This window comes from Bidens hawaiensis, unplaced genomic scaffold, assembly GCF_021521415.1.
Source record: "Bidens hawaiensis isolate Kalapana, Puna unplaced genomic scaffold, B.hawaiensis_p1.1 tig00009067_1, whole genome shotgun sequence".
NCBI lineage: Eukaryota > Viridiplantae > Streptophyta > Magnoliopsida > Asterales > Asteraceae > Bidens > Bidens hawaiensis.
This window is the reverse complement of record NW_027491664.1, coordinates 807,775-879,863: the sequence shown is the minus strand read 5'-3', so window position 1 is coordinate 879,863 and position 72,089 is coordinate 807,775. Positions and strand designations below refer to the sequence as shown.

Genomic DNA, 72,089 nt, shown 5'->3' with positions numbered 1-72,089 from the left:
TTAACGATATGCTTTCCTTTTTCCTCCAACGTTCAAGATATGGTATTCCAAAAAAAATTAAAAAAAATATATTTTAGTTGAAATTTTCTTGAACGAAAATTTTTATATGTTGTTCATATGAAAGGAGGATCATTGTGGAAAAATTTGGTGATAATGTTATTGGAGATCATGGATGCTCAGGTAATAAAGATCATGGAGGCTTGGTAAAGGTTTTGATGATTATTACAGGGCATATGTGTTAGATTTCTTCAAGGTGGTTTTCTTATGAAACTGGTCACTTGATGTTGAGTAGTTGAAGATTGAACCTTATCTTATTAACCGAATGGTTGAGATGATCGATTAGGAATCGGGATGCAGGTCAAAGATCTCGATCGATATAGTTCGGGGGGCTTACATTGAATGGGAGATCTGATATGGAAGACGTCGGGTGATTGATAGATTTGTGAAGCTACAAGACAGTTTCAGACACTGCTGGTTGAAGACAGGATTGATGTTGTGTATATATGTTAAGTTCAACCTTGAAGATCACAGTGCAATGTCTGAAGATCGAGTCCTACCAGAAGAAGAACACAGAAGATCATAGGTTAAGGGGGTGTCTATTGGTGCATGTTTTGTAACAGATGATCTTTAGTGTTTGCTAGAATTGAGAGCAACGGTCAAGGGGGAGTCTGTTGGTGCATTTTGTGACCGTCGCTATGCAATTCCGACCAGCTGGGGAGAAGTTGTGGAGGGAGCCAACTTCACGTGTTGGTGAAGTTAGGAACAACTTCACTTGTTGGTAAAGTTAGGAACAACTTCACGTGTTGGTGAAGTTAGGAACAACTTCACATGTTGGTGAAGTTAGGACAACTTCACGTGTTGGTGAAGTTAGGACAACTTCACCTGTTGGTGAAGTTAGAACAACTTCACCTTAGGACCAAGCCCAAGCCCGCGTAGATGTTTATCTATATATATGTATGTTATGTTTAGGGTTAGTGGTTAATCAGAAAAGAGAGAGGGTGAGCAGAAAAGTTGTCTATAGAAAACAGATAGGGAGAGTCTCGTGGGCAGACCCAAGGTAGAGATCACATCGGGTCGGTCGTAACATGTTTTCTCTTTCGGTATGTAATGTGTTTTGATTAATATATAAAGCACTATGTAGATCTGTTTATTTCGCTCGTGTGTTTGTTTGTTTGTGTGTAATCGTGTTCTTCGTCTCCAACACCATAAACGAGTCTAGGAGGATTCCGCACTCCTAGACATCGTGTGGATCTCGTATCGATCACCATCGCAGCAGGGAGTTGCAGTGTTTACCCTACTTGATTGTTCATTACACTTATTTATTTATATGCTCATTTATCCCATTAAATCGTAAGTATACACAAACACTCGAAACATTCTAAGGTATCCTTACCTTACTTTTGTTAAAAATTTATATATACACATGCACACACTTTCATAATAATCTAAGGTATCCTTACCTTACTGCGAAAACATTAGTTTTATTGTGTTTTGTGGATCACAAGCTTAACTTGGATTCCGTTGTTTCAAATCTCCTTAAAGATTGTCTCATATGAGATGACCACTTTAAGTTATCGAATGCGAGTGTTTCGGTCGCCATCCTAATTTTCGGTGTTGAAACAATAGAACCACGGTGGTTTGTGGACTAGTGTTTTAACATGACATTGTATCCCGATTTATTATTTTTGTTACAATCGTTATTTGAGTCGAAAACATGAAAAAGACGCGGTGGTACGTGTACATGTTTAGACTCCAACAAGGTATTTTTATAAAGGTTTTTAGTGTCGGAATATCAAGTCATGGTGATTCATGCACGATTTTTCCGCCTTTAAATCTTATGACATTATTTACAAATTTCAAAGCTTTAAACCATTTTTTTTTCTTTTACTTTGCCATATAAATTCTCATCACAAGTTTTCAATTATAAATTTTATCCTTTCATTGTCAATATTTCTTTTATGTTTTGATTTCACATGATAAAGTCTTTATACAAATTTTCTCACTTGGATTTCACACCGCGATTTTTGTTACAAAAATTCGTTATTATAATCTCTTCAATGTAAGTTAATATATATATATATATATATATATATATATATAATATTTTGAACTATTTATAATGATTTTTAATTTGTCATCCTTGTTCATTAGGACCATTTATAAACAAAATTTTTATCATATGGATTTCATCTGTAACATCCCAATATTTAATAATAACATTTTTTAAGTATTATTTCTTATAGTAGACAAGTTCACTTAAGTAGTTAAAGAAATAATAAAATAATAAAGATGAAAAGAAAGTAGGCTAATTAGATGGAACTAATCATGGACAAAAAAAGGAAAGATGGGGCCTTAGGTCCATGGGCATAAGGGAGTATAAATACCCCTTAAACCCTAATCCTTTCCATTTCTATCCATTCTACACAATTGCCTACACCTTAAAACACACACTTAAGCCAAATACACCTCCCATAGCCGCTGGCCACCATCCAAACCTTAAACCGATCATAGCAACATTGGACCTTTGATCATACTAGGCAAGATAACAAGTCCAAGACCACGTATCAAGCTAGTCGTGACCTTACAAACGTCTAAAGGTTATGTTCTTGATCTTAAAGGTTACGTTTTAATGAACGAATAATCATGAAACTCAAACCTAGAGTAGATCGGGTCTAGATAAATCATAAAGTTGCAAACTTGATGATTAGAATGGACTTAACAAACTTATAGTTATGAACGGTTCATCAAGAAAACCCTAGATTTAGCTAAATGGACGTTTTTATGTTTAAAGGTTCAAGCTTTATGCTAGAAACGGGTTAGATCTTGGCAATGGGGTGATAACGAACGTTAATCGGTTAAAAAGGTTGGGATTTAGACGATTAAAAGTGTAATTATGGACCGTAAACCGTTATTTGAGCCGTAAATGGATTTTGAAAGTAGGAAATATAAGTTGAAAGCATCAGACAAGGGGTTCTCGGACCTGAGCCTCCATATGGGTTCTCGGTCAACGAGGGTTCTCGGTGACCAAGGGTTCTCGGTCAACCCACGTTCTCGGCCAAATATGAGACTTCGGTCAACACGAGATCTCGGTCAAACCTGAGTTCTCGGTCAGACCATAGTTCTCGGTCAGGATGGGTTCTCAGTCATGAGTTGGGTTCTCTACCAAGAGTTCTCGGCTGGCCAGTTCTCGGTTGGGTTTTGGGCCTAAATCAAGTTGGGCCCAGGTACCATAATGGACAGTTGGGCTAAGCCCATATCTAATATAAAGCAAACTAGCCCATTATCTTAAGCTTAGCAAATAAGCCCAACTTAGAAAATAATTTAAAATGTTAATGGAAAATGTGTTAAGACAGTTAATGAAAATAAAATGTTAATAGCAAATAGGCCCAGCTTAACCCAAGCCAGGGGCTCTGCCCCTTGGACCCCGCTAGGGGCTGCCGCCCCTAGAACCTCGTTGCCAGGGGCGCTGCCTCCGGATCCCCGTTCGATAAGAGCAATATTTAAACTAGAAACATGATATGGGTAGTGATAGTTAAATTGATACGTGTGATTGTTATACAGTTAGTCGTGCACAGCTCAAGAAAGGGATACCCATAAACGGTGAACGTAACCGCATTCAGGTGAGTTTCTAGCCCCATTTCTGTGTTATGTTTTCGGGGTTGTGTGCATACTCGATGTGATTGTTAATACACTTATCCTAAGTGATAAGTGTATGTCTTATGTGATTATGTGAAAGGTAAGAATGATTGCTTGTTGGTACGTGAATGATCTTCGGATATTGCACGCACTGTCAAGTTATAATGTTATGTATGAACTATGAATGATATGTATGTATGTTATGAATGAATGTAAGAGATAGAAAGGTAGAAAAGGGACTGGACCCTAATAATATCCAAGACAGAAAAGGGACCGAGCCCTTTAATAATCTCGAGGTAGAAAAGGGACTGGACCCTAATAATATCCAAGGCAGAAAAGGGACCGAGCCCTTTAATAATCTCGAGGCAGAAAAGGGACTGGACCCTAATAATATCCAAGGCAGAAATGGGACCGGAACCTAATAATATCCGAGGCAGAATAGAATAAAGTAAAGTAGAATTTTAAATATGAAAGTATGAATGAAAGTATGTAAGTGCTTATGTAATGTATGTTATGTTATTAACTAGAACTCACTCAGCGTAGCTGACTTTTAGTATGCACGCAGGTGAGTAGAATGAGACAGCTCGCTTGAAAGGAACACGTGGCATTGAATAAGAGGCTGGCATCGGAAGACGTTTATGTTTAATATTATGATATTTTGAAAGACAATGTGTTTATTTAAGACAAGTTATGAATTAATGTAATGTTTATGAAAGTTTTTATATTCCGCGTATATTTTTATTAACTTTGATGAATTGAACTATGTTGATGAGTAAATCCAACGCCCAAATGTGAGGCACCGGTAACGGGGTCTTACATCATCATATTAAAAAGGTTTTATGATGAATTTTGCCTTTAATTTTCAAGTAAAATTCCCATTATATAGATTTTAAATTGTCTTTAAAAGCTTTCATACAAGATTTCATAAAAATCTTATTTTTATAATGATCCCGTTCATTTTGAAACTAACATTTCACAATATCGATTGTTTAAATTTTCACGACGTTTAAATGTGACCGGCCCAATAAAAAAACATATTTTAGATATCCAAAAACCAAAGTACTATTAACACTCTTCAATACTCATCATATTCATGATTTATGAATGTAGATGTCGTTTGTGAGTTGTGACTTTGTCAATTTAATAAATTCATCGGCATTTTGCGGTTGTTTGTTTGGTGTAGATAGGTAATCCGCCAATTTCGTTCACTCGGCCATCTCTCCCAATTGAAAAAGATAATTACTATGTTGCATTACACGTCAAGTAAAGGGAATCATGGATCAAACACTTTATTAGACTATCTCCAATGGAAAAAAAAATAAAGAAAGCTTGTACATATCAGTAATGATGTGGATTGATGACATGGATGAGAGAGAGATTTGAGAGAGTGAAGAAAGCCATTAGCTAAGAGCTTAAAAATGAGAAGAAAATAATGTTTGTGAGTGGAGATGCGGGACCCACATGAAAATGACCAAAGTCGAGTTGTGTTTGGTTTGAACTCGACTCTTTTATTGATATTTAAAGCTTTTCTTTTTACGTCTAAGACGGGTATGTACGTAAATTTCAATGTTGTGTTTGGTTTGAACTCGACTCTTTTACTTGATATTTGAAGCGTAAGTACCAAAGGTCTTTACTTTAATGGTATCAAAATGTATACATATTGGGATTCTTTAACAAATGGTTAATTGTTCCACATAAGATGTTCAAGTACAAGCTTTTTTTTTAACGACTATGTTAAAGTGTAAGCTAATTTACTCTCTAAGATAAAACTATCATCTATATTTTATAATTCTATTTTTAAGAAAGTAAACATAATAAGCTCATAGCTTGGGCTGTAAATGAGTAGAGCCAAACTCAAGCTTGTTCAAGCTTGTATTAGTTTAAGAGGGCTTGAGCTCGAACTTTGCTCAGTTAGAGTTGTAATAATCCTAAAATTCAAGCACGAGTGCACGACTCGTGAGTTGTTCTTGAAACTCAAGCTCCGCTCAGCAACTACACACACACACACACACATATATATATATCAGTTTTTTGAATGGCAATTTAAATCACTAATGGATCACTGACCTATTCGATAAATTATATATGAAAAAAACTCATGTATGCTTGCAAACCAGATCAAGCTCAATATGTAAAATAAGGCTCAGGCCCTATATTGAGCGAGCCTTTAGGGGGGGAGGGGGTTATTCATTGTGATGGTATTTCCATCACTTTGACCATCCAATGGTATGGTGACACCTAACCCCAATCAAATCCATCACTAGTGATGGAATTTAGTGGTGGTGGTGGTGTGATGGTTTAATTATTTTTTTATTTATTTTTTGTTATTTACAACTTAAAAAATAAAAAATAATATTTTAATAGAACATATTACACCTTAAAAATTATAATTAAAAAATAAAGTTACAATAAACAAACTACTCCTCGTCCGAATCCAGAAATTCCAAACCTAAAGAACCTACAACTTCAACTAGATCATCTCAACCGATGGTGAATATCCTCATCCCGCAAGTCTAATTGCACATTCTCGGGAACAGGAACTTGAGTAAAAGGATCTGGCACCCAATCTGGAAAAATTACACGTCCATTTTCTTTTATTAACCTATTGTATAATATGATGCATGCATATACTAAGCTAGAGATCGTGGGTTTTTTCATTGCACGAACCGGTCAACTAAGTATGCACCATCTACCCATTAAGACACCGAAAGCTCTCTAGACATCTTTTCCTGCCGATTCTTGCAACTTCTAGAACGCCTTTTCATTGGTCTCAACAGGAAACGAAAAGGCTTTCACAAAAACAGACCATTGCGGGTAGGTACCATCGACAAGATAGTAGTCACGTCTATAAAATCTCCCATTGATAAAATACGGACAGAAAGGTACGGTACCATCTGTTACGCTTTGAAACAACGGTGATGTGTATAGAACAGTGATGTCGTTGTTTGAGCCAGGAACCAAAATAAGAATGCCAAATCCATAATTCATTTGACGCAACCGCTTCAAGTGAGATGGTCGGTAGTTTGATTTCACCCTTAACATACGTCCCTCGAAACTCACGTGACAATTCCTTCATTCAATATGTGTACAATCGATGCTACCCGAGCATCCCTGGAAAATGCCATCTAGCCTCATACGCGGCGTAAAGACGTGTAATGTCGTGTCTTGTTAGTTTTCGTAGAAACTCTTTGCCATACAATTTAATAATTGTGTTACAAAAGAATTTGAGACATTCACGTGAAGTTATCTGAGACATTTGTAAGTATTCATCGAATTGGTCGGGTGAGTTACCTGTCGCGAATTGACGAATAACGGATGTGCATTTTTGAAGCGGCGTAAAACTTCGTTTGCCCTTCGCGTCGTAATATTCTTGAAACCATTATTCGCTTGCTTCGACGTCGGCTACAATCTTTAAAAATAAAGATTTCGGGAAATGAAACCGTTCCCTAAACGTCTCGTCATTGTATTTCGGCTCCTCCACAAAGGAATCGTTCATTAGCATTTCGTGGGCATGCATATGATCACGATCCACCATTTTTTTCTTTGGACGGCTCGGGCCTTCATGTTCGTTATATAACAACGGGAACCATTCAACAATGTCATCGTCCGAAAACGAAAGGCTATCGGTGTCTAGCGAAAACAAGTTGTTCGGAAATTCCATATTTTTTTGTTTTGAATTGTAGTGGTGAAGAAATAGGTTTTTGTAGTAGAAGATTGAGAATGTTTTGAGTTGGATTTGGTTTTGAGTTGGATTGAAATGGTTGTTTATTTATATTGTTTAATTTAATTTTACTTTTATTAATTACCCAACCCCAACGGTCACCCAATGTTTTCAGACTCGGCCCGGGCGTCGACCCGGATGCCTTACCGGGTCAAAGGTCGGACCAACCCAGGAGGGCGGACCGGTGTTTGACCCGGATGATGTCATAAATAATTTAAATATATATATATATTTATATATATATAATTCATATACATATAAAAATTAATAATAACAAAAAATAATAATAATAATAACAAACTTTAATGTTTATTTATGTTTAATACATTGTTTTTTGAATATATATATATGATATATATTTTATCAATAAGGACAACAATAAAGCTTGGTTGGTTGGCTCATGGGTAATTGTTAAAGCTTCTACCTAGGAAATGACCCAAGTTCAAATCCCATCATGCACATTTCATTTTAGATTTAATAAAAAATGGGTTTTACCGATCGACCCGCCGGGTCACCGGATCCGGGCCGACCGCCACCCGCCAAACCTGGCCGGGTTTTTTAAAAACGGGTAAAATACCTCACCCGGCCCGGTTTTGAGACCGGGTCCCGGTTATACCGGTCCGACCGGCCAGGCCGGGCCGGGTTTCAAAACAGTGGTCACCCCCCTCCCCCCAACAGTCACATTTCTTGGATGTCTACACGTAATGGCCATCACGGCCAGACACCCATCACGCGTGATGGGGGAACCGACGGCGGTTTTTGAGAATGCATAACGAGTGATGGGCTTGCCATCACGGACCACCCCGTCCCCCCCCCCCCCCCCTCTCATAAAAGCTTAAGCTCGTTTTCACTCGATTCAAGTTTTTCACAAGCCTATCTCAAATAACTCGCCAGCTGCTCGGCTCGTTTACACCACCGTCTTGCCAGCCCCATACTAGATGCTCTCATAGCTCTTGATGACTACAACTACAACCACAACCACAACCACTATCGCCGGCTTCCTTTATCATTAAATTAATCCCGTTACCGGCCGTTGTAAACCAACTCCGATCCCAATGGAAGCTTCACTGAGCAGATCACTTATAACAATAATATCCACCAATCGCCACTTCCTTCTTTCCAATTCCAAACGCCACACCATCAAACCACTCGCCACTCTCTCATTCTCAAACCCTAATTCTCACACTCGCATCAATTTACCCAATTTCAACCCCACATCGCAATTCACTGCTAATGCTTCAATACCCACTAATCATTTTGCTCGTATATCATTATCCGACCAAACCCACAAATCTTTCGAATGGAAGTTTGCTCTTGACGGAGTAAATGACGAATTAGCGTTTGGTGTTGAAAGCAACCGGCCGGCGGTGACTGTGGTGGTGTTAGGGTGGTTAGGATCAAAGCAGAAGCACTTGAGGAGGTATGCTGAGATGTATAACACGTTTGGTATGAATGCCGTTACGTTTGCGGCTTCGGTTAATGATGTGTTAGGGTTTGACTTGGGGAGGAAGCTGGAGTCGAGAATCGCGGCGTTGGCTGGTGACCTGGTGACGTGGCTGGAGAAGGAGGAGGATGATGGGAGAGAACGGGTTTTGGTGTTTCATACTTTTAGCAACACGGGTTGGCTTGCGTAGGTTAATTCGTTCGTGTTTGTTTGTTAAGCTTTTATTGGACAAATGAATTGTTCACGAACGCCTAACCGAACGAAGTTTCTTGTTCGTGTTAGTTCGTTAAGGAAATGTACTTGTTCGTGAACGGTTCACGAACACAAATTAACAGAAACAATGTTTTATTTGATTTGCTTATCCGAGAATGGTCAGTGCCAAGTGTCAACGGTTAAGTCTAGCTACCAAGTTTGTGTTGGTGTTGTTTTTAACGTTCATATTTTAATTAACATTTATATTTTTGTTTTATTGTTAGTAATTTTACTTAATTTATGTATGGTAAGATTAGATAAGTCTACTGAAAAATACTAGAAACCTTTAATGAACAAGCGTTAACAAACATAAACAGACGTGAACAAACACATTATCGAACGTTTCTGTTTCTGTAAACGAATAATTTACTCGTGTGAGTGTTTTTTTTAATGTTTTTGTAATTGTTTTTGCAGATATGGTTCTATTTTGAACTTGTTGCAGGGTAGAGAGAAGCTAATTGAGAAGATCAAAGGGTGTGTTATTGATTCGGGAGGGGATCCAGAGCTTGATCCCAAGGTTTTATCTTTTCTTTCTTTCATTCTGATTGATTAGGTTGATTTTCATGGCAAAATTTTGTGCTTTTTAACATTATGGTTTGATTAATTTTGAATGCCTGCAGGTATGGGCTGCGGGATTTGCGACAGCATTGCTTAAAAAGCAAAGCTCTGCTGTTAATTCTTCATCTGAAGCCGATGAAGTACAAAATGAAGCAACAAATGCGAAGGAACCTTTGTTCATTGAGACCTTACTTTTGAAATTCTTTGAAAAGTTCTTCACGCATGTTCTTGAATTCCCGGATATAAAGAAGTGCCTGTTTTGTAGTTTCTATCGCAATAATTTCTTACCGATATTAATTCAATGTTTTATGTGACAGGAGGTTAACCAAAGTAACCACCACACTCTCAGAAAACCAGCCTCCTTGTCCTCAAATCTACATCTACAGTACAGCTGATAAGGTTATTCCATGTCAAAAAATCGAGTCATTTGCAGAATACCAGAGGAAACTTGGAAGACAAGTAACAACCTTTAACTTTAAGTCGACTCCACATGTCGATCATTACAGAACTTTCCCAGATACGTACCGGTCTTTGATTCAAAGTTTCTTGAAAGATTGTTTTATTGCAAAAGATAAGCAATTGTACAACATACATTGAAAGCTAGTAAGTGGCTTCTTGATTTCTTGCTTTTAGTAAAGACATGTTTAGTTTATACATGCCATGGTAGTCTTTGTTTAACAGAGTACAACTAAAAATACTATCTTCATAGCAGGACCGGTTTTATTATACGACCCCACCCAACGCATACCCTAGTCAAATCTGCAAGTGTTCATATGTTTGTCAAAAGTGTACTTTACAAATATTACTAAGGCCCTCTTTGTTTTTGCCTCTTTTCTCTAAATAGAGGAAAACGTCTGATTCGGTCAGACGTAATCAGACGTGGGGCTGTTTGTTTTTTTTCTGGCATTAAGAGGTTCAGCGTCTTAATAGCATCTGAACCAGTAAGAGCTTTTAGTGGGCCTGAAAACCTCTTAACCCAAAAAAAACATACGTTTGTCTCCGGCCTCCATTAACTTCTAACCCGGAGACTAGGCTCCATCTCCGACGACTAGAGGTTCGTCTCTAGCCTCCACCTCTTAATGATTCAGATTTCAAACATTTGAACCAACTCTTAACATTCAGATGTGGTATTCAGATTCAGACTTAAATCTCTCAAAAAAACAAACGGGGCCTAATATGAAACCCACTTGAATTTTATTGCATCCGCCTTTCTCCACTGCATCAAAACTGCTTGGTTTGTATGACTATTTTAACATATCATTTTGGGGGTTGAGTTATAATAAGAAGATTAGTTTTCCTAAGAAATAGGAAATAATTTTGTCTATTCATTTTAAAATTGAATAGTTGAGATTAGATTAGAGACATCATCAAGTGTAAAACAAGGGTAAGGGCATAATAGGGATAACACATTTGTTGACTTTCTCTCTCCACATTCAAGACACATGTCAAATACCCCCATCATTTTAAAACGCTCATAACTTTTTTATACGACATTTTTTTTCAAAACAATTTCATCATAATAACGAGTGTTTTTTTATCTTTTATATGAGTACCATATTGCTATATAAAAATAAAAAAAAATTTCGTGGGTTTTTAACAAAGTGTGTTTTACCAAAATTGTGTTATACAAGTGTGTTTTATTTTTTCATAGTGTTTTTTGCATTGTGTAATTTAATTGTGTTTTTCATTGTGTTTTTGTCATTGTGTTTTTTACATTGTGTCTTTTTCATTGTGTTTTTCATAGTGTTTTATTTTCCAACGAAATTTCCAAAGACTTTTCCGGCAAGGTGGTGGCGGTGGGTGGCGGTGGGCGGTGGTGGTTGTAGGAGATAAATGAAAATTTAAGTGGGTTTTAATTAAGTGGGTTTTCAATATTAAAGTATTAGACAAAAATACCCCCCTTCCTAGCCTTCTTAGGATAATCAAACTTCTTATTTGATCTTTTCTCATCATTTGTGTGTGTAATATGAATATATATATACATATATATATAGGGGTAAGTTAACGTACAATAATGACTTATCATACATTAGGTACGCGACATTCCAGAGCGTTTGATTAAAAAATGCGCGGTGGCAATTTCGTAAATAACCCAATAGTAGTTCGCGATCAAAATTCGTCGATTACAAATCAACTCTGATCCAAATTCAGAACTTGACGCTCAATCTAATCCAATTTCTAAACTCTAATCACAACTTAAAGTATGAAATCTCTAAAGTCAAAAACCAAAATTGAAATAGAACGTCCCTGAACATTAAAAATCTTCAAATTGATCAAAAATTGATGATTTAATCAATCGAATTGATGTGTAAGTGACTTTAGAATCATCAATCGATTATGAAAATACAAATTAACACATTTAATTGAGCTATGATTAGGGTTCATGTTTAAACGTTCTGCTCAAAGTTTAAACGTTCTGACCAAAATAAACACCAAAATTGATGATTTAATCAATCGAATTGATGTGTTAGAGGCTTTAGAATCATCAATCGATTATGGAATTGCCGAAATAACGCACTCAATCGAGCTCTGATTAGGGTTCAAAATATTATGTTTAAACGTTCTGAAACAAAATTGAAGAGCTTTAAACGTTCTAATACGTTCAATGAAGTTCTAGGTGTTCAAAAAACAATGAACATCTTTAAACGTTTTAATACGTTCTAAGAAGTTCAAATTGTTAAAAAAAGTTCAGAAAGTTATGATAAAGTTTAGAAGTTCTAAGAAGTTCTGGGTGTTAAAAAAAGTTTAGAAGTTCTGATAAAGTTTAGAAGTTCTGAAAATATTATGTTTAAACGTTCTGAAACAAAACTGAAGAGCTTTAAACGTTCTAATACGTTCAATGAAGTTCTGGGTGTTCAAAAAACAATGAACATCTTTAAATGTTCTAATACGTTCTAAGAAGTTCAGGTTGTTAAAAAAAGTTTATAAAGTTCTGATAAAGTTTAGAAGTTCTGGGTGTTAAAAAAAGTTTAGAAGTTCTGATAAAGTTTAGAAGTTCTAAGAAGTTCTAAGTGTTCAGAACATCTAAAACTAACAAAAAAAAAATTAAACACCTGTAAACATGAAATTGAACACTGAAATCACTTCATATAATCTCATAATCATCAAACAATCGTCAATCGACCGTTAATTTGATCATTGATTCGATCATATGAACAACATATGGAACGTCTGCAACTGGGTTTCTGCAAATGGCGCTTAAAACTTTAAACGTTCAGTTAAAACTCATCACTCAAAACTCAAAATTGATCAATTGAAACTTCAAATTGATGATTAATTGGACCAATTTCAAAGTTTAATTGGTCAATTAGTTCAATAATTTCAATTTCAATTTCAATTTCAATTGGTTAATTTTATCAACAGGTCGTGACGGAGGAATATGGTGTACGGTGGACGGAATCAGTGGATGGTGGGCGGTGGACAGGATCGTTGGATGGTGACGGATTGCTGAACGGACATGTTGAAGGTGGACGAAATCGATGGGAGCAACGATTTGATGAATATTACAATATTGCCACCGCGTGTTATTTGAAATCGACGGGGATGCGAGTCGCGTACGTAATGTACGATTATGGATTATTGTATTGGATCATTTATATATATATATATATATATATATATATATATATATATATATATATATGAGAGGGTTATACTAAAAAGTTGTTTCCTAGGAAGACTAGGAATAAATAATAGTCATTGGATCATGTTAATTAATAGTTGAGATTTAAAATTACCAAAAACCGACATAGTTTCCTATAATTACTCTTTCACCACTATAACCGACATAGCTTTTTAAAATTGTTCTTTCACCATATGTTGTAATGTCACTTGTCAAAAATCTATTGGTTCTTACCATTCATAGGAAACTCTTTCTTTTTATTTGAACTATTTTATATATATATATATATATATATATATATATATATATAATTGGGCTAGATTTCAACCACTAGTAGTAACAATTTTCACACGCCTTGATGTCATTAGGCTACATGCTACAAGCCCTTTGGTTGGTGCCTATAATTATGACAAATGATCCCACAGAGGGGAGTGTGAAACACCATTCCATGGCTCTTGTTACCGCTAGAATTTCACTCTTCTGAGAAGCAAGGTAGGGATTACGTATAACCTTATACTCGTATAACCTACTTTAACGAGCACAAAGTAGACCCACCTTTTTCTATCGGATGTGTAAGACTTGGTTTTGAAGTGTCAAGTTTTAATTAATTAAACAAGAAGTTTGAGTGGGCGTTATGCTTATAAAGTGGATTTACATATTAATGAATTTGAATTTCAAACTTAGTAGCGCACAGTTCTGGTCAAAGTGGTTTGCGGTGTGACATTACTATCACGTAGGCAGTGTGATGTTAACTAACCCACTCGTTAATTAGGTGTTATGGGTTAACAAGCTAGTTATAGATGGTTAAGAAATAAAGAAAAAAAAAAAGACTAAAAAAAAGATTGATTGGTTGTTAGTGGGTTGCCTCAAATGTTTCATGACATAACGCTAGTTATTGAGTTAACAAACACCCCCATAACGATCGGCGCAATGTAGCTGGTGTTATGGGTGTCCCACCTCAACTTTAACGTCTCTTTTGCAACCCCACAACAACAAGCCCTAATAAAGATTGTTCTTATGACTGTAAGGATCTCTGATACGTTTAAATAAATCACATTAATCAATAATAAAAAAAATATTGATATCTAAAGTATTAAATAAAAAATAAATCTCGAGAGAAATTATTATATATATTAAAAAGTAGATTTACTTCTCCTCACATTTTTACTATTTAATTTTAATTTTTATTCAACTAAATCACTAGCCTATAATTAAAATGATGGTTTTTATTCTCTTTAATGTACATTTTTTTCAACTAATTATAATTATTAACAAACTATATTTTAAACAATGAATTTAGATAAGTGTTGAATTCTCATGTTTTATTTGTCAGTTAAACGATTTCAACTTTGTTTTCGTATATTTTATGGTTCGTGTTTACAACAAACAAAACTTTTTTCATGATTTAAAAATATCCTATCATCACATGCAAAAAAAGAGCAAGAGGAAATTCAATCCTTTGACCTTTAAGGCATAATCACATGAAAGGCAATCATAAATACCACCAAACTAAATGTTTTGGTCTCTATGCTTTTAGTTGGGTTGGTAATTTTGAGGCATCTGTCGTGTCCCAAGTGTTGTGAGTTGAGATAATAATATTTTCATTTTAACAATATATCTTTTGTAAGTATATCAAAATGAATGTTTGGTAGCCTCTTAATAATTTTAGACTATCTCTGAATCGATCAGCACCAAATTATTATATTCGTGTTTCAACGTTTGATAACGCATCTTTAAAATATTTTCTTTGGCTTACTAATTTATGTTTATGAATTTGTGTTGGCACCGCTGACACTAACCGAAACTGCGTTGGTTAGCAGCTGTAACGTGTCGTTTTTTTGTTCTATATATGATAATTTGTTGTATTTTGGCATTGACGGGTTTATTTCTTTTATTTATTTTCAATATCGTAACCTGATACATATTGACTTCACGTCCACTTGCAACACGTCGTGATTTTACGTTTTTACGTATGTATTTTTCCCGATTTACTGGTCCGTCGCAAAGCACGGGTTCTAAAACCTAATTATTTGTTTATGAAATACGAACAAAGTATTAATTGTGTCCCACCAAAATTACCATTTCCATGGATGAAACAATTATAGCGTCTTTGTGTCCCCCTTTGCATTGAATTGAATTTTTTTTATTTTTGGTGGGCGTTAGTTATTGACCATCTAACCCTCTTCACTTGCATCCAAACCCTAACATAACAATCGGATTTCATTTCAGTCTGAATCTATTGATTCCTAAAATTATATTCCACTTCCATGGTTGATTTATTAATATTCTCATGTAATTAAACATATTGTTTGTCATGTTATTTGAGCTTAAGTGATTGAAATTTTGTGGCATATTTGTTTCTGAAAATATTTATTTTGAAATAATAGCAGAATCAAGATATATAAAATGACAATTGTGGAGGATCCAAAACCAGAGGTTGTGAGTCTAATTTGTCAACTATTTCTCCACCGAATTCGTATGGAGCGGTGGTTCTAGGTGGCACGTTTGACCGTTTACATGACGGCCATCGCCTTTTCCTCAAGGTTTCTGTCATCAATATGTATTTTATGTGTTTCATGTCACACGGTTAAAACGCATAGGATGAGATTTTGGTTATTTCATGATTGTTGATTACAGGCGGCTGCGGAGTTGGCTAGGGATCGGATTGTAGTTGGTGTTTGTGATGGACCTATGCTTACCAAGAAACAGGTTTCGACCGTTTATTATGACCCTTATTTTGTTATACTTTTAGCCCTTGAAACATTGAGGTACATAATATGATTATGTGTAATATGATTATGTGCCAACCTTTGCAGTTTGCGGATCTAATTATGCCAATTGAAGAGAGAATGAAAAGTGTTGAAGATTACATTAAGGTACATAATCTTTATTTGCTTCAATACTTTTATTTTAGTTTTTGTATTAATCTTTTTTTACTGTAACACATCAGTCTATCAAGCCTGAACTGATGGTACAAGCTGAACCCATTACAGATCCTTATGGTCCTTCAATTGTAGACAAAGATCTTGAGGCTATTGTTGTCAGGTTTGCTCCTCTATCAAGATTTTAGGTTAGCCCGGTCCAACACGACCCGTTTAAACATGAACCATTTTGACCCGTTACATGACCCTTGTCTGGCAGCAAGGAGACGTTACCTGGTGGATTATCAGTCAACAGGAAGAGATCAGAGAGAGGCCTGTCACAACTAAAGGCGCGTGTTTTGCAAATTAAACGCTCTTTGTTTTCTTAGCGTGCAGCATTTATTTTATATAAAATAATGATAATAATATCTCCATATTTACAGATTGAAGTTGTGAATCTGGTATCTGAAGAATCGAGTGGGGAAAAACTGAGTTCGTCAACACTGAGAAGGCTAGAGCCTGAGAAAGCCGGAAAAGTTTAGCTAACATGAACCAGTGTATATGTATAACGCTCCGCTGATACAAAGTATTGGCAGACATTCAGTTTCTTTTCTTGGTTCACAAGTTTGTCATGTTATTTCATGCACCGATACAAGATGACAAAGTATACAATGTCCAATTTACGCTTAATAAGTTAATATACACACGTTCATGTGTTTTGATGGTCTTGTATGAGGTTCGTTTAGTAAACGAGCCAGGCTCCATTTTAGGCTTGAGCTTGTTTAAGTTCAACTTTTACCAATGGATCTTGAGTAGCTCATGAGCTGCTAAACTCGTTTACCTGTTGTCCAGAACATTAATGGGTGACTTGTGCCAAAACTCAAAAACCGTTCTGAAATCCCTTTTCATTTGCAGTCGATGAACGACTTATTGTTGTAAAGTGTTGTGCAGTATACGGATTCCCTGTTTTGTAAGCTATATTTTTCTAATTTCAACTTGTCACCAATAACATACGATGTGAACGATGGTAACCTGATTTTATAATAATAGTAATGAAAAGACAGATACAATGGCTCAAAACGCCAATCTATCGAATAGTAAGGTTAATAAAAAGAATTATGGGCATCATGGGTATGGATGCTCTGCCCCTGATCTGCCCTAATGTATAATGTTATCCTAAACAAGTTCCAACAACATTTTTCTAACAACAAAAAAGTAAGTAAAGAACAACACACGATTAACCATGAATTTAAGACAGCACTGAACTTGATTGGACAGGCAAACTGTATCTTTATGTTCCTCATCTCAGAATCGAGTAAGTAATGAATTCAGTCGAAGTGAATTGAAATGGTTGGAGCGGTATAGGGTTCCTGCAACACACCACAAAACAAGATTCTTGAGTTACATACTCATCACTACAAGAATTGAAACTGTAAAAAATTCAATTAAAAGAAGCATAACGCACGGTTGCGGTCCATAGACTTTTATCTGGCGAACGTGTGTATCCCGCCCGTTGAGATGATTCGACAATACACCAATTTGCAGCATGAATGTATTCACAAAAGCCTCCCTGCCACAACAAAATGATCATAACTCATAAGCACAACTTCTAAAACATACATTAGTAAATTAAATTCATGATATATCCAAAACATAAACTTAAAACAGTATTATGTACCGGGGATCATTGCCGGATAAAGATATATACACCCAACCAGTTGGCTTGACAAGCTCTACTGTTTTTATCTCCTACCGTAACAAAACAAACAACTTTCATAAATCATAATAAAACCTAAACATCATAAATTCAAAAACAATACCTTCAAGTTATGAAAACCATCTCCCGCACGAATTGAGATCTTACTAGGTGTATAACTCTCATCAAGATTAAAATCAACATAAAGCGCCACTAACTAAACAAACAACAAAACAAATATTATATTTGTATAGAATACATAAACATCTAATATAGGAAGATGCAGGTAGGGGTGTTCATCGAATCAAATTCGGGTTATTCGAATCAAGTTATTTGAATTCAAAAAATTTAAAGCAAAACTCTAGTTCGCCTAAATATCGATTAAGCATACTCGAATTTGAGTCTATTCCCGCTATTTGAATAAACCAAATTAGGAAAAATAAATTCAAAATTATACATAACACTTAAATTGGTATTGGATTTAAAAGGTTTTAACCCCAAACTAGCTAAAAAAATTAACATCAACAATATAACTAAAATAAATCACAATGTCCACGAACATAAAAGGGTATTTTTTAGCGGCTAAGATAAATAACTTGAATCGATCATATTGAATCCTAACGTATTGCTATTTATTAAACGTTAAAAATAGTAATAAAGAACAAACCCTTTAATTTGAGCCCACACAAATTTTAAACCCAGGGTATATTATATAAAAATAAAAAATATATACATAAATCTTATTCGCGTTATTCGAATCAAATCGTATTGAGATATCTAGGTTCGAATTCGATTTGCATTCAAATAAAAATTTCGACCCGAATAACTCAAAATTCAAATTCTAACTTTTTATTCCAAGCCCGTTCGAATCGAATTTCGGGTTTTTCAGGTCCGCTTCGAATAACAAACACCCCTAAACGCAGGCATATACGACATACCTGAAGCTTAACTTTCTTTTGAAACTGAATATTAACAAGGTGAGGTTGTGCACCATCAGATCTAAATCGTCCAAATTAATCAAAAACTGTCAAAAACACAATCAACCAAACACAAATAAAACAAAATAAATCAGGGTAAACAAGCATACTGCCAGTAAGTTTCATAATTATCGTCTCGAAGAGCCGAGACGCCGTTGCCGGGTTTACAAGAGCTGACACTCCAAGCGGCGTTCTTTGCCATCTCACGGAGGTCACCGTCGACCACCAGCTGTGGGTTGCCGCCCATCAGCTTCGTTTCTTCTTCTCCCTCAGATGATTCAGTCGCCATTGATGTTAAACCCTAAACCCTAAACTCTTAAATTACGGCTAATTAATTTTTTTAAATGATGAGTTGATTAATGAGTATGGTGAATACCGTGAATTGTAGTAATTTGGATTGTAGAGTGTACCTGGAGATTGAAGGTTATTCGATTGGTGATTTAGGTCAGCTGCAGGAGATACTGAATGGGATGATGCAGTGAAGCCTTGTTCAAATATATTTGTTTTTATAATATTAGACTAAAATACATTAATCTTTTTGTTATTATCAAAATATATAATATAATTTCTTCTTTTTTTTTCACTTTTGTGTGTTTCAAATATATACATATTGATTCATTAAGTTTAGTTTTACATATTTACTTTTACATCATTGTTTTGGTAATGAAACGTTTGTCCTTGCATATACATTTTTACATTTCCACATCTTAATTCTCAATTTAATAATGAAACTTTTGTTACAAAACTTATATAGTAACAAATTGAATTGATGAAGACCAGTTACAACGAGTGATAGAAATACTTGTTATAATAAATATGTAACTTGGTTGGCACGTGTTGACTTTTGGTGAATTCAATTATTTTGTTTCACGTCTCTCTTTTATATTCAATAATTACGATTGTAAATAATTAAATTAAATATCAAAGTATGAAACCATGTGTATTGGGGGCATTCCATCGCGTCACCACTTTCTTTTTCATTGGCTAGAAAAAATGTGGCCCCGCCTTCTTCTACAACATGGCGTTATGTACAAAACGCCCAAGCCATTTTTGGCCCCAAAGCGCCCCCATAACACCTCGGGGCGGTGTGTCCCGGGCTACGGGCCTTTTTCTCCCTTTATAGCGCCCCATTACGTTTGGTCTTACACCATTTTTTTCCATTATCGACTTACCATTTGAAAGGGGAAACACCTACCTTGTTAAATACCTTGATATCAATAAGTTAAGCTCTTATGGCCTAGTGGTAGGAAGTTGGATTCTCTAATAGAGATCCAGGTTCGATCATCGCTTGTGTCATTATGGGTGGATATTGGCAATAAAGGATTCGATTCAGGCCTTGCGAGGTCGTCAGTTCAGATCCCGAGCCCACCTGGGTTTTCATCCCAATGTGCGCTACGTCAGAGAGTTATGCTCTTGTCGCGGCATAACGACTGTCAAGTGGCAGTCGGTGATATGGTATCCCGGGGGAACGCCCAAGCCAAACTCTGAAGTCAGCGTAAGCCCGGTTAAGACAACATAGTCTGGCCAAAGTGAGGCAATGGGGCTCTCCAAATTGAAGAGTGTTGTGGCCTAAACACAAAAAAGAAAGTCGTTGTTTTAAAAAAAAAACAAGGCATTTGATTCTAGTGTTATTACTGAATATTGATTAGCCAACGATTCAAACCAAGTTACACTATAAACGAGTATCCCCAAGCAAAGCATGGGTTTATATTTATAGTATATATAAACGAAACATTTAAAAGCTCTCTAGTTACTCCGTACATTCTCTCAAGCCACCAGATTGCATTATTTGTAAATAGAGGTTTCTCATGCATTTGACCCGAATTCACGGGTATGGATCTCACCAAACCCAGATATTCCTTAAACGGGTTATAATATCTCATTAAATAAAAAAAATTAATCTTACCGGATATTTGATATGAAAACCCTATAAAATAAGTATATTCTAAAAATTAATATTTGATTTCTTTAAAAAAAATAGATATATTATTTATAATTAAAAAACAAGTTAAAAAATAATTTTATAAGCAGGTCATGAGTCTCACTAAACCCAAATAGCTTTTAAACATGATTATAACATCTCATTTATATGTGAAACCATTTCATCATCAAATACTAAGTATATTATTAACTTCTGTAAAATAAATAAAACTAAATTTCAAAATATATATAAATATTATAAAAGAATCATGTAAAACGACCCTCGTTATACGGGGGATAAAAACTAGTAATATATATAAATGAAACATTTAAAAGCTCTCTGGTTGTTCCATATTTCTTCTCAAGCCACCAGATTGTTTTATTTGTAAATGAAAGGTTCTCATGCATTTGACCTGAATTTACAGGTATGGGTCTCTCCAAACCCAGATAGCCCTTAAACAGGTTATAACATCTCATTAAACTAAAAATTAATCTCACCAAATATTTGATATGAAAATCCTATAAAATTAGTATATGATTTTTTTAAAAAAACAAATATATAATTTATAATTAAAAAATAATATTATAATAATAAAAAATAAGCAGGTTTCGCGTCTCACCAAATCTAAATAGATTTTAAACCGAGTTATAATTATTTGTGAAACCCTTATGAAATCAAACCCTAAATATATTATTAACTTTCTTACAATAAATAAAATTAAAATTAAAAAATATATATATAAATATTATAAACGAATAATGTAAAATAACCTCCGTAATACATGGGATAAAAACTAGTAAAATAATAAAGTCAGAAGTAAGTACACACGTTTGTTTGTGTGTGTGTGTACACACACGTCGTAAGTATGATTATATACATGTTTTATCATATATCAATCACTGATTCGAGTGTTGGTGTTTCCGGAGCTCCGTCTTTGGGTCACCTTTGAACAAGTACTTTGCATGTTACATAATAAATCTTGGGCATGCCATAGCAGTCCTTAAAACCTCGGTTTGGATGTAGCAACAATATATATATTATGTGTCCAAACATGTAAAAAGACACATTTAACATTTTTTTGGTTGATGAAAATCATTTGTTTGCAGTGTACGTAATTAATAAACGAGCCAAACTGAAGACAAGCCAAACATTTGAATAATTATTATACTTGAAGATCAAAACAAGTCAAGCTCGAGGTTAGTTAAGCTCAACCCGACTTGACTCACTTATACAGTTATACCCATACCTGATTGAAGAGGTAGGTCCCCGCAAAGCCCAGTTGGACCCGCAAGACTCACCTTGAAGAGGTACGTCTGCGCAAAGATCAACTGGATCCGCAGGACCCACCATGCTCAGAGAGATGAAGACCTTACACGCAGTAAGCCAGCTGTCCCCGCAGGAAAGCCTCCCTTGGTACAGTACCCTGCCTGTTCCCGCAGTTGTGGGTACAAGCCAAGAAGGAAGGCTACCCGCACTAACAGTAAGGCTACACGCATAAGACACTAACTCTTATACTTCAGTAATGTCACCTGAAGAAGGATTGAGCAGGGCGGGAATATTCCCGCCCAAAAGAGCCAGTCCGTACGCTTCCAGAAGATCTTTTGTATTATACTTACCAAGGTATGGACAAATAGACAAGATCTGATAAAAGCGACCCATGAACCAATCACAGGGTGACAGCTCACCGACAATAGTACGAGGAGGAGCACGTTCCAGTACAAAATGTCGCTATCAGCCGCTGCCTACCCACCAACTCCCATCGTGGCACGAACGTAGCCCATAGTTGGTGGAAAAGGAATATTATATACAGCTGGCCGTACCTGCTTGGAAACCTACCTTCGGCTATAAATACTCCAACACCTTGGAACGGTATCATCATCTTCTCTCTAGCTATTTCTCTCTATATACACTTATATTCAGAGCAATCTAGTCTGATTCTCACGCCGGAGGGTGGTCACAAGGAGGAACCCCCCCCCCCTTCTCAGTGACGAGCTCACGGTGTCTGTTTTGCAGGTGGAGAAGAATAACCATCTTTGCCGGACCTAACCCTCGTGGGAAACATCTACTTAACCCTAAGATTATCCTTAATCTGCCGGGGTCACTTAGTTTTTCTTCATTGGCGCCATCCGTGCATTAAGCTAGAACTTACTCTTCTTTTTCTCAGTTTTTTCAAACTTCTAGAAAGATGGTTAAGGTTACTCCGATGCCAAAGCCACCGAGTGACCAAGAAACTCCGGTAACCACAACCCCAGCTACTGGGAGGAACACCGGTGAATACACGATTTTTACGAACACTACCCCGGTTACCCAATCCGGGGCAAGTGCAGTAAACAACCCTCCCCTGGGATTCATTGATACCCAGATGGAGAAACAACAGACGAGGTTTCCCCGAAAAACACTAGATCAAGTTAAAGCTTGGGCGGAAGCACGTCAGAAAGAATTCCAAGCCGAGTTGGACGAACGTTTACGTTCACTCCAACAGGTCAATGACGAATTCGGAAGCACTCGACAACAGCTCAACATGAGCAATGATTGCGAGTATTTGGATGATGAAGATTGGGAAGACTCTTACAGTGACGCAAACCCTCGTCATAAGGCGAAAGGGAAGCGTAAAGAAGCAGACTTCCACTCGAGAAGAAATTTCGAGGGAACCTTCAAACCAAAGAACACGGGGGGAAACCCACGTGACTTCTCCAAAACTTTCAGACCAACTGTTGCGAATGCGGGAACGTCCAAATTTGCAAGGGACATTGCGGAAGCAATCGCTCCAAAGAGTGCCAAACAGATGTCCAACATAGGCACTTACGATGGCATATCTGACCCGGACGATCACTTGAACAGATTTATAGCGGGGGCAACCGTCAGTAATTGGACGGAACCCACATGGTGTTACATGTTCCAGATGACGCTCGTCGGGGCAGCCAGAGCGTGGTTTGATCGTCTACCGGTCCACCACATCTATGATTGGGCAGACTTCCAGCACAAGTTCAGCCAGCACTTCAGTCAACAAAGAAAATATACTGAAGAGCAATGGACGATCCTCAACTGCATCCGAGAGGAAGACGAATCTTTGCTAGACTTCATCACTCGCTTCAACTCAAAGAAGCTAAGTCTGGGCACTATAAGCGAAGATCTTGTTCGCAGCCGCTTTCATCCAGGGCGCTGAGTACCCAGAACTCATCCGCACGTTGACAGGTAGAGTTGGCATGCCATCCACGTGGGATGCCATCATGACGGCAGCTAAACGCTTTGCCGAAACGGAGAAGCAACTGGGTAGAAATCATCCCCAGAGCACAAACCTCTACACGCAGAGAACAAGAGAAAACAACGTCCGTACCGCCCGACAAAATAAAAAGAGGAAGCTTGGTATTTGGCAGTCAAGGATAAACTTTGACACCTCATCCAGCTCTCGCCCTCTCTTAGGCGGAAGGGACAACATGCACTCGTCGAACCGGAATCCCAGATGGACGCCACTCACCAAAAGCGTCACCGAGATATTTGCCACCGAGAAGCTCCCATGGCCAAAGGCTCCAATAATCCGACAGCGTCATAACGCTGATCAGAGCAAATCCTGTGACTTCCACGGGACAAAGGGCCACACCACGGAGGAGTGCATATCTTTGAAGGATATCGTCAAAACATTCGTCAAAGATGGGAAACTCACACACCTCGTGGCGTCAATCAAGAACGGAGGGAGGACTGACAATCGGTACAAGGGCAATGGACGAAAACCCGTCGACATCAGCATCCACATGGTTCATGGCAACGTTAGAGGAAGAAAACGACGAACAACAGAGCCAAGTGCGTGAAAGGAAGCTGAAGTGCGCTTCCCGCGTGTGCCAGGAGGGCCCAACAAAGAAGGCCCCATAGTCATCAACGGTCATGTATAGGCAGTTCTTCGACAAGCTAGACGACGAAGACAAAGAACGCCTAGAAACAGTTTACGCCTCGATGGAAGGGTTCGATGGCAGCACAAACACCCCCTTGGGTATCCTATCCTTCCCCGTCACTCTCACGGACGGGAAGTACTCCCGCACAGAAGACGTGGACTTCGTTGTAATGAGGAAGCCACACCACACATACGACATTCTCTTCGGGAGAGATGGGATGGCAAGATTTAATGCCGTGGTGTCTTCGGTCCATGGGATGATGGGATGGCCAACAGCCGAGGGTGTTGCTATGTCACGGGCATTCCCCAGGTATGCATCGCATCTGTCTCATCTAAACCCAAACCAAAAATGGCTAAACCAACCACCTCTGAACCAGAAGAATGGGCCTTCAATGGCAAATACCCGGACCAGGCTGTTACCATTGGCCCAACGATCACTAATCCCACACGCACCTTACTCAAACACTTGTTGCAAAAAAATGCTGACATCTTCGCATGGACACCAGCTGACATGACTGGTGTACCTCGAAGTAAGACTGAGCATAAGCTCAAGTGTGACCCGGTGTTTGCGCCAGTCATACAAAAGCGTCGCGTAATGGGTGCTGAGCAGGCTAACGCGTGTAGAACCCAAGTCAAGGAACTCCTTGACGCAGGCATCGTACGCGTTAGCAAATATCAAACATGGGTTGCAAATCCCGTCATGGTACCGAAATCCAACAAACAATGGCGCATGTGTATAGATTTTAAAGACCTAAACAAAGCATGCCCCAAGGATTGTTACCCGTTACCCGAAATTGACCTTAAGATAGATTCATTAGCACCATTTCGCCTTAAATGCTTCCTTGATGCGTATAAAGGGTACCATCAAATCCACATGGCTGTTGACGAACAGGATAAAACCGCATTTCGGACGCCCGATGGCACATTTTGTTACCAAATGATGCCTTTCGGACTAAAGAATTCCGGATCCACATACCAGCGCCTGATGGACAAAGAGTTTCATGCCCAAATCGGGAGGAACTTGGAAGTTTACATGGATGACTTGGTCATCAAAAGTCTCGAGCCAGAGGCGATGTTGAAAGACATCGAAGAAACTTTCAACACGCTCAGAAAGATAAACATGAAGCTCAACCCGAGCAAGTGTTCCTTTGGGATGGAAGAGGGGAAGTTCTTAGGAGTCATCGTGACCAAAGATGGATTTAGAGCTAACCCCGAAAAGGTTGAAGCCATTATGAAAATGGAATCACCTACTACCATCAAACAGGCTCAGACACTGAATGGACGACTAGTCGCACTTAACCGCTTTTTGGTAAACCATGCGGATAGGTCGTTCCCATTCGTGTCAACGTTGAGAAATTGCTTAAAGAAAACGCACTTCCGCTGGACACCAGAAGCGGAAGCAGCCTTTCATAGATTCGGTCACGCTTGATCGAACTCCCAACACTCACAGCACCAGAAGTGGGGGAGGAATTAATTCTCTACCTCTCCGCCACAGACAGAGCAACTGGGGCAGTCTTACTAGTAGAACGAAAGGGTATCCAGATGCCCATCTACTATGTAAGCCGCGTCTTAACAGACGTGGAAACCCGGTACTCCACCCTGGAAAAATTAGTCTTAGCGCTTGTACAGGCTTCACGCAGGCTAAGACGATATTTCCAAGGCCACCCAATCACCATTCTCACCAACTTCAACTTGCAAATGTTCTAGGCAAACCCGAGTTGTCAGGGCGCCTAGCCAAATGGGCAATTGAGTTGGGAGAATACGCGATAAAGTACAAGCCAAGACCAGCCATAAAAGGCCAGGTCTTAGTCGACTTTATTGCAGAAGTCCCCGCTTCGCGGGAAAATGAGTGCCAGGAAGAGGCTCAACCCTCTCCAGCACAAGACATTAACGATGTCTGGCGACTCTACACTGATGGAGCAGCCAACAACGAAGGTTCAGGCGCAGGGTTGAAACTAACTAACCCAACTGGCCAAGAATACACTTACGCTATTCGGCTGGATTTCCCAAGTACGAATAACGAAGCGGAGTACGAAGCATTCTTGGCCGGATTAAGAATTGCGCGTAGGATGGAGGTGAAAAACTTGGAAGCCCACGTGGATTCCATGCTAGTAGCCAACCAGATAAACGGGGCGTACACTGCCGTGAACGACACAATGGCCCTGTACCTCGAACAAGCAAAAACCCTTATGCGCGATTTTAACGATTGCAAAGTTGTGCACATCAAGCGAAGCGAAAACAAGTCTGCGGATGCGTTAAGCAAGCTTGCGTCGTTAGCCTTCACCCACTTGGGAAAGGACATCCGCGTTGAACTTCTTGGAGCACCATCAGTCCCGCACAAGGAAATTTGTGTCATCCAAATCGGCACGGAAACATGGATGACGCCAATCATAAATTACCTTGCAGCGGGTGTACTACCAGAGTCAAAGACACAGGCAAGAAAGATACGTTGTAAATCACTGAACTATCAACTTGTTGATGACATACTTTACAGGCGTAATTTTCTTGGCCCACTCCTCAGATGCGTTGACGACCAAGATGCCGACAACCTCCTAAGGGAAGTACACGAAGGCATTTGTGGGGTACACGCTGGTCCACGCGCAGTTGTAGCTAAGCTGAACAACGCGGGATACTTTTAGCCGAGGATGCACACGGATGCGCTGGCCTACATCAGAAAATGTAGGTCCTGCCAGCTCTACGCACCCAACACGCATCGCCCGAAGAACGAACTTGTTCCAGTCACTTCTTCATGGCCATTCCAGAAGTGGGCCATCGATGTGACAGGCCCATTTCCCACAGCAGCAGGGAACGTTCAGTTCCTAGTGGTAGCCATCGATTACTTCACCAAGTGGATAGAAGCAAAACCCCTAGCCCAAACAACCGCAAAACATATCAAAAAATTTATTTGAGAATTTATTATTTATCGTTTTGGACTTCCACAGAATTTGGTGAGCGATAACGGCACCAACTTTGCTGACCAGAAGCTACAAAAGTGGCTGAAAGAGCTTCAAATCACCCACACCTTTACCTCAGTGGCACACCCGCAAGGTAATGGTGAGGTGGAAAAAGCAAACAAAATCATCGTCGATGGCATAAGAAAAGACTCTTGAAGCATAGATCCGGCTGGGTGGACGAAGTTCCACATGTCCTTTGGGCAAACAGAATGCTGAAAAAAGCAAGCACGGGCAAAACCCCGTTCAGCCTCACCTATGGCACTGAAGCCATGGTTCCAGTCGAGATTGGTCTACCCTCACCAAGAGTCATAACTCAACCAGAAGACAATGATGCGGAAAGACGGTTAGACCTTATGCTAACCGAAGAGCGCAGAGACTTAACCGCAGCGCGTGAAGAGAACTACAAGCGACAAATGCAAAAGTACTACAACCCGCGGGTGAAACTCTGCAACTTAAATGTCGGAGACTACATACTGCGTAACAACGAGGCTTCGAACCAGGAGCGCCCAGGGAAGCTGGCCCCAGTCTGGGAAGGGCCATACATTATTAAAGAAGTTCTGGGAAAGGGCGCATACCGGCTCGAAAGGCTCGATGGCACCCCCATCCCAAGAACATGGAATGGAGCTCAATTACGCAGATGCTACATGTAGATCAATTCCAAACTTGTAACGAACAGGCCTAGAGCCACTTCTAATGGAAATGATTCTCCTTATCACATTGATGTTGATAGCCTTACATTTATACTTATGAACTGACCACACTGATATGCCGGTATTCACCGTATAAATAAGTGAGGGAGGAAGTAAGTCGTTGCGTGTGGAAAGCGGCACAACCCGCGTAAACACAGACAGTAAAAATTTCTTAGGGGAAGCTGAGGAAAACCTTCACGCAGGTCATATATAGATAAAGTTTGGTCATCCTACTAAGTGAAAGTGACGGTCCTACCTGCACAATCATGATAGAGGAAACAGAACATTAACCTATTATCTGACACGCGTCGAAAGGTTAACTTATTCAAAACACTTAGAAAATTGCTAAGTTAAACTAAAATATGCATGAGCAAATCATATAATGTTTACAAGGCAAGGCGTTAACAAAACATTTATATTCACATTAAAAGCTGTTCAAACATTACAAAATGGCTAGGTATCTACCCGCCTACAAAAAGTACAAATTTATCTTAACTTGGAGGATTCTGAATATTCAGGCTTCGGAACCACTCCCTCCAAACCCACTTGAACCCGCACCATCAGTCGGCTGCGGCGGGTCGAGGAAAGCTTTGAGAACAGCTAGCCCGTCATCAGCAGCAACTTCATTAACCTTCTCCACAACCGGATGAAATAAAGCAGCATACTGGTTCACAGCTTGGTCATAGGCAGCTTCAGTGTCAACATCATGTAGAGAGAATTTGGAAGGCGGGATGCCTTTCTCTGCAATCCTAGACCAAGCAAGAAACCAGCTTTCTCTCCATCCTCATGAGAAGCTTTGAGGGCTGCACTCATGGCATCATCATAGGATGTGTTCGCGAAAATCCGATGCACAACGTACAAAAAAAAAAAACTTTTCTAAGTATAAAGAAAAGAGCAAAAAGCAAAGAGAATTATGGAGCTATGCGTACCTGCGGCAACGCTTCTCGTAGAAGCCAATCCTTACTGGACAGAGCCTCTTGAAGGGTAGCGTGAGCTTGATCGCGTGCGCGTTCTGCTTCATTCTTGTTTAAGTTGGCAAGCAGCACTTCCTTGGCAGCAGCCTCCTCAACGCTTTTAAGCTTGCGCTCAGTGCGATCAAGCACACCCTTCTGATCCAAAAGCTCCTGTAGCTTCTTGGCATCCTCCAAAGCCAAAGCCTCATGAGCCTGCTGAAGCCTCTCCAGTTTAGCTTTTAATTCTTCATTTTCAGCGCGTAGAGGCTCAGCAACAGCTTCAGCTTTGGTAGCCCTTTCAGTTGCATTATGCGCAGTTTCCTTGGCCAACCTAAGCTGTTCGTTAACAGCTTGGGTAGCCTTGGAACGGGCCTCATGCCTGGCCTGGATTTCGGCCTCAAGGTCCTTGAAGGCCTTCTCTTTCTCAGCAGCGGTGGCGGCAAGCTTCTTGTTCTCCTCCCGCAGCGATCGCACCTGAGCCCCCTCCAAGCTACGCGCAGTCCTTAACTTGTCGTTTTCACGACAAAGTAATTCGACACGCGTTGCATCCGGACGAGTAGAATTTCGGAGCTCGTTGGACAACCTGCCCTCCTGGTAACTAGCCATTGCCTCCCCCAATGCAGCGCTTGGAGCGGCATGGCGCGCCCAATCGACGCAGTCTGCAGCCGTCTAGAGGGTTGTTCCCCGGCGGATATTCCCACCTTGGAGCATAAACCTCATTGGAATCCGAAACTGCAAAAACAAAAAACAGTTAGGAAAAAATGACAAGGATGGATAACAGGCCAAAGTAACCCCACACACCTGTAGGGTCGATAAAAGGCCGATAGCCGCTAAACCCATCACCCGAACCTAAAGGATATCCATCCAAGAGGTCAAGGAGATGGGAAGGAGGCAAAGATTAGACCCCCTCATCAACAGAGGTAAGTCTAGAGGTCCCAACTCTAAACATACCTGAAGAACCGGCCCAAAGACGAGGTAGTCGTTGACGCCAAAAGTGACGTTGTAGAAGCCACTGAGGTAGAGACCATCGGAGATGAACTCATAACGTGGTAGCCGCCGCAGATGAGTTCGCAGAAAAAGTCACCGCCGGTCCGATGAATGACGTGGTAAAGATGGCACTGACGGCCGGCGGAGATGACGTCATAACCGGAACAGTTGCTTCAACAGTATGAGCAACTTGACCAAACCTAATCGTCGTGGGTCCTGAACCGCTTCCTCCCGCACCGCTCTCGAAAGCAGATAAGTTCACTCCTGCATGAAGAAAAACCAAAGATATAAAAAACAAAGGCGGAAGGAAATGCGGAGAAGGTACACAAAAAGTATACTTACTGGTTTTCTTGATCTTGAAAGCTCTGACAGGCGGAGATGGACCCGAAGAAACTGGCCTCTTCACGCCAGTTATCTTCGCAACGCTTGGCGGCTCGGAAGTGACAGCCGTTGTCTCAACCTCTGAGACAATAGTTTCGTCACCACAAAGGTTCCCCCCCCGTCTCCTCACTTTCAGTCTCGGAATCAGACTGATTCCCCAGGTCAACGAAAGTAGCAACCTTCGTCTTGCCCTTCACGCCAGCCGCCTTCTTCTTCCTCACGATAAAAGGCCCATCTGCGGATCCCTCATCAGAAGATGACAAGATCAGAGGAATTCCAGCAGAAGTTTGAGCATGGAGAGGACGAGGATTAAAGAACTCCTTACCTGCCGAGTGGCGCTTAAAATCTCGTGGCCTGGCGGGTAGACCTCCACGAATCTATCCGCAGTCTTCTCCAAAATGGGCAACTCGTTCTCATCGAGTTCACGAGTACCCAACCGTGCGGGACCACCAGTCTCCCGCGGGTGCAAGAGCGACTGTAAGTCGTTCCCCTCTGAAATAAAAACGATAAAAATGTTAGAAGGAAAACCCTAAACCAACACAAAAGACGGGGCGTACCAAAAGGAAGATAGTTCAAAACCGTATTCGAGAACGATGGGTATTTGCGGCGTCCCAGACCCGGCATCCTTCCACACGCGGCTCATCCCAAGCATCACCATCCCAGACTCCGCGAAGTGATAAACCGGAGTCTGAACCTGGGAGATCTTGGTGAACCATTCCGTCTCCTGGTAGTTGGAGGCGTGAAGGTTAGGAAGTGCCCTCCCATTCTTGAACATCATCGCGATGGGGACGACACGAGCAGAAATGTAGAAAAACTCCCACTTCCAAGAACGAAGACTACGCTCAGTAGCGCAGATCTCCAAACCCTTGATCCGAGTAACAAGGGTATACCAACCCTGGATGCACCTCCAAGTGTAGAAGGTCATCAGGCGGTCGACGCGAGGCTCGATACCCAAAATACGGCACACCCATTCGAAATGGCGAACTTTGGCAATTGCCATTGGGTGCACCTCCGTCAAATGAACACCATGTTTCTCCAAAACACGGTACACGAACTTCGTTAATGGGAATCTTAGATTCCATATAAGAAGAACGAAGCATAAACCCCTATCTTGCCTTAGGGGCATCGTACACCGTCTGGTTGGCCTCCGGAAACTCAGGCTCATAAGGCTCCAGCATGAACTTCTTGACGATGTAATGGTATACATCGACAGAAAGAGTACACTGACACTCGCCAGCAGTACTCTTATCGTCCTTATCGGACGTAGACGTCGGGTTCTCGAGGTAAACGTCGGACTCCTCGACGTTAACCTCTGGGTCATGAGTAAAAGAAGACATTTTTTAGTGTTAAGAAAGCGGTTTCAGGAGAATGCTCGCCGAAAAAGATGAGTATTCGCCGGAAATCGCTTAAAAGGAAAAGGAGAGTGAAGTGAAGATGATGGATGAAATACACCCTCTCCCCCCTTATATACTCATCGCAATGAATGCGATGAATTTAATGCGGATGAGAGAGAGGGCGCAGGAGCAATGACACGGCGACACGTGTGGATAAAGCAAGCTGGCAACAGGTGTCAAAAGGGCGCGTGCCATAAAACTCGCGCCCACGCGCCTGAAAAAGCGTCCTGATTGACCACATGCTGTCACGTCGTCATAACTTCCTGCACGTCCTGAAACCGTCAGAAGACGCCAACGTCCCTTCAATCGTTTGGACTGTCCTTATCCTTTCACCAACTCTCCGAATTCCAAAAAGATTCAAAAAGATTCAAAAATAAGAGGGAATATACCCCCTTACATTGGAAAGCAAGAAACCGTAAGACAAGTGCGGGTACAGTGTCAAGGCAAAACCCCTCACATACTTAGCACTTGCAGAGAATTGAAACCAAGAAGGATCTTATGGGCCATGCTTGCGGAAAGAGAAATAACACCCCCGCATGACGGAAACGTTGAGAACTAGATTGTTTGAAGCTCCAAAGTGGAATTGGTTGTTTAACATAACTGATCACTATGTCTAAAACTACCAAAACCTCATGGAGAATCTACACAAGTGAAACTCAACGCTCCCGACTTGCGAAGAGGTTACACACCTACCAGCATCATACCCAAAGATCAGGCAGAAAAGTCGGGAATTTCTGCAAGTGACATTAGGAAAACTGTGGGAAGAATCCCCACGGAAAACCTTAAAAAACAAAAACCTCCTTTTCAAAACCCCTTGCTTAAAGTCTAAAAGTTCACCTCACTTATTAAAAAATCATGAGAAGAACAATGGACTGTGGGGGGACTTGAAGAGGTAGGTCCCCGCAAAGCCCAGTTGGACCTGCAAGACTCACCTTGAAGAGGTACGTCTGCGCAAAGACCAACTGGATCCGCAGGACCCACCATGCTCAGAGAGATGAAGACCTTACACGCAGTAAGCCAGCTGTCCCCGCAGGAAAGCCTCCCTTGGTACAGTATCCTGCCTGTTCCCGCAGCTGTGGGTACAAGCCAAGAAGGAAGGCTACCCGCACTAACAGTAAGGCTACACGCATAAGACACTAACTCTTATACTTCAGTAATGTCACCTGAAGAAGGAATGAGCAGGGCGGGAACAAAAGAGCCAGTCCGTACGCTTCCAGAAGATCTTTTGTACTATACCTACCAAGGTATGGACAAATAGACAAGATCTGATAAAAGCGACCCATGAACCAATCACAGGGTGACAGCTCACCGACAATAGTACGAGGAGGAGCACGTTCCAGTACAAAATGTCGCTATCAGCCGCTGCCTACCCACCAACTCCCATCGTGGCACGAACGTAGCCCATAGTTGGTGGAAAAGGAATATTATATACAGCTGGCCGTACCTGCTTGGAAACCTACCTTCGGCTATAAATACTCCAACACCTTGGAACGGTATCAGCATCTTCTCTCTAGCTATTTCTCTCTATATACACTTATATTCAGAGCAATCTAGTCTGATTCTCACGCCGGAGGGTGGTCACAAGGAGGAACCCCCCTTCTCAGTGACAAGCTCACGGTGTCTGTTTTGCAGGTGGAGAAGAATAACCATCTTTGCCGGACCTAACCCTCGTGTGAAACATCTACTTAACCCTAAGATTATTCTTAATCTGCCAGGGTCACTTAGCGTTTCTTCACTGATTAATATCACAATATTGGATGTCAGCGTGAGCATCAGTATCAGTAGTGTTGCTGCATGGAGGGTAGTACCATTGCATGTATATCAGCATTCCACAAACAGGATAAATTAAAGAAGCATTTAATGGGAAGATGAGGTACCTGCTCTTTGTGTATGGGTGGCCTCTTCTCTCCTAAAACTAAAAGAGGTTATAATATAATAAAAAAGATTATGTTTAATTTATGGGTCAAAATCAAGTTTTGTTTATTTTCACATAAAAAACATGTGTGTTTTATATATTTTGATTTTGAAAATATAAACTAAAAGATATATTAGTTAAATAAACTTTGTAAATTAATATGATTTTTATTTGTATATAACTATGCAACCAGTATAAGTGATTTGTAAAATATAATATAATAAAAAATAGGACTCGTTCCACTAAACTTATAGAATAGTGAAGTTGGGGAGATATTCTCATATTCATAATATCCCACTTTTATTCATCAAGGAATGTGGTCCAAATAGAACAATGAAAGAATGAGGTTCTCTAGCACAAGTAGAAACAAACTTGTATGGTTGTATCCGTACAAAAATCAATACATGCATGCATGAAACAAAATCACGCCATTTGTATAAAACGTCGTTTACAAGAATGTGTTAATCACTTAATCTTGTTATGAAACACGTACAACTTCTATTTAGATAACAAACAACAATTGTACTCAGTAACATCTCACGCATAGCAAAATCTATTAGTAGAGTCTACGGAGTGTAGGATGTAGGCAAATCATGCATCTAGCCCAAAAGGAAAACCTTGGCTCCAGAATTAGACATTTAGATAGCGAATTAGTTTTGTTTTTTTCTTTTTTCTATTTTAGTTTTCGTTTAAAAACTCTAGATACAAGTTTTACCTGATTTCTTTTATTTTATTTCTATATAAATTTATTAAAACTTGTGTTGTATTCGACAAAGTATATTTTTTGATATTATGGGATCAAAATAATAGTTAAGTTCTACAAAGCTTAGTTTCTAATAAAATTTATATTGAGATTGACAAAAGAGAACAAACTATATATTCATAATTTCTTGAGTGTTAAATGAAGATTTAATCATTTGAATTAGCTATTTTAGGCAATAAATATCTTTATAATCAGTTGTATTCGTTATTTTAGAAAAGAAATGCCACTTTTTTACAAGAGGACAACTTTTCTTGTCAAACAACCCGCTTTTTCCATAGATATTCACCGAATGTTTTATCTACAACTCTCATGAGTAAGTTGATGGATCCCTTACAATTTGAGCCTATTGCAACTTTATTCTCTCAACTCCACCACTTTCATGGGCTTATAAATGCTCATCCTCCTCCAAACCATAAACCATATTCAAGAAACACAATGGCATCAAACTCCATCTCTTGGACCGCTAAGCAGAACAAGTTATTTGAAACCGCACTCGCGGTTTATGATCAAGACACCCCTGACCGGTGGCAGAAGATTGCAAGGGCGGTGGGTGGCAAGTCAGCGGAAGAAGTGAAGAAACACTATGATGTACTTGTTGAAGACCTTAGGCACATAAAGTCTGGTTATGTTCCTTCACCAAATTACAGACATTGATCAATTTACGCTAGGTTGTGTGCCTGAATCAAAATAATCATCTCCGACTTCTGCTCTATGGGTTTATATATTTTGAATTATTCATCCGAATTGCATATCCATAACCACAAAAGTTAAGTATATGACACCAATGATTGATAAGATAATTTGATGTAAAATTAAATCTTATCTGGTTCATTACACCTGGTGCCTGGTGAGATACTAAAAATAAGCAGAAAACTTATTTTGATTTAAACTTTGTAGAATTTCGAACTTTGTGATGACGATACTATTAACCATATGAACTACTTTAAAGTTTAAACCACAAGACACAACTTTATGTAGCGTACGGTGCCACACAATGCATAAACCACATCACCTGTCAACCAAATTTAAAATGAGCTCCAGGATATAAATGCACGGTATAATGAATGGTTATCCTATCAAGTTTCGAGATAAAAACCAATTTTATGAAATCAAGTACACAAGCTTAGAACAAAAGAACATAAACCCTAGTTGCCAAAGCCTCTACATCTCAAAATCCTAGGAAAAGCCATCCCTTTTATATCTATTTGCTCTCAAAATTCAAATTTTCAGACATCAATTAAGTCATCTCAAAAAGTAGAAACGGGTTTCATGTACGTAACACAAAGATTGAATTTAATTTGGTTAAGCTGGCTGACTACCTGCATTTGCAAGCTCGATTCTTTGATGATGCTCGGCGACCTTATAATCAACAATCTCCATCAACAGCTGGGAGTCCAAAGTGCAATCTGGCCTGCCATACACCGCTGCTTGAACACTAGCAACTAGTTTTGCAATCTCACGCCCCGAAAACCCTTCAGTCTTTTTAGCAGCCTCTCGAATGACATCATCAGACAAATCTTTAACCACTATTTTCTGAGTTTTCTTGGCAAAAAGTGAATGCCACTTGAGTTTCTTCATGTCATCATCTGTCTCATAAAGATATTTGTGCAAGTAGAGTTTCAATAATTTGAACCGTTCTTCCTCTTGTGGAAGTGGGAATTCGATGACATCATCGATACGGTCCGTTATAGCACTATCGAGATCACCAGGTCTATTTGTCGCTAAAACAAGAACAACATCTCTTGATTGGTCTCCGGTTCTGAAGAGTAACGCATTTAAAGCACTTCTTTGGGCTTCACTCATGTGTGTACTGTTACGCCTGCATTAGAGATATACTGCAACAGTTAGCAAAAGGTCTAATCGAGTAGGGTCGTCCCAATCCCGAAACATGTTATGAATTTTAGTAACTTACTGGCAAAGAAAAGCATCAGCCTCGTCAATAAAAAGCAGCAAACCTCTCTTTGACTTCTTTGACCAGTCAAATATCTCATGAATTTTAGTAACTGCTTGTGCACCAAGTGGAGCAACATCTCCACCAGTCATCATTGCATAATCTAAGCCCTGGACAACACATGTTTACATGATATTAGCATGTGACACAGATAATAATAATAATAATAATAATAATAATAATAATAATAATAAAAAGCATAGTAATGGTTATTTCTTAAGCATACCGATTTTCGGGCTATTTCTCTAGCAACCAAAGTTTTGCCAGTACCAGGAGGCCCATAAAAGAGCATGTTGCGAAACGGTGCCTGATGGGACTTAGTGTTTGCAGTAGATCGGGCAATATGCTCTATTCTCCTCTGCAAAGAAGGATGAAGTATGACATTCCCAAATTTATTTTTATTCTCCACAGAAGCTGATTTTCCCAAATTACTAATTTTTTGTGTTCCCTGAGCTACTATCCGTGACCATGGAAACTTTGGCATAGATGATTCCCGAATCAATGATGGCTGCCCAAGAATCCGGTTTACATATCCCCACATTACTCTTGCACCTTCCCTACAATTACGCAGTGGAGTGTAACAATCAAACTTGTAACAAATGCGTGCTGCTAGTAATGCCATTTGAAACACAAAAAGGAGTAACCAAAGCACTAAGGTATGCAGAAAAGAAATGAACCATTCCGTCACAGTAAAAAAACAAATTTGTTAACCATAAAATCATAGTTATTAAAAGCGGGCGCTTTTTGCGCTTAATCGCATTAAAGCGCCAGGCGCATTAAGTGCGACTAGCATGCAGCAGATATTAAATGCGTAGTCTTATTTTCCCAAACCTCCCATGCGTATTAAATTCTCTTTAATAATTTGATTCTATTCTCTAGGAGTCCCCTAACACTCCACTTTTTAAGGGGTTCCATAATCAAAATATTATATCACACAAAATCATCAAGAACTAAGAATTACAAGTTAATTTTGTTCTTATTTCCCTATTTTCGGATTTCTTTCTTTACTATGCACCTTTTGTTCTTTGTTTCTTATAATCTTATGTAACTTTAATATTGTTTCAACACTTTCTTTCTTTACTATGCACTTTTTCTATGTTTTGGTTTTTCGTTTTTCTAATTATTATGATGTACTTGGTACTACATGTTTTGAATATTGGATTTTGGTTTTTGGTTGTTTTTATAAACTATTTGAAGAATGAATGTATTTGTTCTTCATAAGATGTTCTATTTAAGTTAATTTATTGTTTTTTTAATGTGCGCTTTTTTTTAAAATCGGGTGCTTTTTTTGCGCTTATCGCCTAGCCGCTAGACCCAGCCTCAACGCTTTCGAGCGCTTATCGCATTTAATAACTATGCATAAAATGGAATAATGGACAATTCCTTAAGGAATGTGATTCCTTCCATATTTAAGGATTTTCATTCCTCAAGGGAGGGTGCTTTTTACTTATTCCTACAAGTAATGGAATAAAAGTTGATATTTTAATCTAGTTTTTTCTTCCTTGGAAAATTAGTGATTACTAATTCCTCAACAAGATACAATTTCTTATACATATTTCAAAATTTATAACACAATTTCTAATAGCTCAAGACTAGCTAAAGACAAATGTTTATTTTAATCTTATTTGAGGTTTTCTTAACTTCTTTATAAACACTTTTTTATTATTGCAAATAAAAGTATTCTTGCACTGTTTCAATTAGATTGTGTAATAACTAGAAAAAAAATTATAACTTGGTTTGCATATAATATAGATAATAGTAACAGATGAATTGATATTTTTTTATTAAAGTATAAATATAAAAGTATATCTTTCGTAAGCATGTAATATTTAATGATGATACATTAAGCAGCAAACTGAACATAATAATGAAATGCAATGAATCATACCATTCCTTAACACATTCAATTCCATACACCCAAACAGACCCTAGTTAGATAAATTAAGTTTAATTTACCTGGTCGTATAAACTCCTGCAGCTAAGGCAGTAACTCCACCAACTGTCATTACTAGTTTGCTTCTATCAGTCAATAGCATCCTCACACCACCTACAAAATAAAAAAACAAAGTTAACAATTAGTTATACAAGTAGATTGTTAATTGTTGTTTTAACTCTTTATTACCTTCAACATGACTAAAAGTTGTGTTAATTGCAGCAAGCCACTTTTGCTTTTCACCATTTACACATTCTATAAGCATCCTTCTGTCATGATCCTCAGTTAGTTTCTTTTGATGGGCCTGGGCTTCAGCTTTAGCCATGGCTTTATCTTTAATGGTTACACGTTCTATCTCAGCTGCCTCTTTGTCGGTTTGTCTTTGTTGAGCTTGAATCTGTTCTTCAGTTGCTCGTCTTGCTTGTTCTTTTCGTATCAAAGACTCTTCTTGCATTCTTGCCAGCTCAGCGTTGTGTTGTCTTTGGGCCTCGTGATCTGTCTACAAATATTATTGATGATGAAAAATCAACACTAATGAGCATAATCAGAATATAGTATTCACATTTCTTAAAAGAAAACTACAAATAACCAACTGAACCTGCATCCTTTTCCTAGCCAACTCATCTTCATATCGCAATAACTGGGCCTTAGCGTTGGATTGTTGTTGTAATAAATTCAATTGTTCTTCAGCCAGTTTTCGTTGTCTCTCCTGCATATGAATGAATGCATTAGAAAACATGGGTTATTAGATGTTAAAAGTATATCAAACTAAAGACATATTTTGGAGCCAATTATGTGTATTCAAATATCAAGTTGAAATATTGTAATATACAGAAATTTGAAACAATAAAATAATAAACGACAATTGTCAGAAGATTAATAAACCAATGAAACGTTAATAAACGAATAACCATGATTTAAATATAAATGTTATTTAACTATAAATGGTATAATAATAATAATAATAACGGATGAGTCTTAGAATAAAATATGAAATTTGAATTTTAAACAAAGTTTACAACTGTAACTTTCCAACGAAAACTTGAGCAACAAACAACCAACTTAATTAGGAATTTGATTGTGTTTATAACTCGTTTAAATATATATAAACGATAACATTCCAATATTATCCAACCATCAAAAACCCCAAATCTCTACGTTCTCTCTGCCGTATTCACAAACAACCACCACCGCCACCTTTGCCGGAAACTTTCTGACGGAAACCACCGCGACCGCTAACGATCGTTTTCGGAGACAGCCGCCACAGCCTCGGACACGTCAGTGGTTGCAAGGAATCACCGACACCGCGTTTCCTGCTCTTCCGAGTTATGCCATCTACACCGGAATCACGAGTACCGAGCCGCCGCCACCGAAAACTAAACGGTTCTGCCCTCATCGGAGGTTCTGTGGTTAATCGTGGACGAGTTAGGTTGCCTTACAAATTCGCTTATCGGTTAAGGTACGGATTCTGTTTCTTGTTACTTCGTAGTACGGTTTCTGGTTTCTTTCACTCATAGTATTAATTATATTTTGTTACTTCGTTAAGGTTTCTGTTTTCGTTTAATTATAGTATTGACTCTATTCCGTTACTTTGTAGTACGGATTTTTGTTACGCGTCAGTTATATTTTGAGTTCAGTTATTTTATATAATATATTATAGTTATATGTTTTTAGTTTTTGTACTCTGTTACCCGAGCATTTTCTGACTTGTCGTTGGGGCGTCAACGGCATGGCACTTGTCGTGACAGTGCGTAATTAAAGTTCACGGCGTCTCTATCTAGTACCTGTGAAGTATTAGGGCCACTTAGGGGCGTATGGATCGATCCTAGTTCTGTTCTGTTTCTGATTTCTGACTTCTGATTTCTGGGGATGGAACAACGCGTGTACGCCACACGTGCCATCTCATTGGTGCATAGATTAGCTAACTGTGTACCCCTCTGTTTCTGTTTCTGGCTCTGGGCGATTATGTGTACACGACTTATTTTATGGATATATAATTGTCGTGTAGTTTGATATATGTTTCTGCATCTGTTTCTGTTTCTATATATGGTTATTATTGTTTTATATCCGATTCTGTTATTTAGTATATTGGGTTAATCGGCATTCGTATTAGTATTATATTTAGTATCTGTATTAGTTTCAGTTAGTTCAGTTATGGTCTAGTGTCAGTTCTATTTTATTTTTGTTACTTTTTCGTAAGTTCGTCTTTACCTGTACTATTGTTCTCTCCGTTACCGGGCAATTTTTGGCTCATCCGTGTTTCTTTTGTTTTGTGTTTCCTTTAATTTGTTACAGGTACTCAAGGGAATCAGGGTAATGTGTGATATGAGAGTAAAAGTGAAAGTCTAGAAGTTGGAAAATAAGAAACTTAAATAATTTCTTTTGAGTGAAACAACTTTATTTAATTTTCGTTGTCAATGATATTGAACCTTTTTGGTATTTAATGATTTTAAACTTTTAAATTTGGATTTTTATTTATCGTATCGAGTGACACGTCGGCCCTAACCGGGCTGGGGTGTTACAAATATTGACCTAAAATATTACTCACAATATCAAGTTGAGCCTGAATAGCTTCCTGATGAGCCTTCTCTGCTGCCAATTCAGTAAGACGAGCTTGCTCCTGTTTTCTCATCAACTCAAATACCTAACAAAAATGAACAAAAGTTGCTCTTAGCAACCCATTTGTCGCAAGTTGTTACAACAAGTACACATTTATAACCATTCACATTTTGTCCATATGAGTATCAACAGAAACATGCAAACAACCAAATTATCAATAACTTCCATCCTTCCTTTAGTTTCTAGCCTAATTAAAAGAAAATGTTACGCAGCAATTTAACCATCATATACATACAGACAATTCTCAGCACCCAAAACAAGCATAATTGATAGTTTGATACGTTTATAGCAGAGTACACCACCTTTAGATCAGTTTACATAGAACTGAATATGCAAGTTATAACTTTAAAAAGTTATAATACCAAAAGCTAAACTCGCTAGGGGAGTGCATGAAGCCGAAAAAACCAATCCCAAACCGAAACAAAAAAATAAAGACAGTTTGGTTATATGTGTTCGTACAAACCAAACTTTCGGTTCTGCGTGTAACTAAAGCTGAAAAAACCGAACCGAAATTACAATTTTTACTTTTTATTTATAATTTGAAGTAATTTTTGATAGTTTAATCCAAAAACATTCATCAAAATAATCAAATTAAATACTAACTTACAAAAAAAATGGTCTAAATTCATTATTTTTTGTTGACTTTTTTTCAGCCCAAAATTCCAATCCCAAATGGCAAAAACAAAACCGACATTTCGGTTTTTGGTTCGACTTAGCCCAAAACTGAAACCGGCATTTCGGTTTTTCGTTCAATTATCAATAACTTGTATCCTTCCTTTAGTTTCCAACCTAATTGAAAAAAAACTTTAAGCAGCAATTTAACCATCATATTCATACGCACAAATCTCAGCATCCAAAATAAGCATATTATAAACTTTTGATACCATAAACTTATATCAAACTTCAAATCTGTTTATAACGAAAGCATTAATATTAAAATACTAATATTAATAATATAATAAAAACAATAACCTGTTTAGATAACGGAGAACTATTGATATCTCTGAGTGCTTTAGCTCCTCTTTCCAAAGCTTCAGGATCAAATCCGCCTTTCGAATCCTCAACCTCCGGCTTCGGCTCGGCGTTCGAGTCCGGTTGAGCCGGCTGTGGTGGACTCGGAGATTGAGCAAACGGATTGAGCCGGTACGACGGACCGTCGGCGTACGCGTAAGTAGTGGTTGATGCAGCGGCTGCAGCAGCCGCCATTGCAGCCAACGAAGCTAGCTTGGAAGCCGCCATTATTATTATTATTATCTGCAGCTGAATGAATTCAGTGGAGATGAAGATTTGGAGGTTGAAGATGAAGCATAAGAATAATAAGTATAAGTATAAACCCCTTTGTCAAGTTTAGGGTTTTAAGAAACCCCCAAATTAGATAGATTTCGTGTTATGGAAAATGGAATAAGGGTAATTTGGTAATTTACGGGTTGGAGTTTTCTTGAACCGACTAAATGGTTTTAAAGTTATTTATTAAAATGGGTGATTTGTTAAAAGCTTGTATTTTTCACTCTTAATCTTATTGTTACTGATAAAAGATTAAAAATTGTACATCAGAAAAACTAAAAAAAGTCTCAAACAAAATAAAGTAAGCACATTTTGTTGTATCAATATGTTTTATCAAGTATAAGAAAAACAAAAAAAATACATTGATATTTTTAATTCGTCTGTAACTTAATCAAAAAGGATTTTAAAATAAAAATGTTTATTGTCTTTATTAATATATTTTTCGTTTCTTTAAAAGTACTTTTACAAATGTTTTTGTATTAAGTTTTAATTTTTTATATTCGTTTACTATACAGCTATGGGAATAGAATATTTTATTTTAATATTATGTATTTCTAATATATTTCTTCAATTATGTATTCCCAATATATAGACGATGAGAATTTGATAAAATGACTTTTGATAAAACAAAAATTATCCGATAAAATGACTTTTTTTTATTAGAAACATTTTTCTTAGTTTTCTTAAATATAAAACTTTTTTTATCCAGTAACCCATTAAGATTAAGAGAGAAATACAAGTTTTTAACAAATCACTCATTTTAGTAAACTAGACGGGTGCCCGCGCGATGCAGTGGGAACACATACCGTTGATGCTGATAATGGTTTGGTTTCAATTTTTAACGATTCTGTTTTGGTTTTCGATAACCAAAAACCGTTACTAATGGTTTAATTTAAAAACCATCGAAACCATATCGCAAACACCGCTACGTACATGTTATTTTTTTAAACCCAAAAAAAAACTAAAGCAATATCATATTCAAATTAAAGAGAATAAAATTCTCGTTTTTATGGTGCCAGATTTTAAAAAAAAAATAATAGCGTATGAAAAAATTATAACCGTTTAAAAGTCGTGGGTGAAAGTTGGGTTAAATGTGAAATTAAAAAGAATATATAGTTAAAAGTTAAAGGGCTAAGGTTGTAACTAATACTAAAATTTACAAAAGCTCAACGGCTAAGGGATTAAGATTGTAACTATGTTTAAGGAAATAAAGTTTAACCGTGCATCATATTGTGTAATAGACTATTTTGTCCCTCCTCAACATGTTATGTAAGTTGTACCATTTGTTAATTAAGTAGTAAATTACTTAAAACTCAAGTGTCTTAATTTGTCCATCACTCATACATTATATATAGTATAGATAATTTTGAAATCACTTATTTTGGTAAATAGTTTATCCATCCATCCTATTTTGGTAAAAAAACACTCAAAGCTGAACTAGTTGTTTTGCTTTAACTAGTGGGGATGTGACGGAAACTCGGTCGGTATTGATTGATGATGACGCGGTGAGAATTTGGATGGTATTAACTAAGTTTGTTATTGTAGCTATTTGTTAATGTTACTAAGTTAAATTTGTGAATGATTAGTGATAGTGTTAAACTTAGGGAACTAAAGTTGGCAAATGTGCAAGGTTGTAAACACTGGCTAAGCTTGGACTAAGACATTAGGGAAACTCAAAATCTATTAAAAAAAATCATATACGAGAGAGGTCGGACTCAAAACGTATTTAAAAAATTCATAAACAGGGGGAGGAGGCTCAAATTTTCGTCCGGAAATGGCTAAACCTACACTACATATAACAAATTTCGGGTAAATTTACGCTACTACTCTCACTATACTCCGCCACTGGTAAATCAAACATGGAGTCCCGCCCACCCCTAACTCTCACTATACTCCGCCACTAGTTGTAGAAAACCAAGAAAATAGGAATGCAATAAGGATTACAACCCGGGCCATCCCTAACCAACACCACCTTAGGGCTTAGTTGTCTCATCAAACCATTCACTTTGTTGTATTTTTGATCCATGTGTATATGTATACAAAATTTATGTGTGATTCATGTTTAGGCACAGAAACCCAAATTATCCTTTTTACATGTATTATAACATGGCATAAAAGTTTCGCATAATTATGAAATATGTGAAATTGAAATTGTTGCATTATAGAAAAAAGATGATAAGTTAATTTTTTGTTATTTACTATTGTTATTTGAATAATGAAAGATGTAATAACAGTGTAACTCATAAGAAAAAAAAACTAGTTTTTGGAGTTGTTTGACTTGTAAATATATTATTAAATAACACGTAGATAACATATTTGTAACACACATGCAAGTTGAAACTCTTCCAATGTACTACTAGGTTATTGATCCGTGAGAGCCACGGGTGGAAAAATATAAATAATGTAACATACACACTTTTCTAGCATAAGGTGAAATATAAATAATATAAAAACATAACATTCAGCTAAAATAACATTCATTTTACAATTATAAATTAGTAAATAGTTCCTTATAAACCACATTTGTAGTTTTATTTGTAAATTATCTTCCTTGTTTAATATAAGCATTTTAACACCGTCGCTACTCTTCACTCGTGATAAAGTCACATATAGTTGACCATGTGTAAAAACCGGTTCTCTCAAGTATATGTCAACTCTTGCTAGTGATTGGTCTTGACTTTTATTAATGGTCATTGCAAAACAAACCGCAACAGGAAACTGTCTTCCTTTCAATTTGAATGACAGTTTCTTATCTAAAAAAGTTAGACCACTACGAGTTATATAAGTGCGAAACCCGGTGTTAGTACCTGAAATAACCTTTACTTCGATAAAACGCCTCCCCAAGTTAATTACTTGTAATCTGGTTTCGTTGCATAAATCTTTCTTCTGATCTATATTCCTTAGTAATAGTATTGGCACGCCAACTTTTAGAACCAATATATAATTAGGCATACCATGCATATTTAAACAATTTAAAAAATTCGGTTAGTGTAATGCTGGATCGAAACCAGGAGCAACACCATCAGACTTTTCTATACTATCAGAACTGAGATGTTCAACTTATTCTCCAGGAAACAAAGACAAAAATCTGTCATTAATGTCTTGGACAACCTTATTTAAAGGTGCAAGTATGACCCTTTCTTGAAAAGATGGAATATCATTAAAATTTTCCAATAATAATCGGATGAATCACTAATCAAAATATCATCTGGTATATCTATAATGGCGTTACCGTCATTGTCACCGCCAGGTTTTCCTTCACCAAGCTCCAACAACCATTCGGCAAAATCTACTGGTCTCTTCCAAATCTGATGCCTGACATCCGACCATTAACCTCATGTTTTTTGTTAACCTAAGAACCTTGCATTTGGACCAAATGTGGGATGAACTAAGTGAAGCATTAACAATGTCACTACGTGATATGTTTTGTACTGCTGGTAGGATTTGTCTAAAATCACCTCTAAAAACAATAATTTTTCCCATAAATGGATGTTCATAAGTGTTACGGTTACCACTTTTTAAAACAACTTTTAAAGTCTTATCCAAGGCTTCAAAAGCATGTTTATGTATCATAGGAGCCTCATCCCAAATAGTCAGATCCGTTTTACTCATTATGTTGCAAATATCTGAATTCCTTGTTATTGAACATGTAGAATCCTCAGTTAGATTTATAGGAATTAAAAATCTAGAGTGAGCGGTTCTACCTCCCTCAAGTAACAAAGATATACCGCTGGAGGCAGCGTTTAAAACTATTTTAGCTTTAAATCTTATGGAAACCGATAATGTCTTCCAAATAAAAAGTTTTCCCCGTCCCTCCATAACCGTACACAAAGAATATACCTCCTTCTTTGGATCATTTGCTTTCATCATTTCATTATACACATCTCGTTGCTCAGCCGTTAATGAAATAAGAAGTCGTTGAAACTCATCAGTCGTGACTTGTGTATCATAAGCTAGCTCCTCGTTCATAAAACGATTTGTTGATGCAACGATAGAATCCTCATCAGGGAAAGGCATTGTAGGAAATAACACAGAGTATAATTATTTCGGAGTAGGAAGTTTTGAATTTCAAGTAACGCGAGGTTCTTTAGTTGTGCCTCTGAAATCACCAAATCTATAATGAATCACAACGAAATAAAACTGAGTTTTTAACTAAACATATTTGGTAATGTCTTAAAGTATTTAAAAAGATAAGAAATTCTAATTATTTGATACCTGGATTATTTTGCTCATTTTGTTGTTTATAAAGAATGCCATCAATTAAATACGGCCAAGTCTTCTCCCATACATCATCCGGTCTAGATAAACTATATGTGATTAACATTGTAGCAAATAAACTTCGTAAATAATAACCACTTGCAGTATGACTTGCTTCTTCAATAGCTTCTATATACTCGTTGTCATCGTTTAAAAGGTCTCTTTTATAACAAGCATCTCTATAAGTAGCACACACTTCACCATCAACAGTACGAATATTGATGTGCTTGAAGTAATCAAATAATTATTAACTAAAATTATACTAATCTTAGACACTAAGTAATACTCTAGACCCTTAAACTTAACTTAATGGCTAGTAACATGTATATCATACGCGTGAAAAATGTATATAAATATATATAGCGACATTGATGATGATGATGATGATGATGATGATAATAACAATAATAATAATAAATTGATAGTGTAATTTATAAGAACAAATAATTTTATATTCATTAGAAGGTATTACAATGTTGTTTTTAGTAAAACAAAATAACATACAAAGTAAATTGTCAACTTAAAACATCTTTCTAGCTTAAACCATGAGGCCAAAAAGATATGTCAATAAATACTACATCATGATATATGAAGTCATAAAGTCTTGTTTATTAAACAATCATCAAAATAGAAAGAAATGTGTTGTAATTTTTATACTTGCAAATAAGAAAACTAAAATCACCACAAAATCAAATTCAGTGTATTGTTAATAAGAGAAATAAATGTACAAATACAATTCACAAGCTTATAAACAAATCATAAATCTTTATATACATCATTGGATTGAAAGAATGAATTTTATGATAATAATTATATAGAGATAGTCATCATATCATACGCTTTAATAGAAGTTGTTTGACAAAATTATTACACGGTTTTTATTTATAGATGATTTAGATAAAATTTGTAAGGATGTGATAGAATTAATTATGATTTCAGTTTTTGTCTAAATCTGAATATTAAATTTGAATATTAATGTGTGTCAGTTTCGGTTTAATTTGAATATTCATATTTTGTCAAATTTGGTTACGAAATGATTTATATATGAAAAATGAATATGTCTTTTTAGTTAAAAAAATATATCTTAAAAATAACTTGTGATGACACGAATTCATACCGAACAAATTTGATATTCTTTTAAAATTAAAACAACATGTTTCAAAATAATTACAAAATATAAAAAAAATGGTTAATTAGTCAACTTCAAAAAATTATGGAAAAGTTTTTGATTTTTGAAGCATTATAATCGGGGGTTTATTTTAGACATTATTTTTTACATTTAGGCATAATAAAAATGGTCAAATATAAAAGAATGGAAAGTTTGTTGAGTTTGAATATTATGAAAAGCTTTAAAAGCTTGTATTTAATTTGTAAAGTTCCGTATTCAATCGGGTTTAAATATGTTATGACTATTAATCATAAATTAAGCAATTATAGTGAGTATTTAAAATTTGAAATTTAAATATAAATTCGAAATGATTTATCTCAAATTCTGTATTTAAGCAACGCTTACTATATTTTCAGTAACATTAAAATTAAAAGTAAGTTATAATAATGATTCTAATTTGAATTTCGAATAAAAAATTGAAATTAATAATTTGGGGGTTTATTTTTAGACATTAATTTTAACATTTATGCGTAATTAAAAATGGTCAAATATAAACAAATGGAAAATTTGTTGACATTGAAGAATATGAAAAGCTTTAAAAGTTTGTTAGTACGTAATTAGTAAAATTCCGTATTTATTTGGAAATATATATGTTATGAATATTAATTATTTATTAGTTAAGAATAAATTAAGCAACAAAGATAATACTTATATGTTGGTCAAGCTATGTATCTAAAATCATTAATGTTGGAATTCGGTAATAATGCTGGAACATATTTTAGGCATAAAAAATGCTTTAATTTTATACGTACTTAATCTTGATTAATTATGTCATGAATATTAAGGAAAATTTAAGAAAAAAAGACTTGTATTTTAAGTAAGATTTTAAAGAAAAGTCAAATGACTATCTTCATTTGAAATTTAAATATCAACTGAAGTCATTAACTTATATTTTAAAAGGTAATTCTGTAATAAAGCTGGAAAAAGTTTTATGTAAATTGCATATTAAAAAAATAATGACAAACACGTTTAAAATTGATAGAAATTTTCTATAACATCCACGCATATTAAAAATCAAAACATGTTTACAATTAGTAGAAATTTTCAATAACATCCACACTCATTTGAGACAATTTGCTAATTCACAATCTTGGACCACCAGAAGCTGAAATGAATAAAATTAAATAATGTTACATAATAATTTTATAATTTATATATACTAAATTAAAAATTAAAAATACATATTTTGGTTTAGCAAGAACTAACAGTGGATTTAACCTGAATATGTAAGACAATAATTATAATGATCACCTAAATCAACCATATCTAAGAGAATAATTGTAAATAACACATAAACCAGTTTAGGAATGCAAGGCTTCTTTACATAGGCTTGCATTATGTTGCCCTGCAAATTATTATTAAGATTAGTAAAAAGTTGTATGAATAATATAGTAAATTAATGAATGTGTTAACAATACCATTTCGTCTTAAACAATCATTTTGATGGACCAATCTTGCCCGGGCTTTGAGTTGTCCTTCAGCCGCCAAAGTTTTAAAATACGGACCTTTAAGATACACTCATTGTTAAGAACATCAAGTTGGTTCAACATAGTGATATTTGTTGGCTCCATCTTGTTAGAAAAATTTAACAAAAACACAAAAAATTAAAATTAAATAACAATAACACTTTTAAGCCTAAAAAATGAAATATGAAAATGGAAGATATATAAACAACAAAAACTAAAAACCTTGGCACAAAGCTACTCGTTTTTACTAAAGAGGCTTTGATGGTGTAAGAATTAGCCTATCAAATGTACATATTTATACGAAACGAATTAGGGTAGAGAAAATTATAGAAGGAATGTATAAATGTAATTGATTAGAAACATAAATTTAGGAAATTTCAAAAATTTTCAAAAAAATTATAGTAAGAAAGAATAGAATTGATATCGTAATTAATGGATTTTCAAATAATATGCAATCTTACATAATTAAATTCGAAATACAAATAATATATTTCCAAATTTTTGAATTTTATGTAATGGTAGTTCTGTAAAATGCAATGTTACATAATGTAAAAATGTAAGTTACTAATTATATAGTATGTATTGTAATTCATATAAGGTGTGAAAATAAAAAGTTACTAATTTAGTTATATATATGTAACTCAATTGTTAATTAGTAAATCGTATTTCTGAGTCAATGTTGACAATAATAAGTGAATGGGTGAATGGGTGAATGGGTCAACAATGGATTTGTAACTCATTTGTTATTGTTAAACAATAATAAGTCAATGGATTTGTATTTTAATTCTTAAAAGTAAATGACTGTAATTAAATCAGTGGGTCAATGGGTCAACTAACGTAATTATAGTAAAACTTAATGATTGTTAATTAAATAAAATTTACATTCAAATTTAGATCATAATTTAGACAATAATTAATTCAAATAGGAATGGGGGAATATCAAATTTACAAATCCGTAATTAAAACTTTCCTTAATAAAATGGGTCATCCTTTCCTAATTTCCTTACGAGTTTGACAAATATAATTTAAATAATATAATATTTTAAAAGAATTATAATATTTTAAATCGGTATCTCTATATTATTATATATATATATTATCCGTAATCTCTTTTATTGATGAAATAACAAATAATTAATTAAATTATTTATTATATATTATCTATAAAATTAACACAGGTGGTGAATGAAATCAACCAAAAAATAACAAAGGTGGTGAATGAAATCAACCAAAAATAATAAAATTTTCAAAAATAAATTTTGAATATTTCGTATTCAAACTATAGCTACGATTTTAAAATATTACATTAATTAGAATATTTTGTGTTGTTATTTAATTAATCTAAATTTACACTTTTAGCTAAATGTAATATTAAAATATTACATTATTATCTAAGTATTCAAAATGAAAAATTAAAGATTAAAGGAACAAGGAAAGATAATAATTAAATAGCATTAATAAATCTTATTTTAATATATTATTGATTTATTTTATTCACTTGAAAATTAGAGATGACATTGACATATATGAAAAGTATGAGAATCAAACAATAGGAAGGGGGTATATGGACTTAAAGCTTATTGTTTTAATAACGTAAATTAGATTCATAAGCATAAAAAACCCATAAAGCTTTATTTACCCAAATGTATAAGAGTTTTAGAAATCCGCTGACACAAAAGGAAAGACTAAGCTAAAGTTGATGGCCCTGTCCATCTATAATTAGTTATAAGTGTTTTTTCTCCTAAAATAGCATTAAACCACCACCTGTTATCTTATAATTAGATCTTCCTATATAATCATTAGCGTAGACGTTATCTATATTAAAAGACAGCTGCAGTTGGATTTCAAGGCAGTTCCTCTTTCTCCGGCGGTGTCCTCTCTCCCACGTTTAGGGTTATATTCTGATGATATCTTTCTCAATTTTGTTCATAATTTATGATTGATGTTAGCTTCGGAGAGATGTTGATTGATTTGAGTTTGTGCCTAACATCCCCGGCTAAGGACGGCGCCGAGCTTCCTAAAGGTACCAGGTGGTCCTCAGGCAAACGGTGGAAAATGGCTTTGGTCAGTAAGGTTTACTCTTTTTGAATTTGTTGTTTCAGTTGCTTCTTATTTATTCAAGTATTCGAAATTGTTGTTTCCACTTCACAATTAGCTGTATCATCTAATCTAAACTGTTACCTGCCTATCATTGATAATTGTTTCTACTCATGAATTCAAAATATGGGTACAATGCTCATGCACACAATGTAGGTCAACTGAATTTTCTTGATTCCCATTAATTTTGCATTTATCTGTCTGATTAGTTTGTCTTATTATGTTATATAGAACAAAAACATATTCAAGGTTTGTTTTATTTGAAATCCAATCTTTCACAGCCAGTTTCTTTTGCTGTTATCTTATTTTGTATCTCACAAAGATATTGATAAACATGTGCTTTCATCATTGAAGGAATTGCTTGAAAGATGGTATGATTTATCCATTGTTCTTATTTTTAATTGAATTTTGGTCTCAAATAGACAAAACCTCATGATTTTGGTTCTTTTTTATGTGGATTTCAGTAGTCATACGGGTTGGTGGATTATCTTGATCGGCTATGTGACTCTTGATGGGAAACATCTGTAAGTAACAGCCTCAATATCTATATTCCATTATTGTTATTAGTCAACCTAAATTAATCTGTTTTTCAATATATAATTTGTAACATTTTTTGTCATTTATTTGAATGTATTGTGTTTTATATTTGAAATAATCATTACAATTGGTGTGTTATGTACACGTTGTCTTCTTGTGATTTGGTTTACTAATTGTTGAAGAAGGCATCCTTGGGGGGGGGGGGGGGGGGGGGGGGATCTTTTGGATGATAAAAGTAAGTTAAAAATGAAACGGGCCTAGGTAAATATGTTGAAAGTCATGAGGCGTGTTTATTCTCTAAACATTTTCGGGTTACTTTTGTTTTCTTGCTGCAAAATCTTGAAATTCTGATTTTTTTTTTGAAGGTTAAGAATATATTATATATCCATGTTACTTTGAATGGGGTTGTGTGTGAGGTCAAAAGTACTTTGTTACAATACCTTATGAAAATAGTCAAATACCATCATTTTGACTTATGAGGTTACATACATTCATTTCAACTGTTGACAGGGGTCATAATCTTGAAATGAAAAGCAAACTATTTAGTTAAGAAAATCTGAGATATTCATGTGGGTTAATCTTTGTTTTGTCATTGTTGCAGATAATCTATACATGAGACTTGTGAAAACCATTGTAGCCTAAGTGGCCGACTATTAAAAGATGATATACCTAAATGCAGTTCATGTGACAGTGATCGCCTGATCAGGCTTCTGAAATTCCAGTATTGTAGTTAATTTTTTTTTCTTAACATGGCTTTTTGTAGATGTGGAAAAGTTTACCCATTTGTTTATGAATGGGTCAATTTTGGTCATGTAATTAGCTATAAAATAAAGTGGGTTAAAAATTATCCCAAAGTAGATTTTTAATGCATACAATCTCTAGAAGTGTTATATCTCAATGTTTTAAGTCCTTTTTACTATTGTTAAGTGTCATGGTTGTTTTGTTTCTTGACAGTTTTGTTGAGGAAATTGAGTATTTTATTTGAAATATTTTGATGTTAAATCATGCAGACTTGAAATGATCTTGTGCTTCCTTTTTAGATTTGGGAACTGGATTTTAAATGTCATACATAACTTCATTTTTGGATTTTAAAAAATACCCAAAAAAATTTCATTTGATGTTTGAATGTTTGATTCCAGAAATCATTTGATCGTCTTCAAAATTAGGTATGTCTTCTATTGACTCCCAACATTATCATCCGAAAGTAACATGGAACCACAAACAACCATTACATAATTGAGTAACCATAGGAGGTCATTTAATGATTCGCTCTTTAACACAGTTTGTTTTGTTTTTATAAACATATATACTGATTTGTTTAAAAATTAACAAGAAAAAGACGTGTGTAATTTTGACATTAAATGTCAGGTCATTGGACAAGTTTAAACCTATGATCAGTATTTTTTTATTGCTTTTCTAAGATATCTTTGTTATATTATCATGTTTTCACTCATTTTGGCTGTTATTTATATAAATAATGTTTTTGTTTCACACATTTTGGCTATTTCTTTATACAAATAATGTTTTTATTTAGAAAGCAAAGAAAAAAAATATGTCATTATGACATTAATATGCCCGTCTACCGGACGGGTATAAAACTAGTTATATACTTTGTTTTCCATATTGATACCAATTAAAATCTAGGTTTGTTTGTATCTTTTAATGATAATGAATTTGATAGCATTCATCTGAACCTTTATACAACAACGTTACATCGGTGTTACAAGTTACAAGTTACGACACCTTTTTATCTCTTACTAATGTGTAAATAAACATTCTATTGTGATAAATTTTATAAAATATAAAAATAACTTGTGTTGATATTTTATTTAGTTTTCTTTTATACACTTGCAATTGCAATTGCAATACGTGAGGAACAATTCTATCGTACATGCGCATGTATCGTAATAACATCAACAACTACTTATGTTTCAACATATATTGTATTCATAGTTAAGGGTATGGGTGTGAATAGTAACTTTTTCAATGAAAATTTAACATGTGACGTTGCATATTAAGTAATTGTTCTAATAATCAAATTGCAAACAATTAACTTGTCCCGATGTTTTGATCGTTTGCCCCCTCTTTGATAGACCTGAGTTTGATACTAGAATATGAGTTTGGATGTGGAGTATGAATGAAAATTAATGTCTACCAATTTTGTTGCTTGTTATAAGAGATGTATGAAAAAAACTCACTATATTTTGAATACAAACACGCTTTCAACAAAAATTAATACCGAAATTTCAAAAGGAAAGAAAAACACGGTTATGAGTTATTATTTTTTAAAAGTTAACAAAAGCATGTAATTGGATCGTGAATTGCCACCGACTAATTTGATTGTGACTATTGACTTTCTTGTTGTCTTATAAAGAACGTCCATTAACGATGGTGTGGTGGTGAACTGAATCGTTCATACCATGAATTCAATTGTCGTCCCACATTTCTTTTTTTACGCGATTAAATTTATTGATCTCATATCAGTAATATGCTAAGAGAGAGTTCTACCATATGAGCTGCATCTCCACTCCGAGTCACTTAAAAGTGTATATCGAGCCCTCAATATGTTGGGCTTTGTGCGTCTCCTCATACAACACATCCTTCATTCTCAAAACGAAATTTTTTTAGAAATTGTTGTGGTTCAATTTGTTGTGTTTGTTTCTTTATCTCACGTTTCCAATTATAAACTTGGGTGCATATGGTTAACTTGATATATTATAAGAAGTGAATGTAAATGGTTAAGAATAGTTATTTAACTTTTAAAAGAAATATGTTGGAAGTGAACAGGATGAAATGGTTTCAAAAGGAAATTTAATTTCACTTACAAGTTATAGTTAGATGGAAGCCATCAGATGTTCATCCAAATGGTAGGGGGTTTCGTCGGTTTTCCTCCCAGGATCTCAGGTTCGAATCCAGTAAGTGTATTTCATTAAAACAGAGAGAACACCATTGTTTTAGCATAAAACTTGGGTAGGAAGAGGTTTATGTGTGATGACATTTGGGAAAGACATCGCAACCACCAAGCTAATATCATTTAAGAAAAGATAGAAAACTTAAAATCATTATCCTTTACTTCAAATATTAACAATTTTCATCTCTACTTTTCTATAAAAAAAAAACCTTTAATTTGGTTGACATACTAATCCACCAAGAAGAGGTCAAGAACAATTGGAACACATGAATAATTTTCAAAAAATTGTGACCAAAATCATAATATAGCCTTACATAGAGACTACCCACGTAACTGTCTCTTTAATTTACCACTAGTAAACAAATAAATTTCATCGACGGAAGTTTACTAAAGGGAACATTCCGTTGGTAATTACTAACGAACCTTTCCTAAAAGAATTATAATATTAGTTAAAACTGTATCTCGTTTAAAATGTTCGTCAGCTTAGTGGGAAAGCATCACTGACAACGATTCCATTAGTAATCCATCGTTGATATGAGATCAGATTTATGATATGATTCACCATGCATGTTCTTTTCAAGCGAATGTCAGTGTTGCCCCAAGATTCCCATAGTAATTCTTCGCTACCCCCGTCGGTAATTGATGTTTAGATTTCTATAGACTCCGGGTTACTATATGTGAAGCCACTCCCGATGGGTTTTCCATCGAAAATCCGATGTCAATAGTTCTCTACTCAATTGTCACCCAAAACCAATCAAACTAGAAGTAAGAATGTCTATGTTTTTTTTTCATGATCGTTTGCGTCCAGCATCCTAAGCATCTATATTTTATTTCTCTAGTGTTTGTTTAGTGATGATTAAAATGTTAGAAACAATGGTAATGGAGTTAAAATGTTGCTTCCTCGTTTCTAGTATCACCATTTATACGTGACAGTATCAAGTCACATCTATCTATAATATATATATAAAAGAAGATATAAAAATCTTACGTGTCGTGATGTGATCGCTTCATATTTTTTGGAGTCACCAGATTTGCTTGATTTTTAAATGGAGACTTCTCATGCATTTGACCCGAATTCATGAGTATAGGTCTTATCAAACCCAGATATTCATTAAACGGGTTATAACATCTCCTTAAATTAAAAATTATTCTCACCAAATTATTGATGTAAAAATCCTATAAAATAGGATATATTAAAAATTAATATCTTATTTATTTTAAAAAGAATATATATATATATATATATATATATATATATATTATGTAAATTAAAAAACCAATTTTATAGTAAAAAAATAAACAGGTCTTAGGTCTCATCAAAACCATAAGTATATTATTAACTTTCATAAATATTATTTATAATTAAAAAACCAATTTTATAGTAAAAAAAATAAACGGGTCTTGGACCTCATCAAAACCATATAGCTTTTAAACCGGGTTATAACATCACATTTATTTGTGAAACAATTTATCCTTAAACCATAAATTTATAATTAACTTTCATACAATAAAAAAATATAAATTCAAAAAATAAATAAATATTAGAACAAACAATATAAAACAATCCCGTAATACGGGGGATAAAAACTAGTTGGATAATAGAGATGAGTTGTTTGAGGTAGTCTTGGAAATTATCGCTTTTCATGTTTTTTTAGAACGACGAATTTCATGTATTTAGGCTAGTACTCTTGAAATTTGAAGAGTCATGTTGTTTCAATATGGTCAGACTATGTTGTATTAGAGTTTGGCCCGAACATTCTTCCTGAAAAACCATACCGCCGGTTGCCACTTACATTTAATTTTGTTTGTTTTTTCTTACAACAACGTAACGCGTAGTTACTTTATTTACACGATTCTTCCTATTTTACTGAGAGAATTAATTAACGTGGCGGGAAGATGGCCCAGTCCTCAAATACGAAAAGCCAGCAGAGGTCGCCACGTGGCCAAACGCAGTCGGTAGCTCTCACCGCAAACCGTTTGATTCTCTCAAATTCTTTATCCGATCTAAGTGACGTAAAGATGGGGAAAACGGTGGCTAATGGTGATTAATTACAGCGGTTTGCTGGAGGCTAAAACCGACGCACAGCCACAACGAAAGTCGACTCGTAAGCAGTATTAATTCATCTAACAATTTACACCAGTTATTATTATTCTTATTCGATCGATCAACATGCTAGATTAGGTTTTTGTATTCCCAACTTCTTTATTATTATGATTATTATTATTTTAATGGCCACCATATATATGTGAATTGCTTACGTTAACAAACCGCTAGCAGTTAGGGCAGCCAAATAGTTTATCAATTTGATTAGTTTTAATATCTTGTGTAGGTTTGTCACAAAGTAACTAACTTAATTTAATTATATATGTAAAACTATTACACATATATAGTATATCTATTGGTGAGTATGGCAATGGCATCAAGTTGTTACGTTCAAATGCAGATTAAAACAAGATGACAAGAAAAATCAAAGACAAATAGATTTATTTTTTGTTCTCAGTTGTTTCAATAGGCGTGTAATCTGAGATTAATTACATTACATTTCATATCCAGCTATACGTTTTATTGGAAAACGATGAGTTTGTAAGTATAGCATCAAATTGTATTACTTTCAATTGCACTATAGACGCAAGATGACTAGAAAAATCGAAGACGCAGAGAGATTCCTTTTTGTTATCAGTCGTTTTAATATCATGAATGTTCGGAAATGATTTAGGGGTTTTGGGTTTAGACCAGGATGCTAACAGTGCAGTTTCTGGCAGTTATTTTACATGTACACATGCGTACATAATAAGCATGTGCATACGCTCATCGTGTAATTAGGCCTATTTTCTTTCAGGATCTCCAAAGTAGGTTTCTGCAAAGACTGGCTAGTGATGCAAATTAGAAGACTGCTAAGATGTTGGAAGTGTGAAAGCATATGCAACTAGCACATGATAAAGGTTTGGATCTTAACGGGTAATGCTGAAGAAACAGCAGAAGAGAAAGGTAATGATGCATATGATGCTGGTAAAGCATTGACTATAGGTTCAAATATGACCCAAAATGTCAAAGAAGCTGTGAATGATAAGATGTCTGGTGTTTATGAGTATGCACCTGAGAAAGTAGATCACAACATGCAAAATACTCACAGCCAAAGGTTCTGAAATCAAAGCATCCATGGAATGATGGAATATTGGAATGAATTGTAAAACACTTTCGCCAAAGGCTATATATGCAGTCAACTGATGCTTATGATATGGCTTTAAAGTTGGTTAGTGAAGCTTAAGATTCTATTAAAGAAACAATGTCTCAAAGAAAATATCAAGCTTTTGATACATATGGTGCAACTTAAGCTAAGGTTGATGAATCTTAAGGGGTTTCAAGGACTCAATAAAGGAGAAACAATGGGGACTTGGAAGCCGTGAGTATCCAACATGTATGTGTGCCGACTGCCCCTTATAAGGTTTTTTCTCTTTGTTTCTCTCTTTGTGTTGGTAGGATAGGCCTTTACATTATTGTAGGTTTTTGTTTTACTAAGGTAATGTTATATGATAATTTATTTTTTTTTGGAAGTGAGATGCATATGGTACTAGCTAGTGTTAATATTTGCTATTGGTATCATTTGGTTTCCGTAATAATTTGATGCAAAAAAAGAAAAGAAAAAGGAGAAGAGGGTCTCATTGGAAGCAACATCTCTTATTTCTTGAGATCGTGAAGGTAAAGTTTGCCCCTGACTCACCTTCCCGAGACCCTACTTCTAAGTGGGATATTAGTCGGTAGACATGTTTATTTGTTTGTTATCACAGATATGTGTCATAAGACCTTTTTAGGTCAAGAGTCTGTGTCATATGAATTGAATGTGGATGGTATAATTCATAAGAAGACTTGCCAAAAGTTATTCTGGTACTTTGCATATAGACATAATATTGGAAGTTCTATATATACCCACATATTAGCTATATCATGCATTCACATATAAGCGGTTTGGCACTTTCTATACCTTTTTATAGAGTAATGATAATCTTGTGGCTAATACAATTGAGGATATTTCCAAAGGACACAAAATCAAATCATTATCTAATTATGGTAAAGATAACCACAATAAGTTTTAGCTTATCTGCTCACTTGCTTAATGTTTTAGTTCCGTAGACGTCTTAACATCGTCTTAACATCGCATCTAATCAGAGGACTCCAATTATTGGTTTCTTGAGCTATCAGTTTCACTTCTATTTATAGTATATGCTTAATCTTAAGCTACATTAGTAAGTTTCTAATTGAGTTGAGTGTGGGGTACTAAGTGGTTGGAAACAGGTTGTGTTAGTGGGCACTTGTCCCCCTCCTCTTTAATAATTAATTGGACCATAAAATGGTTTAGGGTTTAATCTAGTTATTTAATTATACTTTTGGATTCTCTGAGCCTTTTAATATTATTTTTGTTGTCATTATTATCATCAATAATATTATAGTTATAGTTATGGTAGGATTTTGAGTTGCAGGTAGTATTACTACCTGATGCCATGCACCTAATAGGCAATGAATCTAATGCAGTCCTTTTGGAACACTACTCAAATCACACTATCCTATTTCTTAATGTAGTATTCATATAGTATTGTCTCATAGCTCATAAATTATATATAATTTGATAAGTTTTCTTGAATGAAATGCATTTATGCTTATAACATGTGGTGGAAATCTATAGGATATTTTAGATTCTAGGGTAGATGTATTATTGTGTAGGGTATGACCCTTTAGTGCAGAAGAAAGTATTAAATGGTCCCAAAATTGAAGGGTGCACAGTGAAGATATAGTACAAGAAGAAACAATGTGATAGATTAAGATTAAACTGTAAATTAATGGAGGAAATTAATGTCTGATTTAGACTGAAATTAATAAACACATCAAATTATAACTACTGGGATGAGTTTTTTCAATGTTCTTTTTAATGATAGGATAATAAAGATAATCCAAATTTTAATTAAGTTAAATTAAATCTTACTCTTGTTTCTTCTTGGAGGCTTGTTTGCAGTTGTGCATCCATACTTTGAACACTTTCCTTTTAAGTCCAACTTCTTCGCAAAACCGTAGAATCTCTTGTTCATCTTGCTTCTGAATCTTCCACCCTATTTTTTCCGCAAAATCATGCATTTTCGCCTTTTGTTCATCCGTAAATTTTGTCCGGAACCGTTTCTTTACCGGATGCTGTCCCGGGTGTGTCCGGTACATGTCGAGATCCTCACTCGACGATTCCGTGGGTGCAACACTATTATTGTTGTTCCCACCAAACGCCACCATGATCGGTGGCGTATGGTGTGTGTACCGATGGTGGTGCTGTTGCTGATAATGCTGCTGCATTGATGGTGCAGCCGCAATAGCAGCAACAGCACCACCACGAGGTGGTATGGATACCGGGTTTTGTAAACCCGGTATCCATGCCGTCGTGGATTGCGCCTCACCTTCCACCTCTCGCCGGTGGAAGCTGCGGTGGCAATCGCACGCAGCACACTTTAAACTCTCCGGAGTACCTTCTTCTCCATTAGCCATAAACTCACCACACCCATCTACCACATAAGCCCCCATGCTAGCAGCATGGTTCTTCTGGCATTCTCTATATCTCACCATCACTGCAGCCTCCACACTGTTCGATGGTGACGGTGAGGATGACAGTCGTGGTGGTGGTGGTGGTGGCATTGGATCTGGATCTGGATCTGGGTTTGGGTTTGTGCTTGATTCTCTTCTTTCTCTTTGCTCACTTTGTTCTCTTTGTACTCTTTGTGCTTCGATCTGTTCTTGTAACCCATGATGATGATGATAACTCTCTCTTTGTTGGACACGTGGATGTGACTGATCTAGGGTTTCATTTGATGAATTCAAAGGTGCATAGGAGAAGAAAGAAGATGAAGATGATCCTCTATTGAACTGAGATGGGTTATTCTGATTAATATTTGACATCTGCAGAAATAATAATATTATACCAATACCAACTTGATCTGAAAACACAAGTTGGTTGAAATGAAAACTAAAACTTGAAACTTGAAACCTAAAACGCACTAAGCTGTAGCAAAAAAAGAATCTTGAACTGCTGAAAAGATGATCTTTTGCTATCTAATGGGCCCTAGACTTTGCTTCATATAATTGTAATTGAAGCAGTAGAAGTAGATTACAACCCCAACAGCTCTATAATATTAATATTAATATTAATATCCATACACATATGATAAAATCCAGGTTTCCAGGAATGTGATTTGCAGACAACAAACATGAATAGAAAATAATAAGATTGTAGGTAGGGGTAGGGGTAGGGGTATGGGGTGTGGGTGTGGGTAGGAGGTAGTGTCTCCTGCAGGCCATCAGGAATTAAAGTGGTATAAGTAGCAAACAAGATGGGTCTGGTTTTGGGTTGAAAAAGTAAGAAGCTTGTGAGGCCTTGTTCATCTTTCTTCAAGTCATTAGATAGATTTGAGAAAGATGATGAAAGAGGGATGTTTATATGTTTGTGTATGATGGTAATAATAGTGATTATATGTTGAGATGATGTTTTTGTTGCTTTGTCTTTTCCTACATTTTGATTATTGTTTTGTTAGGAATGGGTTCAAAAAAGGGTAACACTTTTTTCTCAAATGACCAAAGCCAATCTAGTGATGTGTACATTGTGCGTAAGGAGTTGTATGTTTGATATTGTGGTTTAATATTTGTTATTAGGTGGGGTTTGGAATTAAAGGGAAATGATGGTCCACAGAGGGGGTACTGTTAACCCTGTCTGATTCCCACTCTTTGAAGCAGGGATGTGCCAGGGCCTGGAAGTTCCCTTCATTTGTCCTCTATTGGTTGGTCATCTAGATGGCATTTTTTATTTATTTTTTTATACATATATATGCCCTTGTGTGTAATAAAATAATTGAGTAAATCTGTGTTTTTATCTATAGAAAATCTCAGTTCTCACTATCTGTGGTTCTTATCTCATGCCGCTTTAGGGACCGATACTAAGTTCGTTACTTTTTTTTTATTAAATGATTAGAAATAATTGTTGTTTTACACTAGATGTGTGTTAATGTGGTCAACAATTGGGTGGTTTTCTTTGGGGTTGTGGGAGAATTGAATGGAATTTGTTGGTGATGAAGGGGCTGTTTGGGATTCCTTATTTTTGCTCCTTATAGCTTATAACTTATGGGTTATAAGAGCATTCTCAACCTATTCCCTGTATATATGTGAGGGGGTTTTGTAAATTATATGGTATGGTTATGAGTGGTTGTGAGTAGAGGAAAGAGAAAATATTATATGGGAAAGTTAAATTTGGGGTTTCACTGTTCATAACCAAATATTTTAATATTTTCTAAAAGTGGTTGTGAGTGAAATAGAGAGAAAATGATAAAGGTTTAAAAAGTATTATTTAATTAAACATGAGAGAGAAAATGCAGTGATTTTTAGTGTAATTATATGATATATATGGATATATGGTAGGGAATGGGCTGGGAATGCTCTAAGTTTTAAGGTGTTTGGAAAAGTTGGGTTTTGTGAGTGTATAAGGTATAAGTTACAACATTGTAACTTATATCTTATGCCTTAAATAAGGTATAAGGAGGTAAAATAAGGAATGCCAAACACCCCCGAAGTTTAAGGTTTAATGAATTTGGTACATAAAAACAGTAAGGAAAGTTGAAGCTATGAGATTGACCTTAGTATGTATTTAGGTCTATGAATATCTTTAGTTGCCATGTTTTCATTGGATCACCATATGTGGATGCATGATAAGACCGTGACATCGACTATGAAACATTTTTAACATAATTTGATTAGACGCTCTATCGTCAATGGGAGAGTAATTTAAGAATAATTTGTGCATTTGTATGTATGCACCATGCTAAGAGGGTGGTAAAACCCCTGAATAACTCATATGGATGAATGGTGCAACATTTGTGTTGATTTTATTGTATGCTTGGTGATCTACATATATATTGTTTTAATAAGCGTGTCTTTAGGTCTTGTTTGAATGTTGTTGTAGTTACCCCTTATGGTTGTGTACTTGTGTACTTAAGACACACAATTCACATCTTGTTTGTGTTGGTCGATCAGGCTCGGAACCAAAAAACTTGTCTTTTTGTTTTAATTTATGTTTTAACAATTCTAGTTCTATCTAATATAGGTTTCTGTTAATCTGTATTTTCATGGGGTAAAAGTTCGTTCCACTACAGACAAAAATGTATGATATAGAATTAGAGTTGGAAGGTATCATATATTTAATAACGGTTTAACCCTTTTTAACTTTTTTTTATAACGGCTTTAATGCAACTTGTTTCTGGGGGCTCTGAAAGGCTTATCACAAGTATACAACTCACCTTATCAGAGTTTGAATCATAGAACAATGATGTTATCCTCTATTAGCAGCATACGCTTATTGAAATCGTATAAAAATCTGAAAACCCCAGGAGGTTTCCAGAAAATTCTTGTCACGTAACCCTAATACACTAATTCAACAAGCATTAACCAACATTTATTTCAAATATATGTGAATTCATATATATATATATATATATATATATATATATATATATATATATATCCATACTCTTATCATATGTATATATGTGTAGAGGGGAATGTATTGGATCATTTTAGAAGTTTTTTTACAGCGAGAAGTGAATGGGTAACTCTAATAATCTCTAATTTCACTTCCTTTTTATGTGTAGGTGCATTGTGTATGTGCATGTATGTGTGTAAGTACGTATGTTTGTATATGTGTACGTATGTTTGTATATGTGTGTATTTTTGTATGTGTGTAGGTACATAGGTTTGAATGTGGCTCGATACATTTATATGTTTGTAGGTAGGTTTGAATGTGTAATTAAGACATAAATACAACCAACCTACATATATGTATGTAACATCATATGAAAGGGAGTGAAATTAGGAATTAATGAAGTTATACATTCACTTCTCGCACTTCTCGCAAGATCCATCCCCAGGGGGGGGGGAACGGACAATTTTACATCATTTAAAAAGTGTAAGTAATTACAACTTTTTTATAAAAAGTGTAAGTAATTACAACTTTTTTAAAATATATAGTACAATCTCCAACTTACAAACCAACTTTCTTTGATGGTTAATGGTCATAATTTTTTCATACATCAATATTTTTATAAATAATGTATACCATAAAAATGAGCTTTTTATTTTCTTAAATTCGAGAATGATATTGTTTAGTTTTTCTCCTTTTAGTTCAAAGAACATCGCATGAACACCTCTAGGAGTGTGCAACAGGTAATAACGTACCTGACCGAAACTTCAAGGGCATTAATATCATAACTATGAACCGGGCCATCAAAGGACGTGTCCATTACGTTCTTGATGGGTTGAGTTCGCGATTTTGATGGGGTGAACCCATGAAGTGATCAAGTGAATATATACATAATTGTTTAACTAGATTATGATCATTTTGCTAACTCACTATACACATTGAGATTATGAGCACTGATATTTCTTTCGATTATGAGACTGCTTACTTAATACTACATACTGATATTTTAGAGAAATTATATTAAGCCATCCATAACTGACTACTACATAGTAATATAGCATGTTTAGTTCTATCAATCTAATATGAATATGATTAGTTGATTACAATCGAAGCTTACAATGAAATCATACATCAACTAAATTTACTAACCAAACTTGATTAAAATTGCGAAGGAACTCAAGAACAAGTTGTGTTTGGTGATGATGATCCATAAGAACTACTTTATCAGCAAGAATTGTTTGGTAGATCTAAAGAATCCTATTGAGCCCTTAATTTTATGAGTGAACGATCACCTTTAAATAAAATAACTAAGTCCTAAAAGAACTTGGGTGAATACACAATAAATAGGTTCACGGGTTTTGGATAGCAGTCGCCGAATATAACTGATAATCAGACCGACCCATGAGAAATAATTTTCAGGAACCATGACCCATCTAATGAAACATATGTGGGATAGGTTTGTGGGTTTACCAATGCAAGATTACGAATCTGTCGGGTAAAACCCATGAAATGCTCAACTCTAGACACCTCTCTCGTGTGGTGTACAAGCGCGCTTTATACTGGATAGTTGTTGAGATTTAGGAGTAGAATTTATGGTTGTCTTAGTTATTCTAAAAGATAAATTGTAATGTTACACACTAAATGATTTAGAAACTCAAAAAAAGAAAAGGAAATAATTGGAAAATCATTCAAACATCCCTATCAAATTTTCATATCATTATTGTTGATTTAATCGACTAGTTAGTTGTGCAAAACTAAATCAAATCATTAATTAAATATGTTATCTATAAGTACTTGATATTTATATAAGAAAACTAGTCGATGCAGTTGATGATAATTTGAACATGAATTAAACAAGTTCAATGTATATGTTCATCGAGATATGTTTAGTTATCTTAAGTATTATCTATAATATAAATAAATGAAGACATAAAAATCTTACATGTCGCGATGTGGTCACTCTTCCATTTTTTGGAGTCACCAGATTTGCTTGATTTTTAAATGGAGACTTCTCATGCATTTGACCTGAATTCATGGGTATGGGTCTTACCAAACCCAGATATTCCTTAAACGGGTTATAACATCTCATTAAATTAAAAATTATTCTCACCAAATTATTTATGTAAAAATCCTATAAAATAGGATATAATAAAAAATAATATCTTATTTATTTTAAAAAAGATATATATATTATTTAAATTAAAAAAACCAATTTGATAGTAAAAAAAATAAACGGGTCTTGGGTCTCATCAAACCATAAGTATATTATTAACTTTCATAAATATTATTTATAATTAAAAAACCAATTTCATAGTAAAAAAAATAAACGGGTCTTGGGTCTCATCAAAACCATATAGCTTTTATACCGGGTTATAACATCTATTTATTTGTGAAACAATTTATCATCAAACCATAAGTATATTATTACGTTCATACAATAAAAAAATATAAATTAAAAAAATAAATAAATATTAGAACAAACAATATAAAACAACCCCCGTAATAGAAGAGATAAATACAATAAATCAATCGTATATTTTAGTGAATATTGTACCTTGATAAACTATCTTATATGTGATCCTGTATTTGAACCTTTAAACTATTATTTTTATACTCTTCCTAGCATTTCATTTTTTTCAACCATAACACATCATTTCATTTCAAATAAAAGGATCCAATTACAATAAAGAGATAGGTAAGTGTGCAACAAGTTGCGTCACCATCCCCTTTTGAATGGCAAAACCGATTCTATTGAAAACAAAATTATCGTTTTTGGCGTCGTTGAGTTACTGTGCACGACCCGCTGAACTCTTTTGAGAAACGTAGCAGCGTCGGGAGCAAGAGACTCAGATGTATCAAAAGAAAAAGGAATGAAAGCGTGTCCATTTAATATATATAAATAAAATAAACTGGAGATACAAAAAATCGTTACTAATGGGGTTAATGATTGAGTGACAAAGACAAAGTCTTTACACACTTTCAGCTGAGAGATTTTGAATTCAAGTTTCTATATTTAAAAAAGTAGAAAGGATCGTTGATAAGATGTAAACTTATCCACATTCTAATAGGGATAGTGCTACTCTATTACTAGACAAAACGTTAGAATTTAATGTGGAGTGACCATATGCATTCTTCACATAAATGAAATGGATGAGGTCGTTGACAAATATGCCATGATAAATTCATATAATAAAATCGACTCTTAAAAATGATCCATTTTTTTTCAGAGTCGCTGTAAACTTTTAAGTCTTTGTTCTTTTTGTATTGTTTGGATTCCAATCAATTGTTAGTATCGGTGAGAATATAACATCGCCTTTCAAAATTACAAAAAAAAAAAAAACATTTTTTGTTGTATGGATTGTTCCCTTTGTGTTCAAACTACGCTTGATTTCAAGAATCGTAAGCAAGCGGATAATAACACTTACGGTGATGGAATTCTAATCTAATATAACAACTTGTTTTAATTGTTTAGTTGCTTGAAAATCAATATATACATTCAATTTGGTTGCTCTCTCATTATTGCATTTGGCTAGTATATGCTAGTTAAAACATGTGTCACTATCACGTAGCTAGTGCGGTTTTAAGGTTATGTGTAATGAGGCATTATAAGGGTGGATAAAGCCCCTACACCATCCCGATGGGTATTATGAGGCGTTATAAGGGCATGGATGTTTCTACAAATAAAAGCTCATCTTTGTCTTAAAGTAATTGAATGGTATTGTCCACTACACATATTTTTTACTATAAAAGGTGATATGGCGTAAAATGCCCCTTAAGGGACATTACTTTCCTCCCTCCCGCTTTCTAACTAGCCCACACTCTCATTGTTGTGTTGGCGCCCTTCGGAAGTGGCCCATATTAACATCCTAACAAGATGTAGTCGATGCTAACGTGCTTATGTGGTATTGAAAACACCCTAGGCTTTACTGACAACACATAGCCTAATGAGCGGCCTAACAAATCTTTTTCATTATATAACTTATTTTTAAAATTTTAAATTTTAATCATATATTAAATAAACGGATCCAAATACAATAAAGAGGTAAATAAGCAGACAATAAAAAAGATCTAATTATATTAAATAAAAGGATCCAATTATATACTCCCTCCGTCCCATTATAAGTGTCATGATTTTTCAAGTCTTTCTTGTTTAACTTTGACCGACAATATTTTTGTTTGTGTTATATAATACTTGATGTAAAATATATGAATGGATTGAGTTTTAATGTATTTTACATTGATATAATTTTCATCAAGTATTATATGACACGAACAAAAATATTTACGGTCAATGTTGCAAAAGAAAGACTTGAAAAGTCAAACTAGGACACTTATAATGGGACGGAAGGAGTAACTATTTGTACAAAGTTTAGTCTATTTCACATGTATGATTTACCGCATAATTTGACTTTCTTTGTTTTCTTAGTCCTAGTCACAATATATAACCCCATAATATTTGGGAAAGTTATTTATTTTTATAATTAATTATCTCAAATAAAATAATATATAATGTTTTAGTATGTTACAAGCCCAGGGTAGTTTAATTACGGGATAACTTTTAAGGTGTTACCACGTGATCGACATTTATGTAATATCAAGTTTAAAGTAAGGGTCATGTCAAGTTCGAAAGGTTAATAGTTAATTTAGTGATCAGAGCTTCTCGTAGAAGCCACTCCTTAGTGATCAGAGCTTCTTGAGGGTAGCTTGAGCTTGATCGCGGGCACGTTCGGCTTCATTTTTGTTGAGGTTGGCAAGCAACACATCCTTAGCAGCAGCATCTTCAACGCCCCTAAGCTTGCGCTCAGTGCGATCAAGCATACCCTTCTGATCCAAGAGCTCTTGGAGCTTCTTGGCATCTTCCAAAGCCAAAGCATCATGAGCCTGCTGAAGCTTCTCTAGTTTAGCTTTGAGCTCTTCGTTCTCAGTGCGCAGAGGCTCAGCAACGGCTTCAGCTTTGGTGGCCCTCTCGGTCGCATTACGCGCAGTTTCCTTGGCCAACCTAAGCTGTTCATTGACATCTTGGGTAGCCTTGGAACGGGCCTCATGCCTGGCCTGAATCTCGACCTCGAGGTCCTTGAAGGCCTTCTCCGCAGCGGTGGCAGCGAGCCTCTTGTTCTCCTCCCGCAATGCTCGCGCTTGAGCCACTTCAAGGCTACGCGCCGTCTTTAACTTGTCGTTTTCACGACAAAGTAGCTCGACGCGCGGCTGCATCCGGGCAAGGAGGATTCGGAGCTCATTGGACAGCCTACCCTCCTGGTAGCTGGCCATTGCCTCCCCCAACGCACCGCTTGGGGCGGCGTGGCGCGCCCAGTCGACGCAGTCCGCAGCCGTTCGGAGGGTCGTTCCCCGGCGGATATTCCACCGTGGAGCGTACACCTCATTGGAATCCGAAACTGCAAAAACAAACAGTTAGGAAAAAAATGACAAAAATGGATGATAGGCCAAAACAACCCCACACACCTGTAGGGTCGGTAACAGGCCGGTAGCCGCCAAACCCATCACCCGAACCTAGAGGATATCCATCCAAAAGGTCAAGGAGATGGGAAGGAGGCAAAGATTGGACCCCCTCATCAACAGAGGTAAGTCCAGGAGTCCCAACCCCAAACATACCTGAAGAACCGGCCATGGACGAGGTAGCCGCTGACACCGTAGGGGGCATGGTAGAAGCCACCGTGGTAGAGACCATCGGAGGTGAACTCATTGGAGATGAACTCACAACCGTGGTCGCCGCTGCGGATGAACTCGCAGAAAAAGTCACCGCCGGACCAGTGAAGGATGCGGTAAAGATGGCACTAACGGCCGGCGGAGACGACATCATAACCGGAACAGTTGACTCAACAGTATGAGCAACTGAACCAACACTGGAAACAGGCGCAGCCGCCTGGGTCATCGCCTCGGATAGGTTGACCAAACCTATCGTCGTGGGTCCTGAACTGCTTCCTCCCACACCGCTCTGGAAAGCGGATACATCCACTCCTGCGTGAAGACAACAAAAGATTAAAAACAATGGCGGAAAGAAATGCGGGAAAGGTAAAAAATTATACTTACGGGTTTTCTTAATCTTGAAAGACCTGACTGGCGGAGACGAACCCGATGGAATTGGCCTCTTCACGCCAGTCACCGTCGCAACGCTTGGTTGCTCGGAGGTGACAACCGTCTCAACCTCCGAGACAACGGTCTCGCCACCACCAAGGTCCCCCGCCGCCTCCTCACTCTCAGTATCGGAATCCGACTGATTCCCCAGGTCGACGACGGAAGCGACCTTCGCCTTGCCCTTCCCGCCAGCAGCCTTCTTCTTCCTCGCAAAGAAGGGCCCATCTGCGGATTCCTCATCAGAAGATGACAAAATCAGAGGAATTCCGGCAGAAGTTTGAGCATGAAGAGGACGAGGGTTGAAGAACTTATTACCTGGCCGAGTGGCGCTCAGGATCTCATGACCTGCCGGATAGACTTCTACGAACCTATCCGCAGTTTGCTTCAAGATGGGCAACTCGTTCTCGTCAAGATCACGAGTACCCAACCGTGCGGGACCACCAGTCTCCCGCGGATACAGGAGCGATTGTAAGTCGTTCCCCTCTGAAATAAGAAAAGATAACAGTTAGTTGAAAAACCCTAAACCAACACAAAAAATGGAGCATACCGTAAGGAATAGAGCTCAAACCGTATTCAAGGACGATTGGTATCTGCGGCGTCCCGGACCCAGCATCTTTCCACACGCGGCTCATGCCGAGCATCACCATCCTAGACTCCGCGAAGCGATAAACCGGAGTCTGGATCTGGGAGATCTTGGCGAACCATTCCGCCTCCTGGTAACTGGAGGCGTGAAGGCTAGGGAGCGCCCTCCCGTTCTTGAACGTCATCGCGATGGGGACGACACGAGCGGAGATGAAGAAAAACTCCCGCTTCCAAGAACGAAGACTACGCTCGGTAGCGCAGATCTTCAACCCCTTGATCCGAGTGACCAGGGTATACCAACCTTGGATGCACCTCCAGGAGTAGAAGGTCATCAGGCGGTCAACGCGGGGCTCGATGCCCAGAATACGGCACACCCATTCGAAGTGGCGAACTTTAGCAATCGCCATCGGGTGCATCTCCGTCAAATGCACACCGTGTTTCTCCAAAACACGGTATACAAACTTCGTTAATGGGAATCTAAGATTCCCATATATAAAGAACGAAGCGTAGACCCCTATCTTGCCCTTATGGGCATCGTACACCGTCTGATGAGGCTCCGGAAACTCAGGCTCATAAGGCTCGAGCATGAACTTCTTGACGATATAGTGGTATAAATCGACAGAAAGAGTACACTGGCACTCACCAGCAGTACTCTTATCGTCATTATCAGACGTGGACGTCGGGTTCTCAGGGTATACATCGGACTCCTCGACAGTAACCTCGGGATCATGTGTAGAAGAAGACATTTTTAGATGTTAAAGAAAGCGATTTCAAGAGAATGCTCGACAGAAAAGTTAAGAGTATTCGCCGGAAATCGCTTAGAAGAAGAAGAGTGAAGTGAAAGTATGGAATGGGATACACCCTCTTCCCCCTTATATACTCATCGCAATGAATGCGATGAATTTAATGCGGAGGGGAGAGAAAACGCAGGTGCAATGAAACGGTGACACGTGGATAAAGCAAGCTGGCAACAGCTGTCAAAAGGACGCGTGCCATAAAACTCTCGCCCACGCGCCTGAAAACTCGCGCCCACGCGCCTGAAAAAGCGTCCGGATTGACCACATACTGTCACGTCGTCATAACTTCCTGCACGTCCTGAAACCGTCAGAAGAAACCGTCAGGAGACGCCAACGTCACTTCAACCGTTGGGGCTGTTCTTATCCTTTCACCAACTCTTCGAATTTCAAAAAAGATTCAAAAAGATTCAAAAATAAGAGGGAATATACCCCCTTACCTTGGGAAGCAAAAAACCGTAAGACAAGCGCGGGTACAGTGTCAAGGCGAAACCCTTCACATACTTAGCACTTGCAGGGAATTGAAGCCAAGAAGGATCTTATGGGCCATGCTTGCGGAAAGGGAAATAACACCTCCGCATGGCGGGAACGTTGAGAACTAGATTGTTTGAAGCTTCAAGGTGGAATTGGTGGTTTAACATAACTGATCACTATGTCCAAAACTACCAAAACCTCGTGAAGAATCTGTACAAGTGAAACTCAACACTCCCGACTTGCGAAGAGGTTAAACACCTACCCGCATCATAACCAAAGATCAGGCAGAAAAGTCGGGAATTTCTGCAAGTGACATTAGGAAAACTGCGGGAAGAATCCCCGCGGAAAACCTTAGAAAACAAAAACTCCTCTTTAAAACCCCTTGCTTAAAGTCCAAAAGTTCACCTCACTTATTGACAATTCATGAGAGGAACAATGGACTGGGAGGACTTGAAGAGGTAGGTCCCCGCAAAGCCCAGTTGGACCCGCAAGACACACCTTGAAGATGTACGTCTGCGCAAAGACCAACTGGTTCCGCAGGACCCACCATGCTCAGAGAGATGAAGACCTTACACGCAGTAAGCCAGCTGTTCCCGCAGGAAAGCCTCCCTTGGTATAGTACCCTGCCTGTCCCCGCAGTTGTGGGTACAAGCCAAGAAGGAAGGCCACCCGCACTAACAGTAAGGCTACACGCATAAGACACTAACTCTTAATACTTCAGTAATGTCACCTGAAGAAGGAATGAGCAGGGCGGGAATATTCCCGCCCAAAAGAGCTAGTCCGTACGCTTCTGGAAGATCTTTTGTACTATACCT

General features: G+C 36.6%; 4 protein-coding genes and 2 pseudogenes across 7 annotated transcripts; 3 read left to right on the top strand and 3 right to left on the bottom strand.

Annotated features, from left to right (window-relative positions):
- Nucleotides 1–8,365: 8,365 nt before the first annotated feature.
- On the top strand, nucleotides 8,366–10,263 carry LOC143530948 (uncharacterized). Its single transcript, XM_077026358.1, has 4 exons — nucleotides 8,366–8,987; nucleotides 9,468–9,570; nucleotides 9,674–9,861; nucleotides 9,929–10,263. Exons 1-4 carry the CDS (start codon nucleotides 8,413–8,415, stop codon nucleotides 10,206–10,208), a joined length of 1,146 nt encoding a protein of 381 aa, XP_076882473.1. The 5' UTR covers nucleotides 8,366–8,412; the 3' UTR covers nucleotides 10,209–10,263.
- Nucleotides 10,264–15,639: 5,376 nt separating this feature from the next.
- Nucleotides 15,640–16,810, top strand: LOC143530949 (phosphopantetheine adenylyltransferase-like; annotated as a pseudogene). Its single transcript, XR_013134942.1, has 6 exons — nucleotides 15,640–15,776; nucleotides 15,871–15,942; nucleotides 16,050–16,109; nucleotides 16,184–16,278; nucleotides 16,375–16,444; nucleotides 16,538–16,810. The product of XR_013134942.1 is annotated as a phosphopantetheine adenylyltransferase-like (transcript).
- A 331-nt stretch (nucleotides 16,811–17,141) lies between these two features.
- On the bottom strand, nucleotides 17,142–19,274 carry LOC143530926 (anaphase-promoting complex subunit 10). Of its 3 annotated transcripts, none has more exons than XM_077026331.1 (7): nucleotides 19,178–19,274; nucleotides 18,878–19,082; nucleotides 18,729–18,789; nucleotides 17,915–18,007; nucleotides 17,773–17,843; nucleotides 17,560–17,664; nucleotides 17,142–17,464 (listed from the first exon to the last, which is right to left on the bottom strand). In XM_077026331.1, exons 2-7 carry the CDS (start codon nucleotides 19,054–19,056, stop codon nucleotides 17,395–17,397), a joined length of 579 nt encoding a protein of 192 aa, XP_076882446.1. In that variant the 5' UTR covers nucleotides 19,057–19,082; nucleotides 19,178–19,274; the 3' UTR covers nucleotides 17,142–17,394. The 3 variants fall into 3 exon arrangements, with proteins under 3 accessions (XP_076882446.1, XP_076882445.1, XP_076882447.1); XM_077026330.1 differs by having other exon boundaries at nucleotides 18,878–19,075; XM_077026332.1 differs by having other exon boundaries at nucleotides 18,878–19,068; nucleotides 19,178–19,253.
- Nucleotides 19,275–35,037: 15,763 nt separating this feature from the next.
- LOC143530925 (protein RADIALIS-like 3 pseudogene) lies at nucleotides 35,038–35,352 on the top strand (annotated as a pseudogene).
- Nucleotides 35,353–35,648: 296 nt separating this feature from the next.
- On the bottom strand, nucleotides 35,649–42,549 carry LOC143530947 (uncharacterized). The gene is made up of 8 exons (XM_077026357.1): nucleotides 42,089–42,549; nucleotides 41,046–41,141; nucleotides 39,096–39,206; nucleotides 38,687–38,996; nucleotides 38,521–38,611; nucleotides 36,791–37,121; nucleotides 36,526–36,674; nucleotides 35,649–36,432 (listed from the first exon to the last, which is right to left on the bottom strand). Exons 1-8 carry the CDS (start codon nucleotides 42,353–42,355, stop codon nucleotides 35,916–35,918), a joined length of 1,872 nt encoding a protein of 623 aa, XP_076882472.1. The 5' UTR covers nucleotides 42,356–42,549; the 3' UTR covers nucleotides 35,649–35,915.
- A 17,218-nt stretch (nucleotides 42,550–59,767) lies between these two features.
- LOC143530924 (zinc-finger homeodomain protein 6-like) lies at nucleotides 59,768–60,956 on the bottom strand. Its single transcript, XM_077026329.1, has one exon. The coding sequence runs from the start codon at nucleotides 60,766–60,768 to the stop codon at nucleotides 59,812–59,814; it is 957 nt and encodes a 318-aa protein (XP_076882444.1). The 5' UTR covers nucleotides 60,769–60,956; the 3' UTR covers nucleotides 59,768–59,811.
- Between the last annotated feature and the right edge of the window lie 11,133 nt (nucleotides 60,957–72,089).

Coding starts and splice junctions, on each gene's coding strand:
- LOC143530948 (XM_077026358.1), top strand. CDS start 8,413: ATGGAAGCTTCACTGAGCAGATCACTTATAACAATAATATCCACCAAT. Junction 9,571..9,673: donor ATCCAGAGCTTGATCCCAAG/GTTTTATCTTTT, acceptor GAATGCCTGCAG/GTATGGGCTGCGGGATTTGC. Junction 9,862..9,928: donor GAATTCCCGGATATAAAGAA/GTGCCTGTTTTG, acceptor TTTATGTGACAG/GAGGTTAACCAAAGTAACCA.
- LOC143530926 (XM_077026331.1), bottom strand. CDS start 19,056: ATGGCGACTGAATCATCTGAGGGAGAAGAAGAAACGAAGCTGATGGGC. Junction 17,665..17,772: donor TTATCCGGCAATGATCCCCG/GTACATAATACT, acceptor TTGTTGTGGCAG/GGAGGCTTTTGTGAATACAT. Junction 17,465..17,559: donor AAAGTCTATGGACCGCAACC/GTGCGTTATGCT, acceptor GGTGTGTTGCAG/GAACCCTATACCGCTCCAAC.
- LOC143530947 (XM_077026357.1), bottom strand. CDS start 42,355: ATGGCGGCTTCCAAGCTAGCTTCGTTGGCTGCAATGGCGGCTGCTGCA. Junction 38,612..38,686: donor AACTTTTAGTCATGTTGAAG/GTAATAAAGAGT, acceptor TTTATTTTGTAG/GTGGTGTGAGGATGCTATTG. Junction 36,675..36,790: donor GAGAAATAGCCCGAAAATCG/GTATGCTTAAGA, acceptor TGTGTTGTCCAG/GGCTTAGATTATGCAATGAT.
- LOC143530924 (XM_077026329.1), bottom strand. CDS start 60,768: ATGTCAAATATTAATCAGAATAACCCATCTCAGTTCAATAGAGGATCA.